The 72089-nt window shown below is 37.5% G+C and overlaps 2 protein-coding genes across 6 annotated transcripts in view; one reads left to right on the plus strand and one right to left on the minus strand.

The window, feature by feature from the left end:
• Nucleotides 1-8660: 8660 nt before the first annotated feature.
• NNT (nicotinamide nucleotide transhydrogenase) lies at nucleotides 8661-52107 on the minus strand. 3 transcript variants are annotated; one of them, XM_062600595.1, is made up of 22 exons: nucleotides 52056-52107; nucleotides 50850-51055; nucleotides 45001-45230; nucleotides 43667-43884; nucleotides 42045-42132; nucleotides 41322-41410; nucleotides 39470-39657; nucleotides 38147-38280; nucleotides 37506-37697; nucleotides 35702-35855; nucleotides 34690-34851; nucleotides 33638-33748; nucleotides 32491-32636; nucleotides 31295-31490; nucleotides 30442-30675; nucleotides 28201-28361; nucleotides 27217-27396; nucleotides 23042-23201; nucleotides 21607-21688; nucleotides 12538-12656; nucleotides 12086-12201; nucleotides 8661-10903 (listed from the first exon to the last, which is right to left on the minus strand). In XM_062600595.1, the coding sequence occupies exons 2-22, from the start codon at nucleotides 50998-51000 to the stop codon at nucleotides 10754-10756; spliced, it is 3261 nt and encodes a 1086-aa protein (XP_062456579.1). In that variant the 5' UTR covers nucleotides 51001-51055; nucleotides 52056-52107; the 3' UTR covers nucleotides 8661-10753. The 3 variants fall into 3 exon arrangements, with proteins under 3 accessions (XP_062456579.1, XP_062456580.1, XP_062456582.1); XM_062600596.1 differs by lacking the exon at nucleotides 52056-52107 and adding an exon at nucleotides 51970-52051; XM_062600598.1 differs by lacking the exon at nucleotides 52056-52107 and adding an exon at nucleotides 51759-51855.
• Nucleotides 52108-53804: 1697 nt separating this feature from the next.
• The window catches only part of PAIP1 (poly(A) binding protein interacting protein 1), a 23873-nt gene continuing 5588 nt past the window's right edge, over nucleotides 53805-72089 (plus strand). The window contains exons 1-7 of one of the 3 annotated variants that reach the window (XM_062600599.1): nucleotides 53805-54125; nucleotides 55202-55371; nucleotides 59454-59642; nucleotides 63151-63263; nucleotides 65162-65273; nucleotides 66544-66669; nucleotides 70660-70766. In XM_062600599.1, the coding sequence (XP_062456583.1) occupies nucleotides 53861-54125; nucleotides 55202-55371; nucleotides 59454-59642; nucleotides 63151-63263; nucleotides 65162-65273; nucleotides 66544-66669; nucleotides 70660-70766 (1082 nt within the window). In that variant the 5' untranslated portion in view covers nucleotides 53805-53860. Of the gene's footprint in view, nucleotides 54126-54433; nucleotides 54456-54543; nucleotides 54637-55201; nucleotides 55372-59453; nucleotides 59643-63150; nucleotides 63264-65161; nucleotides 65274-66543; nucleotides 66670-70659; nucleotides 70767-72089 lie in introns of those variants that run through there. The other 2 variants (XM_062600601.1, XM_062600600.1) reach the window with 2 other exon arrangements.

Here is a 72089-nt window from a genome sequence, read left to right on the forward strand (position 1 = left end):
TGTCACGATAACCACTTCAAAAAGATTTGATTTTTATTCTTATATCTTTTCTTTTTCTTTTTGGTTGCATCTTTTCCTTTTTCAGCCTTTGATGCATCTTTCTCTACATCTACATTTTCATCTCTAAGACAAAAGAACAAATGCACAGAGGATTAAAAGCATTGATGTGAAAATAACCACATTTCTACTGAGTCAAATTCATGCAGTAAGTCATTACTAACACTAAAGGAGGGGAGGAAGACCAGCCTGGTAGTAGCAGAAAAAGGACCCTCCTGATGGATGTCTCATAAGTTACCTATTACAGGAAAAGTCAACATCCTAATCCCACTCAAGTATTAGGGTTACATTGGCAAAAGTCAGCTACAGGCACCTTGAACTCCAAGATGACAAGATGTCACCTCAAAATAACCTCTCAGTTTTCAGACAAATGAACACAAAACAAAGAAAAATTCTGCTGCCTATGCTCATCTAGACACCCTTTCTATGTCTTCAACAGACGCCTGCAGTATTTTCTTTGGTTTCGGACTATTAACTTCTTTTATATATTTTTGTGGAACAAGTGACATCCAGTGGTTGGTACAGTCAATTACTATCCAACTCTCAAGCCTTCATTTTTTCAGCCAGGTGTTCCATCATGCATGTCTTTCTCCCTTCCTTTCTTTACTCCCTGCTCACTCCAAGTGTCTATAGGAAGTCAATCAGTACTTCTGTCTGAAGAGAGCTCTCAGAAGAATGACATGCAAGTATGACAAGGATTAGAGAGGTAGATAGCCAGGAATCTCAATTAAATTAGATCTGGATGTTCAGTTTTGCAATAGCATTTGATCACAAAGCCACTTGTGTTGAAATTTGTTTTGCACTTCAGAAAATCCAAAAGCTAAAACTCAACTTTCTAAAGATATTCAAAATAAATTTGCTACCTATCTGCGACATAAATCAAGTCTCAAAGTGCTACACAGCATCTCATCAAAAAACACATAACAGCTGAATTGACTAGGAGTATTTAGAAGTTGTTTCTGAAAAGCTCAGTATGACATTGCTAGGACTGGGAAAGGAAACACACAGAAGCAGCTATAGGTATTCTTCCTAGAGAATATCGTTATATAAATATCTGACCTCCAAAGGTGTGTTTATATTTTATACACTACATTCAAAAAGCATTTTATGAGCTCAAAAAATCAAGCATTTCTGTAGTAACTAGATCTGCAGAAATAATGCTACCTACAGAACATCATCTCTACTTCCTCACTCTGAAAGGAAAATTGATATAGAGCACTTAGTAACAGTGAATGAGCAGAATTTACACACCAAGCAAGAGGGGATCAGGTAGATCTCCAATCAGGACACTCTGGAATGATCCCAGGAAAACGGAAGATCTCCTACAACATTCTCAAGCACCAGGTAGAGTCACAGTAACTTGGACTTATATTATCTTGCTCTTCTTTTTACAATCAATATCAGAACTTAGTGAAAAAAAGATCAGAGCACAGAAAAGTAGTCCTCATAAAAGGGCAGCCACTGACCTTTTGTGCTATATTAATTCTTGCAGTTTTCACATATTACATGATTACCAAACAGCTTTGAGAGAGTAGGCATTTATTTTATATTATTTTGTTACCAATTAATAAAACAGAGACTGGACCCCAGTTAATTAATAGAAGAATGTTACAAAGTAACATGTGTTACATGTAACAGATTGAAATGTTTTTAGTAAGTTTTAAATGAACATTTGATAAAAATACTTAAATTAAATACCTGGGTCTCAAAGTCAAAAAAACAATGCTAAGAAAATACAATAAAGCATTTTAAACTCTTCAGCTTCTTATTCTATCTTGAAATAGCAATATTCATTATGAATGCACAAACTTATTTTTGCTTTAACTGATTCTTATGGTAAGAAACTTCAATTTTTGCTGTATAAACAGTAGCACTTGCATTTTATTTTAAACTCTTACCTGAGAATCTTCAAGATTTTAGGATTTAAAATAAGAAAGTAATAAACATTGCTGTCAGAGAGAAAGGAAAAGGATTAAGTCATAGAAGAATCAATGCCAGGAAAAAAAAAAACACCAGAAAGCTTTAATGTCATATTAATACTTAATCCTAGATCCCATACCAATATGAAACATTGAAGGTACAAATTTGCCTGATGTATCACAGGAAAATGAATTTTGTAGAAAGAAACAACATTAAGACCAAACAATAGTTTTGGTCTTAAGTTTTCCAGCCCATAGACCCTTCAAGTCTGAGATCATAGCCACTTCTGACTGGAAGAAAATAAGGTCTGTGAAACATGTCTATTCTTTTCTTAGCTACATGAGTTGCCTAGTAAAAGATGTCAACTCTCCCTTTCATTCTTATTCTGTTATGACAGCAACAAGCCACCAAACAATAGCAACAACCAATTCCCCAAGAACAAAAGATCCTTTTCATAAGCCTACGCCATAGCTATTCCATGACATGTTCCGCACAGGAACTGTTTCTCAGTGGTAACAGGAACACATGGTAAACCAAAGAGAGATAGCTTTGACATTTCTGGAACAAGGTTTCAAAAAAAAGCTCCAATTGTGCAACCAGAAGATACATATATGCTATGGATGTTTGAGCAAAAACATGTCTGTAGAGATAAACATCAGCTGACACCTGCATTTTGCAACTGATTTATAAACACAAACACACATACATTCAGAGCCTTACTCCACCACTGGGCCTCAACAGCATTTATTCCTACATTTTTTTAATAAATGGAGGCAAAACTTCAGCATTAAAAGATATGGCTATTTTGTGACAACTCGTACTACACATCCTGAATACTTACATAAGTGCTTGGGTGACAGATCCTAACTCCTCTTGTAAAGATGCTTCCTTTGCAGAGCAGCCATAAGGCAGGCTAGGAATCTCCTTCTCAGCATACTAAACTTTCCCTGGAACACAAAGGTCTGAATCACACTGTTCAACAAAAATGTTTATGGGGGTTGCTTTTAAATCATCTCCTACTTCAGCCCACATGTCCTTTCTACACAAGAAACATGACCCAGGAAGGCAATAATTGTTTATTTATTTATAATTTATTAGAAAACATGAATTTCATATTTTAAAAAATGGGATTGATTTATTTCTGTAAAAACCTCTATAGTTACATTTCTTAAATTCCTGTTTTGACAGCTTGAATAATGAAAAACACCTAACAGTTCTTATTACTAACACTGAAAGTTGCAGATCAAGTTGCATCAAGAGCAGGCTGGATGAAGTACCTTGTCATATCTTTACTTTAATGGCTTTCTAATACACAAAGAACAAAAGTTTCAAAACCAAAAAACACTGCTTTAGATGCCCAGCTCCTCCTTGGCCTCTGTTCCATTTGTATTATCTTTGTATTTCATCACAATTTAATGTCTGCAAATCACAATAACAGTTTTTTCACGCTTCCATTCCTGCTAATCATGGTCACCTCTTCCAACACAAAATGCAGGCAATTAAGAAAATATCTGAAAGCAATTTTCACCCACAAAATAAACCCAATAAAAATTACACTGCAAGTTCATCAGAGTAATTCTAAAATAGATTAGAGCTATTCTTAAAAGTAAAAGCCATGTTCTTTAAATTAAATAGACAAAAGGATGACTGATGACCCAGATGAAGGGACAGAGTGCACCCTCAGCAAGTTTATTGATGATACAAAACTGGGAGGAGTGGCTGATACACCAGAAGCCAGTGCTGCTATTCAAAGAGACCTTGACAAGCTGGAGAGATGGACAGAGAGGAACCTCATGAAGTTCAACAAAAGGAAGTGCAGGGTCCTGCACCAAGGGAGAAATAACCCGTTCACCAGTACAGGCTGGCAGCTGACCTGCTGGAAAGCAGCTCCACAGAGAAGGACCTGGGAGTGGTTTTTTTTTTTTTTTTTTTTTTTTTTTTTTTTTTTTTTTAAAAAAAACAGCGGAGAATTTTAAAAGCAATTATTTTGAGGAGAATGCATACACAGAACATATTAATTTCTGTTACTAAACAAATTACTATTTATTTAGAAATTAATTGCTGACTGTTAGCCAATGTATATTTTCTCAGACAGAAGATCAGTATCACATCTATTCAAACATTTAGATTCAGTTGTTCAAACCAAAGCCAAAAAGCTGGCCCCAGAACTGAATAAAAGAGAATCAACTGCTATAAAAGTCAAACTCACTCCTCTTAAAACTCTCCTCATTTCTCATGTCATAAATAAAGGATATAAAATTTCCAATGCCACTCTCTTATCCAGAGAGATACACTGCAACTTACCAGGGACCAACCCAGTACATCTGCAGGTTAACCAACGTAAGTCTTTTTAACTCCAACATTAGACTGTTTGTTTTACTGAGATGTTTGAACTGTATTTTTGTTTTCACTGGCACCTCAGCTTCATCACAGCATTTTCTGCTCAACCTTTTAATAAAATCCACTTAAAAAATTCTGGTTTGATCTGAGGAATTGCAACAGGGGTCTAACATGAGGACTAAGGCATTTTCAAGGCAATAAACTTGGGTCCATTTTCAAATTAAAACCGAAGTTTCACATGCAGCTCATGTTCAGTTTACTCAGATCTTTAATGAACACAGGAAATTTACAGCTATATTAAAGAGCAGATCAGCAGCTTTACATTAGAAAAGAGTTAGATGCTAGAAAAAGCAGCAGAGTAACATTTTAGACAACTGTAATGGTCAGCCTACAGCAGAAAAAGGTTGAAAAGTATAATTATTATTAGTCGCAGAGGGACTAGAATTAATTCATAGAATCAGCCCAGATCTTCTCAGCTTTTTACAGCTATATATGAGATATGTCCTCTGAGGAATCACCACATCCAGCACATCATCTAAATGTGGACAAGTATTTCAACAGGAAAACAGGAAGCTGCCTCTTTCCCAGTTTGGTAGCACATTATAGATACAGGATAATAAGGTGGGGCTACTGTATAATTTCCTGTAAGATCAAATCCACAAAAAATACATAGGTTACTACCTCCTTCTGAGGCCAGTGGAAATTAGATGCCTTAGCAAAACCTAAGTATTTAAACAGTAATGCCATAATGATTTCATACAAGCCAAAATCAGAACAAGGTTAAAAGGCAATTGCTACCTATTCTTGCTCCATTACTTGGCCAAAAAAAAAAAAAAAAAAAAAGAAAAGAAAAAGAAAAAGAAAGAGAAAAAAAAGTTTCTGATGTCTACAGACAAAATTCAGCAGCTATATGAGTAACTTTGTAACTTTAACAAAGTCTGCTCACAAATCTAATTGACCAGGTACACACAGTGGTCAATATCATCTCTGAGAGTAAAAACATGCCTCAATAATGTCAGGAATGCATCCCCTGCCAAGTTCACAAACCTTCACAGAATGAGACTTGAGCTCAAATCTATAAAGTCACAGATCCTTCAGAATAAGAAAATGTTAGAAATGAGGTGTAAAAGGCAATAGATAAACTGCCTACATAACTACCATTTGGCCACTTGAGGGTAGCTGGTTACAGATAACAGTTACAATGTTTGCTCTCTCACTGCTTGAAACACTCAAGAACACATTCTGGAGCTGTAGGTCCATTTCCGGTAGAAGTCTTTGAAGAGGAAGCAAGACCAGCAGAAAAGAGGTCCAGCTGAATGCAATTAATGCAATACCACACTTCCTCCTTAGAAGGAGGAGCAAATTCTGAATGCATGTAAAATCAGTTCCAAGCCTGAGAACAGTGGCAGAAGAAAAGAGAAATTCCCAACGACTAAGCAAACTTCACTGAACAACATGAAAATTACAGCAATACTTAGCACATGACACTATTTAGATTACACTCTTCTGGTTTCAAAACTCCAACGTAACTAGAACACCTCATATAATACGCTTCTCTAAACTAGCCTTCAATAGATACCTTTGGGGACAGAATGTTGACAAAAAAAAGGGGGGGGATTGTTGATGTGTTCATAAATTAGAGAAGAGTCAATCTCCTGTGTTGTGTTCGCATATCAACAAATACAACATGAAACACTTGAAAATGTAAGTTCATTGTACCATAGCCTATGACAACAGTGAGCTTCAGAGAACGTAAAATCAGAGAACCAAATGATTCTTCCTATCCACATCTGTAATATTTTAATAAGGAGTGGGCAACTGCTAGTTATTATTGCATGAGACATTTAACAGCTGCTTGAGCTTTTTACGTTCACTAGCTGTTAGTTTCCATTCTGCTAGGGATTTTTTAAATTATGGGTTAGACTGACCATGTAATAGAGTAATTCAATTTCATGCTGTGATGAAGTTCAACCACAATCTTCTTTCAGAAGACACTTCCTACCGAGTGTAAAGCCCCCTAAGCCCTTTTGTCCTTCAGTTCTTTTGTTGCTTCCTTCCTTTAGTAGGGAGAGGTTTGGATAACAACCAGTTTTCAGGGTTTTGTCAATAAGGGACAGGAAAAGGTCAACAGACATAAAAAGCCTTTTTCTGCCTAGTCTGATGCCTAACTGCAAAACATCAGACTGTTGGTAAATGTCATACTCAGCACACTTAACAGAGGTCTACCATATATAATTTTTGTTTCAAAACCACACATAGGGGGAAGAAGTCTGATGTTTGCAGTAGACAAACAGTAGACTACTTCTCTGATATAAAATTTGTGAAAAATCCATCTTTTCTGACCCACTTCAACCCTATTTTCAAAATATAGGATCTACCTATAATGTTGTTCTTAGTCACAATATTCCAAGAGAGGTGTAGCTAGTAAATAAGGTTTAGTGAGTATATATTCTGCATCTGTGACTGACTGTTTCATAAGAATGAAAATATAGCCTATAGAGGTCAAAAAAGTGTTCAGAAGGGTGAATTTAAAAGTTAGCATTGAATAGCATAGAATTCAGACAGTTGTTCCCCTAACAATTATGTAAAATTGAGTATTAATCTGTATTTTGTGCCGTACAGAAAATTGGATTGGAGAGTGCCAGTGACTGTAGTCACAGGGCTACATGCAGCCTTAAACTGTATAGAAAGAAATTAAACTGATCAATTGTCCTGAAGGGGAGCGCACAAACTACTTACGCTCAGTTGAAGAAGTAGATCTCCCTCGTTCTCAGGAGAATGTGTCTCCAGGTAAATGGAGGGAAAAAAAAAAAAAAAAGAGACTATACTATTTCTCACACTTTTATTCTTCACTCTTTACTCAGACTTGCATTTTTCATCTCTATTTACTTGGAGAAAAAGTTCTCATCAAGAAATTCACGATAATAACCCTAGGCTAAAGATCACAAGTTAGTCTTTTCATTTTGCAAGTAATATTTTAAAATAATGTTTTAGAACTGTTCTTTTTCTACTTCAGACATCAGCTTTTGGAAAGTAAAATAGTACTACATCCATTTATGAAAGTGTGCAAGTACATTTCCTGTTCTCAAAAAGAACTATGTATCATATGATAACATGATACAGTTAATGTAATAATATTTCCTCTGGACAGCTACACAGCAGCTGGATTATGCAAGTCAATACCATTTAAGAAATATATTATTTTTATATACATACACACACACACGCATATATATGTATATGTATACACACACATACACACTTTTTTTTTTAAAAAAAAAAAAAACCACCCTACACTAGTCATATGGCTGGAGCAATACTCATTGCAAGCTCCATGAAATAAATATTTGATCCATACCGCTTAGATATGCAAGACTGCCTAGGCCTCCCAGTACTCAAATTCCTTACTGTAAAATCTTACTGCAGAATTTGACCGCTTACACAGGAACATACATATTGGTGGAGCAAAAACGTTTTTTGTTAACTTATTATAAATAATTAAGCTCTAGACTGGAAAGAAATGAATTACACCCTAAAATATCTTTCTCATGCTCTAGACGTCTCAGAGTATGTCTACTTTAACAATTAGTATGGCACAATACAAACCAACCTGGCAAATGAAACACTCTGCTGAGCACAAATTCATCTCTGTGTTTACAGGTCTTACTGTGGCCTACCTCTAGCTTTGCCCCCACTCTAATGCATCTTCTGTTATAGTTTCATCCAAAAAGAATCCAAGATTTGTATTCCAAGACTGCTCTGCAACAAAAACCAAAACACAGCAAGTGGAAAAAAAATGACAGGTTCATTTCAAAAACAAACTCCTGATTCAGACTAAAAACTAGAATACAAAAATAGGTTCAGTCTCCGATTTCCCCATCCTTGGAAATGTTCAAATCAAAACTTCAAGCAATTTGATCTAACCGGACCTGTTCTGAGCAAGGGATCGGGACCAAGTAATTTCTAGAGAATTCTTCCAAACTAAGTTGGTCTGTGACTTTAAACAGTGCAACAGTTTCTACTGAAAACAAAGATCCAAGGCATCTCAAGGCCACAGACATACACAGAAGACTGGAAAAAATTCTATCAGCTGAACAGAGATTAGCATCCTCCTTCCTCCCCATTTGTTCTTGCTGCACAACTCTGCCATGATCACAGTGTATTTTCTTAATCTTCTTGAGGCAGGCCTCCAAAAGAAAGGAAGTATTGCACTATGAATTCCTTTTCATTTTATCTTTCAGTTTCAATATGCTTTGGTGGTGTTTTGATCTTGTAATTCCCAGAAAGAATCTCAGACTACCTATCTACTCAGAAAACACATCAGGAAAGAAAAGAGACTGTGATCAATACAGAAAAATAACCACCTTTTTATTAGCACTTCAACAATTACCTGGTGTTCCACTGTAAAGTACAGTTTTAAAGATAACACTGGTACCTCTGTTTCATTACACAGCTTTATGTTTTGTTTCCAAAAAGGAAAAAAGCTTCTTCCCCTCTTATTTTTATTTTTTCTTTTCTTTTTTTTTTTTTTAAAGAAAAAAGAAAAGACATCTTAAGTTAGCTACATACAAGCAGAGATACATTGCATACTGCAGTTAGATACTTAGAAGTTTGGCACGACAAAAACGTTCCAGGATATTATTCAATCCCTTCAGATTTGTTTTTTGCTTAATTGGGAAGAAGGGAGGGAGGGAGATAAATACAAGATCATTTTCTAGTCCTCCTCTTCTCCTATTCCCCTCCTATTTTTGGCAGTTCTAAAAGCAAAGTAGAATACAATGAAATCAGAAGGCCATAGCATTCCAACATAGCTGCCACAATGTTTTAAATTAAAATTTAATTGCAAGTATTCTCATGCAGTGTACAACATACCAATGCTTATGTGCTAAGGTTTACTTTCAAATTATAGAAGAGATTTCTGAAAAGGGTAGCTTCTATCATACATCATTACATTTAACACACCACCTGTTTAAAGTCTTGGTTTTAAGCGATCTTCACATGAAAACAGAGGTAGCTAAGTGGAAAAAATTTCTCACATGTTTTTATATTTTATACAAGGTCTCAATACATTCTGTAAAAAAGATTTTTGTTCTATCAATCAAAATGGTTTAATTTCAAGACTTACTTCATAGTAGTTTGTCTTCCCCAGCCACTAATGCTTTCTAACACAAGTACAGCTATTTGTATTTAGCCTTTGTCACCATGGACAGTTGCTACATCATTATGCAAACATGATAAATTCATTTTATTAGGTAAATATTTGAGTTCCACTCAAGTATACTTAACATAGTAAAAACAAAACAGCAGTCTATGTCATAATTTGATTTGCTACTTTGCTGTGCTTATGGGAATTTAAACAGTACTTTTAATCAGATTAAGGAGAAGTCAAATAATGAAAACACTGGATTTTAAGCTTGGTATATTTCTGTGCTGTCCAAACAATAGCTTATTTATTTAGAAAAGTTCTAATGAACTCCAGCATCTTAAATATGTTAAAAAGTGCCTTTTCCAGCATCACAATAATGTTGATTAAGAAAGTATCACTGACTTTTAAAGCAGCAAATACAGTTAAAATTCAAAGTGAACAAAACTGAAACACTGGTCCAAATTCTATGAACAGATCAGGTATGCAAGATGTTCTGCCTGTGCAGAACTGGACCATTTTTCCCAGAAGACTTAAAAAGGCAACAACTGGAAAAGAGAGGAAATTTAGCAGCTGCTAAAAATAGTTAAGCAGTGCAGGTGTACATTTCCTTGTCAGGCTTAAAGATCACTTGGTAGGTCCCTGAAATCCTGTGTTTCGTTTTACGTAACGTAAGCAGACATTATGAAGAAAGTGGAACCGTACTGCAAAGAAAAACAACTTCCCTCAAATATTCTCAATTCACAGCATCCAGCACACTCACAAAAGGAACAGTTTGAATTTTTATCTACAGATTTAATAGAATATTATATTGAGGTTCTCAAATTATATAAGCATGTTTGCAACATGTCTTATATTTTGATGAAATAGTTATTTTTATTCATACTGGCCAAAAATAGCTTTGATAAGATGGAATACAATTTTGGCATAGTATTTTTAGTAAATTTCCATGACAGAAGCAGAGACAGTTAGAGGGAGGAAGCCAATAGCCACTTAAAGATGACAAAGGGTATTTGCTTCCTGCTTCCAACAGCTTATTACTCAACTTAGAAAGGACATTTTTATACTTCAACACATTGCCTCATGGGGAGATGTAGTCTGAAGGGCTAGAGTCCCCATCCTTTCAAAAAAGGATATACCCCTAACTGAACTACATCTTCTAGGAGTCAATGCAGTCTTCTCTAAATGCAAGCTGCACGGTGACAATAAAAGATCTTTCTAAGTCTTCATTTCTGTGACCTCTGTGACAAAAGCATAACCACAACCATGAGCAAGTTGAATATGAATCAGTATTTAGTTTTGATACGACTCCCTGACTTTGGCCTGCAGGGCATCACAAGTCTTCTTAGCATCTCCCAACAACATGGCAGTATTGGGTTTGTAGAAGATTGGATTGTCCACAGCTGCATAACCAACTCCCAAAGTTCTCTTCATTACAATGACCTGCGTATAAAGAGTTCATATTTGACACAAGCACAACCAACAATTATACCACCTCAAGTGTTACTGGCATGAAACCAACCTCAAACAAAAGGTAGAGAAAAAGATCCATGGCCAAAATAGGGTGCTCATAGCTAAGAAAATATATTTTAAATTTTAATATACCAGAAAAAAAAAGAGTAATTGAAATCCAAGTCAGCTTTAGAAACATATTTCAGCACAATATATTATTACACATCAGATAAATAAATTGCAGATAACACATCTGTTCACATGCTTTTACATTACTCCACATAAAAAGTCAAAGATGGGCATTGGTGATTATAATTTAAAAGTAGTTCATCGTCCCTCCCTATCCCCTGCTCTTTTTTCTTTTAAAAACTATTTTAAGAACTCAGTCCCAAGACAACCACACACTCCAAATGAGCATTCACATCAATGCTTGGTGCAATGCTCTCCAGTACTTTTCTAGAATATTACTGTGTCATTGATTCATACATAGGATTTATAGAAAAAAAACACTAAAATAAGTTTCAGCTAGTTTTAGCTGAGGTGTCAAATGAGTTAACCACCAGACTTTCACAAAAGAAATTGTGAAGCTGTGTCAGTTTTAAACACATATGTTTATTTCTGAAATTCCGATAAATTAGTAAAATAGAAAAAATAAAACTAACAATGTGCCCTTGACACTGAACTTGAATAGTTCAGGATAACACAGCTGAACTTACAAAAAAAAAAAAAAAATCTCCACACCCTACAAAGTTGGCTGTTCAACCCAGCCATTCACGTATTATATTCAAACATGGTATTCATTTTTGTATTTTTATCTCAGTGTTAAAGTTATCAAACAAAATTCCTGTAAAATATATCTTTCTACTGAAATATTTTAGAGTTGCGGATGTGAGCAGAACATCATTTATTCTGATTTTTTTGAGAAGTACATTAATTGGTTTTATTGACTTCATTCACCACTTGTCTCGTTAAAGCAGACTGATGACTACAAAATCATGAAGTATACTGCATCACACCTGCAGAATAGAGCCTATTTTATTGGACATCTTACAGAAGAACTTCTCATGGGAACAGAAAGGGTAAGAAAATCTTCTTAAGAAAAACTTCTATAAACTATATTTTTAAAAGCATGCTGTCTACAGAAGAGCGCTAATGCAGCCCTGTTAATCTCACCTGTTTGGACTTCCACACTTCAAGAACTGGCATTCCAGCTATGATTGAGTTTGGATCTTCCTGAGCTGCTGAATTAACTGTATCATTTGCACCAATCACAAGCACCAAGTCAGTCTCTGCAGCAAGAGAAAAAATAAGACTGAGGAAAAATTATTTTAATCTTCAACACTGAGGTTGAAATACTGTCATCTGTGTTAAATTTGGACCTCAGAAGCAAGGAACTCCTTGTAGTAAGCACTCTACAAACTTTTATAGGGATTTTTCCCAAATATCTTACAACCTAATCAGGAAAGTACACATGAGAGAATCCACGGATGCTTCTACTTCCAGTAGAAGTACTAAACTGTACAGCCTGATTGAGATTTCCTGTTCTGTACAGTGTAAAAGCAGAATGAAATAAATTGACAAGGACAAACTCAGTCTACAAGAAATTTAAAAGTTTGCATGCTAACCTGGGAAGTCTTCATTAATCTCATCCATTTCCAAAACAATATCATAGGGAACACCAGCTTCTGCTAGGAGTACATTCAGCTGACCAGGCATACGGCCAGCCACAGGATGAATACCAAACCTAACAGGAAAGAAAGTCCAGCCCCATTAGTAGGTATGACCACTCTGTCTTATACAGTAAACAAATGGCCATCTGTGACCTACAAGGCTGAAAAGTTCTGAAAGCACGCACCAAACTATGATTTAAAATGAAATAAAAGCTAAACCTTAAAAACAATACTGTAAGTTCTTTTCCAGTGTTGTAGGGAACTGAATGGGAATGAAAGGAAACAAAGCCCATAGATTTGATTCTTCACCTGGACAGCAGCTGCTCTTTTCCTGGAAAGTTAAAGAATGACTGACAACAGGTATGCAAAAGAATATGCTCATTTCCCAGTGAAGCTAAACACATTAAGAGAAAATTTTAAATTCCTTCATCATAAAAAGATGTTTTCAGTAAGCTTTTGCACCTGTAAGAAAAGTGGCTTTGGAGAGCCTGCTGCAATAAAAATGCCAGAGACATTTCTAGTGACAACATGGGAGGAACTAATGGCCAGAAGTATCAGGAAATACATTGTTGCAGGATGGAAAAGAGCAAGTTTTCCAAGCATATAATCAACGGATTTGGCAAGTTATCTTCAATTACTTTTGAAAGTAACAAGGCTCCAATCACCAGTCAGGGCACATCACACACAGCAAGCATCTGAGTCCACCTTCAAAGCAGTACCATATTTAAAAACACATGACTGACACCTTTGGTTCTTTATGAATAAGTTTGTTTGCTATAAAATCACCCCCCACATTAATATTCTTTGCAGGTCCCCTCGTATCACTGAGGACCCAAAGCATCACAGAATAAAAGAACAGGCCACAATAACACTTTCTCATGAAATAGTCAAAACACTGTTCAGCTTCCATAAAGAAAAGAACTCCTAGATCTAAGAATGCCCTTGGAAAATGACCTTGCTGTATTAGGTATCTGCACAGACACCATACCCTAACACTCCAACTCAACAGAAATCTTAGTAGTGCACTCAACTTCAAGCAGAAAACATCACTTTGCTGAATTAGGGTAACATGCCACTTCCATCTAGGGATGATTGATCCAGGGAGTGGAAGAAGAGTGTGGAGAACTGCTATGAAGCTATAGATGTTGAAATATAACTGTGTTTTTTTTTTTTTTTTTTTTTTTTTTTAAGTATTTTCAGAACTGCTCAAAGGCAGCTTACAGATAATACAGTGCTTGTGAACTACTAAATTCAGACAGATGCTTCAATTTTGGGAGGCAAGAGGGCATGTTAAGGCATACACCTAGTTCTCTAAGGGTAGTAACCTGACAGAGTTCAAAATAGAGATAAATTGATTTGTTCACAACTCCCAAAGATTTCTTTTCGTTAGATTCAAATCTATTCCTTGTGGGCAGATTATACTCTTCTACTGTCCCTGAATAAACTAGTCTGAGCATTTCTACTGTCCTGGGCATTTACTATTTTCCAGTTTTGGAGCCATCACTATATATAATGCTGACTCAAGCACACCAGAAGTGTCTCATATGAACACTGCATATACTTGAAGCTAAATATTTAATAAGGAAGTCTACTCATTCAGAATAAGCAAAAATACCAGAGAAAACTTGCAAATTCTTGGATTTCTGAACAGAAATCTCTGAACAAAAATCCAAGCAAGGCAGAAGTGCAATAAAAGGACATCAGACAGACGACTTTGTGAAGGAAGGAAAGACTGATAAATCAACCTGCCTTAACAGAGAGACTGCCACAAATTTCTGTTTTCAACAGATCACCACTGTGATAGAAATGGATAATACATCCCTGAGGGTCCACAAGTCACAGTCCAATCAGCGCAGCACACTTGTGGATTTAACACTCTATGAATACATCCTTAAAAGGGCAGCTCAGTGCTCCATCAGCAAGGCAACATTAAGACAATGCAAAGATGACAATTGTAACTCCAGAAACAAAATTAAGGACATATGATTAATCCACATCCTGTTAGATATAGTATGATTTTAAGCTCTTGGTCAAAGAACAGGATAAAAAGCTAGCTTTTCAAGAAGCACTTTAAAGGAACAAAGAAAAGATTATACTTAGCTAATAAACATTTGGGATCCTGATGTGAAGGATAACATCTAGAATCAGAAAAAGGAGAGCAAAGCACACAGGACAAAATATTAACAGCTTACACTTCACACCAATCGCTCAGTTATATAAGCCATGTGTGTGGATTGCAGCTAGTCCTAAACTGTACCAGATACAAATCACTTACAATACAGTATAAGAACTCTTATTCTGAAGCAAACTCAAGAAAATCATCACTCCTCTGGCAGTGAAAATAGATTTTCCAGCAAAATTCTCTTTTGTTCCTAATAAAATTATTTGAGCTTCTTTGTGACCAAAGCTGCTTTGGCAATACACAAGACAAAATTGTGTGTGTGTATAGTATTTAATAGAAGCCTCACAAGTATTCTATTTCAGGGGCTGAAAAGCCAAAATTTAAGCTGCCAGGAGAAAGTATTTCACCTTTCATATAATCACAGAATCAGTAAGGTTGGAAGGGACCTCTGGAGATCTAGTCCAACCTCCCTGCTCAGCAGGGTCACCTACAGCATGGTAGACAGGGTTGCATCCAGGCAGGCCTTGAAGATCTCCAGAGAAGGAGACTCCACAGCCTCTCTGGGCAACCTGTGCCAGGGCTCCGTCACTCCCACAGGGAAGAAATTCCTCCTCTCGTTCAGGCAGAACTTCCTGTGCTTCAATTTCTGCCCATTGCCTCTTGTCCTGTCACATGGGACAACTGAAAAGAGTTTGTCCCCGTCCCCTTGACACCCTTCTTCTTCAGGTACTTTTACGCACATTGATAAGATCCCCCCCTCAGCCTTCTCTTCCCCAGGCTGAAGAGGCCCAGCTCTCACAGCCATTCCTCATAGGGCAGATGCTCCAGCCCTCTGATCATCTTTGTAGCCCTATGCTGGACTCCCTCCAGTAGCTCCATGGCTCCCCAGTACTGGGGAGCCCAGAACTGGACTCAGTACTCGAGATGAGGCCTCACCAGGGCTGAGTAAAGGAGCAGAATCAGCTCGCTTGACCTGCTGGCAACAGTCTTCCTAATGCAGCCCCGGCTACCGTTGGCCTTCTTCGCCACAAGGACACACTGCTGGCTCATGGTAGTTTGTCATGCACCAGCACTCCCACATCCTCCTCTGCAGAGCTGCTCTCCAGAAGGTCAGCCCCCACCTTGTACTGGTGCCCACGGTTATTTTTCCCCAGGTGCAGGGCTCTGCACTTGCCCTTCTTGAACCTCAGGAGGTTCCTCTCCGCCCAGCTCTCCAGCCTGTCCAGGTCTCTGAATGGCAGCACAGTCCTCAGGTGTGTAAGCCACTCCTCCCAGCTTGGTATCATTGGCAAACTTCGGACCCAGTACTGAGCCCTGGGGGACACCACTAGCCACAGGCCTCCAACTAGACTCCACGCTACTGATGACGACCCTCTGAGCTCTGCCTTTCAGCCAGTTCTCAATCCACCTCACTGTTCACTCACCTAACCCACACTTCCTGAGTTTATCTAGGAGGATGTTATGGGAGACAGTGTCAAAAGCCTTGCTGAAGTCAAGGTAGACAATGTCCACTGCTCTCCCCTCATCTACCCAGTCATTCCATCATAGGCAGCTATCAGATTGGTTAAGCAGGATTTCCCCTTGGTGAATCCATGCTGGCTATTCCTGATCACCTTCTTTTCCTCCATATGTCTGGAGATGACATCCAGTCATCTTTGACTTCACCATTCCTGGTGAGAGGTTGCAGGGTAGGGTGGAAATAAAGGAAAGAAAAGGACAAACAATCTTGGCTCAGAGTTATGGCATGGACTTCTGGGCTTCTGACAGACCCTGCTTGAAACCATTTACTGCATATTCACAGAGTTTGAGAAGGTTGCTCACACAAAAGCTTTCTGGAAAAAAACCCCAAAAGACACTGAAATGACATACTAAAGTCTGCTTCTGAGAACCCGTTAACCAAATATGACAGTCGCCTGCCAGTATCTCTTCAAACTAGATATGCCAGCGTATCAAAAATATTTGTCAAGAATTACGTGCATTTCTAACATTTTCATAATTTCACAAAATAAGATTTATACACACCTGCAGTGAAATCGTCAACTCCAACTGGAAGTAGAATTCAAGCAAGCAGTGGGTGGGGGGGAAAGAGGAGGAAGCTAACACAAACATCATGTTCCCAAACACAGATGTACAGCTTTCACAATATCCACAAGAATTATTTCAAAAATGCCACATCTAAATGATGCACAGTATTCCATAATTTCTGTATCAACTCAAAAAAAAAAAAAAAGCAAAACCAAGAAACAACACATTTCACAGAAATAAAATATTCCAGAAGCTAAAAACTTCACGACCAGCAACAGGTCTAACAAAAGCTGTATATTCTGGTCCAGACCCTAACAGTAGCAGTTCTTCAAAACTGCCTTCTTCATGGCAAAAACCTTGTATCACGTATGCTCTCCCAGATGTTTAAAATGAACCAATACAATTGTATTTAAAACATTCAAAATATTAATGATTTTAAAAAGGAGGCATGTTTTATGTTTTAAAGCAAAAAATTGCTAGGTAAGTTTTTTTTTTTTTTTGATATGTTTTAAATAACAGTGATGCAAGAACCCCTTAGGGTTTTTTTCTTTTCTTTTTCTTTCTTTTTTATTTTTTTAAATCAAGCACAAGCGTTGCACTACTGACTTTCTATTTTGATGACATTGTTTGGGATAAGGCATGAGCAGACTGAAAACAAGATTCAAAATCATGCTGTGGCTGACTTGAAACATTATTCTGTTCACTGAAAGACAAAATTCACCAAGATTTTTTCTTCTGGACCCTGACTAAGGCTGTATGACATGGGCCTTGCTTCTCACCTCCAATTCTCAGATGTTCTGCTGAAGTGAGCATACATCCTTGCTACTAACAGACTCCATACCTAAATAACATGACTAACAGGAAAGGACATTCAGCTTTTAGCCTCAGAAAAACAACACAACAAAGTGAGAAATTATTTCACATTTCTAACCTTTTCCTGTAATACAGACAGGACATTTTCTTTTTAAGTTAGGCTAGAGATCTAGAACTCCTGGCACATACTTGGCATATCTAGTATTGCCCATATGGCCCTTTCTAACACAAAAAATGTTTAAATTCTAGTGCAAATAAAGTTACTATTAGTAACACGAAAAAAAATTCTGCATTAAAGAAGAACTGAAGAATCTCAAGAAGGAAATTACTTTTTCTACAGTTAGAGTCAGTGTCTTTATTTACTACAACTGGTTAGATAATGTTCTTGTAATCAATATTGAGAGAGCTAGCATATACCTAACCTAATGCAGAAGTGTTTCAAGATCACTTCATGCATGCAAAGATAGTATTCCTGTCATTATGCCAAAGCTGGACAAAGTGATACAAGTAAGTAACATCTGGCTGATGCCTAGTTTAGCTTGCTCAACATTTTACTAGTTGCACATACAGAAAATAATTTACAAAGGGGCTCTGCTTCACCTCCTCTTTTTCCTCCTCCCCATTCACTTTATTTGTACTTTCACAGAGATGATTCCTCTGCTGCCTTACAGACAATGATGCGTTATTCAAGGTAACAGAACAAAAAACCCTAGATAAACTGGGAAGTCCAGTATTCCAGTATCTGATAGCTTGAATCCAGCCACATAATAGTGTCAGTTGCAGTGCAACTGTGATACTTAGACTGTGATTGCTAAGCAAAGTGTAATGCTTTCTCACACATTATAGATTACTTGTGGATTACTAGCATCAAAGCACACAGCTAGCTCAGGTGCTAGCTTGGGACATGCCTCTGGCTACAAGATTTCTCCAGAAGCAGTACCTTGGCACAGACTGGCTCTGCTGCAGTCAAGCAGGTTTAGAAAGAGTATGCTAATAACCAAATCACTATTTTTCTTACTCAAATCACTATTTTTCTTACTCAAATAAGGGCTAGCACTCTCTATATTTCCCACTATGTTAGGAGAATTTACGACTACAGGAGCAACCACACTGGATTCAAGCATATGGCATGCACCTTATCTCAATGCCTCCCAGGAGCCCAAACGACAAGCAGCAAAACACAGCATGTCTTTATAAAACACAACAAACTGAACTAAGAAGTTCTGCAGCCTAGCTGACCAATACAGAACCAACGACACACTCACACTACACTCCCACCAACATTTTTATGCCCTTATATCCCTGCAGAAGCAGCTGCAAGACTTACCAGTTCTCTCTGGCTGCACAGATTTGAGCTAACAGACCGTTGGACTGCATTTGTCCCTCCATCTGCAGCATTTATAATTCAGAATCCAAACTTGACCATAAGGAAAACAGAACTGACATACATGTACTCACTTAGTGTCTTCCTAGTAAATATACTAGGAAACCTGTATCAACACACATTGTTCTCAACTTGCCATTTAGACATTGTGACAGTAATTTGATGAAAAACTGAGCTATGTAACATATTAAGATTGATTGGGGCAGCATCTTACCTCCTCACCTTTTAAAATTCTACCAAGTTTTCTTGTACATAGAGCAAGAAAGATAGATTACTGTAAACTAATTAAACAATTAAGTTAATCAATTTACTGAGTTACATAGAAATGTGTTAGTACCACCCATCCACATGATCTACTACTCACAAACAAAAACCACCAAGAAAAATAGACTCTTGAACGTACTTGATTAAAGCCCAGCCATAAAGGCAACAATAAAGATTCAAAATTGCAGATCCAACACTAAATCCATCCTATCACATTCTCAGGGCAAGAAATCCGTTTCCAGTGATCAAAAGTAATCATATTAAGCGGTATCAAAAGACAGAAATGCAAGTCCTGCAAGATACCTACCAAAGAAAATTAATTCCAGAAAAAAAGAAAAAAGCCTTTTACCAACTAATTTGAAAGGCTCTTCAAAGAGTAATCTGTGTTTCCCTCAGCTATGAGAGTTAAAAGAAAACCATCATACTTTAATTATCAGTTAGTGCTTTATACGGAGTTCCTGAATCTACTGTTTTAAGAGTCTTCTCATCCTGGAATTAAATTTCATTATCATGAGTACTATGTAGGAACTTGAAACATACTGATAGAAAAAGCTTTAGGTAAGTGATACTGTGAAAAGCTAAGATAGTTAACTTGGTGTGGACATGAACAATGCTGATTACCCATTGCATATGAGAACGCATAAAATTTAAAGATGTATTATATAGAAGAAATCAGAATTTTGCAACTAGGGGCTTTTGAAGAACACAGCATGCTACCAAAGACCATTGTTAAGATGAGAAACTTCAAAAATCTACTCAGTTTTAACTTTGCAGAACTGCAAAACTAGTTACAGAACACAAATTACAGGCCAACAAATTCTGGAGACTATGGGATTTAGGTTGTGAAAAGACTTGTTGTTTCACCTACCCGTAACAAGAAAAAGCTATAATGAAAGCTCAGCAAAACACAGTTTTTTTACATGATCCTACTAATGCATTAAAGATGTGATCTGCTGCAAGAGATTTTAAGTTAGTGATGATGTTAGCTATGCAATTTGATAACTAAAAGTCTGAAGTTTCCCCAAACTCTCCTGTATTTCTGAATTTAAACCCCAGTCATAAAAGGTTATACATCATGTTATGTAATCTATGTTATTCACTGAGAATGTTATGGCTATAGGCAAAGTAAACGAAAACAACAGCGTCTCTGGATCAATCGTGAGCCATGAAGCAAGAAAAGACCATATGACAGATGCAATTTTTCTTGGCACAGTATGGGCATTACAAGTTGATGACAATCGTATGTCCATGCTGGCACTCTTCCACAGCGGATGTGTGTGTCACTACATCTGGATGGCGAGCGTACTAGGGTCCTGAGGCACTCCAGGCCTACTGAAACCAAAGGGGCAGCAGCTGCACTCAATGAACACCGTGGGAGCTTCACGAAGTGAGGAAAGGCCTAAATTACCACAAACTGTAAATACAGATTTATTTCATTAAAATACTAGGTAACCACTGCAGTGATCCCTTTCTGAAATTGACTCATTTCAAATATAAGCCAGTTATTTCAAGGATTCATTCACATTTCTCCCCTGCAAAGCCAACATAAGGCAAAACCAATAACCCCTTATACCACCAGGATTAATAAAAATGTCGCTAATCCACACACAAGCTCTGAAATGAAAGTCAAAAGCACACGACACTGTCATTGCATTAGCCAAGAAAGGTTCCTTTGTTGCACAACTAACAGGTCCCCATACGGGGACTGAACCTGCAACCTTGGCATTATTAGCACCATGCTCTAACCAAATGAGCTAAACAGTTACACAAAGATTTTTTTTCTCTGCACTGAAGTTAGCTTTTATGATTATTCCTCACAGTAACATTTTTTCCACAAAGCAGTTGCTTTCACAGAGATCTCCAAACTCCGTCTGTAGAAAAGGCAGTTGGTTGTTCCCTTGAACTCAGTACAAACTACAATAAAATATTACTTTTCAAAAAATTTCACTGCTGGTTTTGTAGAGAAGCACTGCTATTTATAAAGACAGACCATATCAAAATAAGGAGCTAAGATTCTGTACAGAAAAGATTTCGTTGCAACAATAAGTAGTAACAAATTTAAATCTATTCCTCTTGAGTGAACTTCAGCATAGCACCAAAGAAGAAAGGAAATAAAATTATTCTCCACCTACTTTCAAAACCCAAATTTAACAGAAGCATAAACAAACTTAATTTCCTGAAATCAATAAGAGCTAGAAACATCTGTTAGGATAAAGCATGAAATTTCTAGATACTCAGCTACAGGTTAGTAAGACTACAACATTTCTCCAACTGATATTTCTCAGAGATCAGTGTAAGAATGACTATTGAAAGAAAAATGAGATGCAAAACACAGACTTGTAGGGGGTTTTAATGCAATAAAAATAAATAAATAAAACAAAACATGGTAATACTTTCCAGCAAGAAAAGTACTTACCTGACATTTTTCCCTTGTTCTCTCAACATCTTCACTAGATCTGCTATGGGGTACTGAGCTTTAGCGGCACATAGACCATAACCTGAAAGTACATCCAGTTTTAAGCTATTTTTCTGTTTCAGCACAGACAGAATAGTTACAAGAAATATATTTACCTTTCATACAAACAGAATCTCTCATCAAAAAACATCAGATACTTATATATTCTCATAGGAGTTTCATCCTGAATTCATCTGTAATTCATCTACTCTTCTTGGTTTCCTGACCAGTAACAGTACAGCAGCTTGACCAGTCAAGCTACACAAATAACTTATTTCAGCTTCACAGAAGCATGAATTCATTACTCTATCAGAAAAGGATATTTCAGATGGATGCCTTCAAAAATTGAAACAGAGGCTATTATCAGATGACTATTGCAAATCTGGTAGCCAACTATAGCTTTTAGCAGCAAATAATATTTTCAGGTTTTCTACATTTGAATCATTTCAATATAGCAATAATGCCTAGGAAGAAAGTACAGAGTATAGATTGTTAATGTTTTCCTAACACTTCAACTACAGCAGTAAGAGACAAACTTCTTGAAGGTATGCATGAGCTTGTTTGAAACAAAGGTAGCTTTCCAAATTAGAACACTACCTAACCCATGGTTTTGTTTAAACTGAAAAACAAAACATGAGAAGACTTTGATTTTAGCTCCCCCCCCCCCCCCCCGTTTCAACATTAAAACAAAATTTAACGCAATAATCATGCTACATAGCTGAAGTAAAACAAGTCTTAAACTATTCAGTACCTTGCTTCTCTTAAGAGGAACCGCTGCTATTGAACCATATGAAGCTTATGGCTGACCTAAGAGTTCTAGAGTAGTCATTGTATTGTATTCTCGCTTTTTTTATTTTTATTATTATTATTATTATTATTATTATTATTATTATTATTATTATTATTATTCCAGTATTGACTAGATACTAATTTGGATTTAGATGTTTCTCTGCAGGTTTCCCAATAAAACAATACAAACCTTAAGCTAGTAAAAATTGTGCAAGAAACACAAAAATAATCTGCCATTGCAGTATCTTAAAGGATAGGTAATTCCTTACCGGGAACACTGGCACCTGGAAACTCGTACCATAACAGCCGTACACAAAACTAACTATACATAATTTGCAAAACACAGCCCTTGTCCTGAAGAATTTAAAATCTAAATAAATAGGACAAAGTTTGCGAAGAGACATACACACAGAAAAATAAAGTGATGTACGCATGTCTACGCAGAGGAATGGTGACTAAACCGGGAACAAAAACAGACCTCCCATAACCCCTTTTGTGCTGCACAACACCTTTTATGCTGCTGTCTTACAACCGCAAAATAGATTATAGTTTTGTTTAAATGACACATCCTCTGAAAGTCATACAGTACGAACCATAACAGTCTTACCTGGGGTAATAATAATGTTATTGGCTTCCTTCATCATTTCAACTGCATTGTCCAAATTGATTTCTGTGTGGGTTCCAGTAATTTCCATAGGCTTCCCACCAGCTGTTGATGTGGTGCCATAGCCTCCTAGAATCACATTTGCAAGGGAACGGTTCATAGCCTGAAAGACAAAAGAGTTTTGATCAGTTAATGATGAAATCCAAGAACGAAAGAGAAGAAATGTCCACAAAGCAATCTTCTAGAAATACTAAAAGTTTCCTGACAATAGTATTATTTGTCTGCTAGCTTTGCTTGCTTATGACTCAAAACTTCTTAAAACAGACTCCTTAAAATAGAAACCTAGATTAAAGTGATGGTAGCCAAACATTAGCTCCTACCAACATCTGTTACACACCTAATAAGAGAGAATCAGCATCTCTGTGAAGAAAATAAAAGAAGAAAAAAAAGGAGAGAAACACTACCAAACTCAGCAAATACTGGTGACTTTTTGATCTGAAAGGAAGGAACATTAAAAAAATATATATATATATATTTGATGACACTGATACTTTTCTGAGTTCTTGAGTAGTTCAACATGTAAGCTTACAACTACTACAAGAAATCATGGAAACTACATAGCTCTTACAGCTCGTACAGATACAGAGCTCCTACAGCATCAAACCAGGAAAGAGAATAAAGCTAAGCAGCCACATAAAACTTTTTTTTTTTTTTTTTTTTTTTTTTTTTTTTTGATTTAGCACTTAATCAGTTTTAATGAACTCAGAGGGGCCAACATCTTACTGGCAGAGCACCAAAGAGAAATGAGAACTTAAAATAGGAGTTCAAGAGGAGAACATGTCCTGAGAATTCAGCTCTGTAGATGCATAGCTAGGGAAAACTCACTGGCTAAATCCTTTTGCTGGCACATATCTTTGAGTGGGATTCTGTAGCCATATCTGGCAATATTTGGAAGTAGGCAAAATTGTAACTCCAGTCAGGAAAAACTCTCGAAGTAGAAAAGGAACAAAATAAATTAGTTCTTTAAACACATGTTATCCCTCTGCTGTTCTAGGTCACAAACCACAGCAAAATTTAAGAATGGGTATGCAGATGCACACATACAAGCAAGAAAAACCCCACGCAAAAGTATGCTTCCAGGTATACAGTTTCCACTAACATGCCATATTATACAACTCCGAAGGTTTTTGCTATAGTCTGAGAAAATACACCATTTTGTGAAATTTTACATTTAGCAAATAAGCAGCACCACCACAAGATGTTAGAAGAACTTCTGTTTACCCTGGTACATCAGTGTTTCAGCTACTATAAGGAAGGAGCATAAACGGGCCCAAATGCAGGCTTTCTGGAATCAACGTCTTCACAGTGACTGCAATAGTTCACATCCTTTAGAAATACATTGCCTTTGATATGTATCACAATATTAAATCTTCACAGAGGAATACAGACTAGTAGCAATACTATTACAGAAGTTAAATGCCAGGTAAGACAGTCTGGACAGAAAAAAAAGACTTTTTAGATATTGCATACTCATTGGGGCCAATATTACAAGAAGCAAAGCACTTTAAATTCTCTTCTAAACCAACAAAAAACAGTAAAACAAACTCAGAGATCAGCCAGGCCAAATGAAAAAAAAAAGTTTAAACATTTATTAGGTATCTGAGAATCCACACATGGCAAGTGTGAGATTGAAGCACCCTTGCCTGGCTATGTACCAGAGAGCCAAGGAAAGAGGAAGGAAGTCTGGCAAAAAAAGGAGTGGTACAAAAGTCTGCAGGATGAGTCGAGACCTCTTTAAGCAACAATTAACAAATGCAACTAAGGTCTACCTAGTATAGGGACAGTGTGATAAGTCCTATATAGCCTCTCCCATCTTGTTTATCACTACAGACCAGAAACACAGATGAATAAAATCTTGACTTTACCATTCATATATAACACAGCTACCAGCAAAGAGCCCTTTCTGCTGTGCATATACAGGTAGGTGATACTGTCTTGGAGTTTCCAGCCCAGGGAAAACCAAACCATTGTTCCCCAAGAACATTGAGTCTTCTCACACCATACCATGACCATGTGAGCAGCATGGCTCATACAAGTAATGAAGAGGATCTAACCTGCAAGATCATTGCAGAATTTGTCTCTTTTCCTGCTCTGTCCTCATTACCCACTCATTCTCTTCCTCACTCCCCACCCAATTAATGGCTCCTCTTATCTGAAACCTTTTCCCACCAAACATCCCCAGTATACAAATGCTCATACTACTTTGCAATGAAGAAGTATTCACTCTGCAAAAAACAGGGAGAAGGATGTGCTAATACAATACAATACAGGTTGCATTCACATTGTCAAAGGCAGCCCACTTCATGAGATGAGGATCTAACAGTACATGCCTTTGCTTTTTTTGTTTAAGTCTTGTCCTTAACTCACCCTACTAATAGCCAGAAAAGGTGGGCGAGTAGAAAAATATGTATATTTTATATATATATATATATATATATATATACATACATACACACACACACACACATATAAATATATCAGTCAAACAGATATGAGCACAAAAACTTTAAGATATTACATGAACACATTTTTGGCAATTTTATCAACTCATGTAAAAGCTTTAAGAGTTTATCTGAATAGGTTTTGGATGATTTAGCTAGTTTTATCACAAAAAGGTCATTAAAAACGTTACAAAAGGAATGTTTTAACCATTACGATGTTACCACAATCACCTTCTCATCTGAGCTACAGAAGTTTCAAAAATACTCTGTTTTGGATGAAAATCATAGTTGGGGTGTGGGGGAGGGGGAAGAACAGCATTACAGATGCATGTTGCTTCTATAGCATAAGTTGTAACAGCTTAAAAACAGACAGCCTATTAACACACAGGAGCTGTTTTTCTCCTGAAACACAGCTTGAAGACAACAAAGATGCTGCACCCCTTGGTTATAATAATAGTTTTTAAAAGCAACAATTTCCATTAATGGAAGTAGAGCCAAAAAGAATAATGCTGTAGGAGAAAGTTATTCTGTTTATTGTGCAGAAATACAAACTGATTTCAATTACACTGATTGACTGACTATAATTGTCTAAACTGAGCTGCGGAAACACAAGGTCTCCTGAATTTTATGTCAAAAATTAAACTTAAGTTTGAGAAATAGAGAGCTGAACCCCTCTGCCACAACATAACTATTTTGTGAATTACAAGCCCAGGCTTCAAATTTACACAGGCTCCTCCAAACAACAGATACCAATATCTCTACATTTTGTGAGTGCAAACAGAGGAGCCAACAATCAAAAAAGAAAAGGGGGGACAGGAAAAGAAAGTTGAAACTACAGAGTGAGTATCCTACCGGTAAATGCATATCCAACGGATTACATTTTTACCAAGCCTTTCTACAGTTACCTGCAAGAATCTGATCTGCACTTTAAAGAACATACATTTTACATCTATATTATCCCACAAGCATCTACTTTCTACTGATATGGACTAAATTGCCAATTATACACACACACAAAAAATGTAGGCATCCCATATGCCATGATCAGATTTTCTTTTGAGAAGAGCATACAAGATGTGCAGAAAACAACAAGACTCTTAAAATTCCCACTGTGGATTGTACTGAAATATGATTACAAAGTTAAAGTTTCGTCTGACACAGAAATTAGTATCAGAAATACATTAATGCAAGCCTGCTGCCACCCAGTGGTACTTCAAAGTAACTGTTCTCTGAACAAAGTAGTTAGCACACTTTGCTATACTTCAAAAAACAATGTTTAAAGTTAATCTCTAATCAAACCACACATTGTAGGTTTTATAAGAACTCATTTTTGAAAATATTTTCTGCTGATAAAGCAACAAAATCTTAAGCTTAACAACACTGCAGAGTGACATGATTAGGCAATATAGCACAAGTAATCATACTTACCTGGGTTTATACTCAAGACTGAACACACAAGTCAGTGTAAAGGCCTTCAATTTCATTGAGTTTTGAAGTCTCTCTCCAAAGCCAAATAGGTATGATTTGTATCCAGACCAACAAATTCCATGAGGAACTTTCTAGTCTCTAAATACCTGCTAGTCTGGTCTTCTGATTGCTAATCACCTTAGCAAACGTTCCAAGCAAGGGTTTTTTATACTGTTTGGCAAAAACAAGCACAATTTGTTTGGTTCTTACCACACACATGATGTAAGAGAGGATGGCCCCAGAGGAGCCAATGAGTGCACCAACAATGGTCAGCAAGTTGTTGTTCAGCAGGAAGCCCTCAGCGCACAAAGCCCATCCAGAGTAACTGTTCAGGACAGTAATAACTACAGGCATGTCAGCACCTCCAATAGCTGCTGTTAAAGTGACACCCTGGAAAAGGAAAGAAAATACACACTTCAAAATAACCTATAAATGCAGAGAAGACAGTCCATCTGCAGTATTAGAAAAATAAATGTAGTTACGTAATAACAAATCCAAGCATCTTCTACATAAGAGAGATCAAGTTGTGGCCTGAGCATAGGACTTACTGATTCTGCTTAATAAGAGGGGAAAGGAAAGCACTCCACTATCCTCATCCAACATTTATTCACAATTTTTAAAAACAAACACTACAACACAGTTCTGTGGAACTATTCACACTAGTAAGTTATTCATATTGAATAGTTTTTGCAAGACTCAGCTTACAGCATGGTAATATTCAGGTAAATGTTGCAACAGCTGGAATAAGTTTAGGAGGGAAGCATAAAGATAACTTTATAAAGTTATCATGACAATCTGTACATCCAACGCTCTTACAATTCTTTTAAGGATGAACTTTCCAAATCACAGAATCATAGAATGGTAAAAGGTTGGAGGGGACCTGAGGATCATCTAGTCCAACCTCTTTGCTCAAGCAGGGTCTCAAAAAGTCTTTTAAAATGCAGTTTGTCATATAAAAGGCTCTATTAAATAGCTGCAAAAAATACATAAATACATGCTTGTTCTTCAGAACAGTTCTGTTTTACAGCTAGATTTAGGAAAGTCAGTTGCTATTTGCTAGTAAAGTTAACAGACCAGCACTGTAATGGTGCTTCAGGATGGTAAGATACAATCATTAAGGGAAGAGAGATCTAGAAAGCTGAAGAACAAACTGTTTGTACCATCTGTTTTACCTCCTGCAATTCCTCAACTTACCATTATGGCTGAGAGTGCTGACACAGAACCTAAACAAGTAATTCCCATAGTGTAACTAGGATCAATCATGTATGGAACCATTCCGCCAATGCTGGCAGCCAGCAACCCTGCATTCAATGCATGTCGACCAGGTAAGAGCAGTGGTGCAGAATTCAGGATACCTGTAATCAAATGTATTATCATATTCAAAAATTAATACGTACATGTAGGAGAGCCTGTCTGTTGCCATAGAAAAGACTGAATGCCTCAGCAAAAAAAAAAAATTTAAGAAAACAGAAAAGAACAGATAAAACAAGTTATCTGAAGCTGTGATATCATGCTGGCTTAAGTACTGCAACACACATTCAGCCATTATTCTAGACTCTCAAATACCCATTTAAACTTTTGTTTTATTCCTTAATCTCTCTGAAATGATTCGCGATAACCTGCCAAAAAGATCTGTTTTCCTTCTAAAAAGCTTTTAATTTGTTTGTTTAACTTACATTCTGGTCCTAAATCATTGCATGCAGTACAAAAACATGACTACTGAGAAAACTCAGATTACGGCTATCCAATTATTAAAAAAGTCCAAAACACAAATGAAGTATGGGCAAAACAAGTTTGTAAAATATGAATACAGTCACTTAGCATATTATGACATGTGTGAGCACATTAAGAGAACTTATAAGAAATTCTATCAATTACTAGTTGCAGTACATCCTGGAAGTATCTTAAATTCTCTTTGCTAGTCACAGCAAAGTGTTTTAAATGTAGTATCTCTACTTGTGAAAGGGGAGGCAAGGAGTGTAGGAGGACAAAAGGATCTTCAACTGAAAGCACTAAGACATTTCATAGGGACATTCATAGCATCTCTAGAAGCTGTGTATCCAAAACAGTATTTGACATTTTCTTCATTTTAGCGCTAACTTGCCACAAGCAAGGCTAAGATCAGAGTTGGAAGTTATATAAATAACACATTTTTTTCATATCCTGCTCAGAAGTTGTAAAAAATGAAATGGATTTTAGCACTACATAGATTGAATGATTCAAGACTTGCATCAACACCAACTTGAGTCTCATTTTTCTACACATGAATGATAAGAGTCTTTAAAAATACAGCTGTTTCTATTGGTGCTTTAATTCCTTCTGCTATTGAAAGAAAACCTCTTAAGAGGAAGAGTTGGAGAAAAGACATTGATCTTCCTCATTCCTTTCAGAAAGCCTTTTTCCCTCTTTTTTTTTTTAATATCTAGCACTAACAACTAAGAATATCACATCTGTTCTTGAGTATCTGTTGAGTGGTTTGAAAGAAGTACAGTTTGACAAACAGGAGGAGGACAGTGACAACTGATAGCTAAGTATTTAAGTGTTAAATTATGCACTGGCGTAGAAAAACATCAATATAAAAATCCCTTCCTACCCAGTTGGTCATCTTTCTGTATTCAAATACTTTAATTTCACCAGTTCCCTCAGTCACACAGATCTATATTAAGTTTTATCACATTATGCCTATGTTGGCAGGGAGCTGAGGGGAGGAAGGATTTGTGGATATTTATGTGATTCAGTCTAAAAGGACAAATACAGATTTGTTTTCACCTCCTAGCTTTTTTTTTTTTTTCCTCCTTCTTTTGTTTGTTATAGAACAGCTCCAGCTGACCTAGTCTGAGCAGGGAGGGTTGAACTAGATGGTCTCCAGCATTCCCCTCCAACTTCAACCAATATGCAATTTTGTAAATAGATAGTGCAAAAGTATCTAAGTCACCCAATCCATTCCATCAGTTAGGACTGCCTCTGTCTATCTAAAGGAAGCCTGCAATGCAAAAGACAGAGCTCTATAAATACTAGTGATGCTCACTGAGTCCAGTAAGACCATGGCTTCAGTTAAAACAGCTGCTCAGGAAGATTAAGTTGTAATCATAAGTGTTCAATAAAATAGTGACACACACCGTCTCTTAAACAACAACTCTTAAAAAAAAAGTTTCTAGACAAGATGAATTGAAATACGTTTGTATGATTTAGTAATTAATAGCAGTAGCATGACCAAACACTGAATATAAACCATTCATAAAGTTTGTATTCAAAGCAGGAACAGATTTAAAAATAGAAAGTACAATCATGAGAATTAAACATAACATTTACCTGATGCAAAATACAAGTCCTTCCAGTTACACAGCAGTCTAAAGGCAGAGCTAAAGTCTAGAAGAAGAAAACTATATAAAAAAACAAAAATAGTAATACTTAGTTCTGAATGGAAGATCTCACCTTGCAGTTTTCCATAAGCAACAAGAGAGCCACTAAAAGTGACTCCGCCAATGTATGTTCCAAGGTATGCTACAATCTTGGTGAGGTTTGCAGCTGGATCAGTAGCAAAGTGAGGATACTCAATCATGTATTCTGCCACACAGGTGAGAACAGCAGCCAAACCCACCAAACTATGGAAAGCAGCAACTAGCTGAGGCAAATCTGAAATCTGGATACGTTTGGCAATTGTCAAACCTATTGAAAAATGAAGACCAAGGAGAAGTGTTACAACACATTACAACACAATTAAACTGCAATTAGAAACTGATGCATTTTCAATATGCAGTCAATACATGTACACACATATTTCCTCTAATGTAAACATTTGTTCTAAGTTACAAATTGCTGTCTACAGCATTTAACTGGAAGATGCATATCTGTATTTTGTGCAATAAGAATATCAAGCAAATTAGAAAGAAGATTAAAGTGTATGAAGTACTAAGAAGTTTCATTAAGTATTGGAAAAGCTAACATTTTATATGAAAACGGCACAGTATGACAAAGAATTTGACAGCAATTAAACTTAAACATGAGCTTGGGCATACTAACCTGCATACACCCATTTTTCCTAACCATTATAGAGAAACTATGCACTTCTGATTTCCTGCTAGTCCTCTCTTTCTTTACTGCATCCTGATGCATTAATAAAAGCCCTGAGACTTAGGATTCTTTGATTCATGTACTTGTAAAAGTAACATAAGCAAGTCATAAATGTAAATTAGTCATTTCACTTGTAACTCATACAATACTATGTATATACAAAGCCTGCATTAACACGCATGTAGTGCATATATAAAAAAAATAATATACATACCTATGGTACCACCAAGTGCCATTGCACCTGACATCTGAGCCAACAACTCAGGTGATGGTTTAAGGCCTCCAAGAGTTGCTGCTAAACCTCCAGCAACACCTATCATACCTAAAGCGTTGCCAAGACGAGCAGTTCCTTGAGTGGACAGACCAGCCAGGGCACCAACACAGCATAAGCCTGAGGCTAGATACATCATCTTTAAAATAAGGAAAATAGGTATGTTTATGTGACACTGAGGTATATAGTGCATAATACATCATTATTAAAATCTTTCCCATTACTACACAAAAGGGGGAGAATTCTCCTGAACGTGTATCACTTGCCAAGTTATTTGTTCTTAACTGAAATAAAAGTCAGACTGAGAAACTGTCATAATAGATGTGACTTTGGACAATTAAAATGTGACATCTATTAAAACATTTTCCCTTTGTTTCATGACCTTAGTTCATCTGTATTGTGCAAACCAAATCTGAGTCAAATCAACTTTCCTCTAAGTTCAGAAGAAAATTTTTCTTTAGTACAATCCAATTAGCATTGGCATTAAAGTTTAACTGTCCTAATTGTTTTAAGAATAGCCTTAGAATTTACTTATAATGCATCTGAACTGCTGTTTTCAAAAAGGATAAACAAACTTAATGAACTGAGTTGTAAATAACATATCTATATCACTAAAAAAAAAAAAAAAATACCCAGTGCTTGTATAGTAATGTACTACAAGCCTCCAGGATAAAGCTGTTCTTAAGTAACAGAAGGTAACTCAGAAGGTAACACATATTCATTTTGCTACCTATCACAACAAATGCAAAAAGTATACCGTGAAAAATGCAGTAACTACGCTTCTCTGTGATGAAATCCTATCTCACCTCATCCAAATGCTGCATCTCTCCACTGTCATTCAAAGTTAAACTTTGAAAAACATGTAAATTGAAGACTGTTTTTTGTATTCCTATTAATATTTAAGGTGTAATTTAGGAACTGTCCAATAAATAGTACAGTACCATCTGCTTAAGAAGAAAAAAAAATTCTAAAGGCTTTTAAGATGTGCAGATTCAGTATTTAGGGCATGACTGCAAGCTTAAACTTAATCAGCTTCAGTCTGGTCTCGTGTGTGTTCAACGCAGCAAGCACTGCAGAGGTGTGCTGTACTGTGAATAGTAGGCTCAGAGCCGAAAAGCAGTTAAGCGCAAAGTGCTTACCTGTTCAATATTATAGCCACCACTGAGAGCAGCTGCATAGCCTCCTACAAACACACCACCAGGTAGCAGGTACAAGTAGTTGTACTCAGGAGGATCTGTGGGACGTTTGAACATATCCAGCATTCTCTGTGTAACTAGAAACCCGCCTGGCAAAAAAGAAAACCCAACAATTTTACAAACACAAAATTTGAAAATAAGCACAAGCCAACTAGGAAAAAAATATTTGGTTAAACCATATTATATTACCACATGGAGAGAAGTTAACAACTGATAACAACAAAGCCTTTGAAAAGCTATTAAGTTGGAGATCTACCAGTAAACAAATGTGAAATTTTGGTGAGAGTCTTTTTTTCCTCAGCTGTTGGAAGGAATTCATCAAAGGAGTAGTTTGAGAGCCCAGAGGGCTAACTGTAGCTCCATACTCTATAAACAAGAAGAACTCTCCTATTTCTTTAGATTGCTTGCTTCTTTGCTCATGCTCCCAACTATCTACCTCCTCAGAAACAGGGACTGTATTACAATAAAGACTCTTCATCCACGATGTGTTTCCACAGCACAGCAGGAATGCATCGCTTGCCTCAGAAGTCCACAACGAAAATTCTGCAGATGTTTTCTGATCTTGTTATCAAAATGCTGACTCTATGGTACAGCTTTGTTTATGACTGCTCTTTTCCCTGTCCACCCTAGCTGGAATACAATATTTATAAGTCACATGGCTCAATTTCACTTTTTCCTTTTTTTTAAAAAAAAGGAAAAAAAGAAACACTATAAACCTGCATCTGTTGAAGATCAAGCAAACAGAATTTTGTTCTATGCCACTGGTATATTTTGCAAGTGGAACAGGAACACAAGGATAAATGCAGTATCATCTCTGGATAAACAGGGAGAGATTATTTCATACAGTTATCACCCAAAGGATGCTCTAAAAGATAAAACATTTAAATGCTTCCCCCAAAGGAAGTTACTCTATGAAGTGTATGAACCAGGTATTTTAACTACTGTAAGAATTTTTTTTCTTTATTCATGGATGTTCTCAGACCCTATTTCCAGGACAGTATTTCTCAAATATATACACTTGAACTAGAAGAAAAATAAACGAATTATACAAGTGTTTTAAGTTACTTTCAGAGAAAACTAATACCCATACCTGCAATGTTGACTGACGAGATAAAGGCAGAAAGCACTGCCAGACTTTGAGGAACATTTTCAGGTATGTAATGTCCTCCCATCAATACCAGTCCACCAACTGCAGTTAGTCCTATTTAAAAGAGGAAAGAGTTATTGAACCTAAACAGATTTACTATTACAGCAAGCTTCCTTTCAATTGTCAAGCTGATACTAAGTTAATTCAAATTTTGTACTGTGCTCTCCATATTAGCATCTAAAGACAGACCGCCATGAGGGTTTTTTTTCCCCAGTAATACAAACATGTTTCAAAAGAAGAAAGTTGTATGAATGAAGTTTTGAAGTGCAGTCCCTTCAAGGGAGGGAGGAGGAAAAAAAAACAAAAAGAGGAAAAAGTTGATAAGCTGAAAACAACTTGTTTTCAGCTGCAAGCAACTAGAATATAGAATTGGTCAACTTTGATTTCATTATTCAAATCACAAAAACGATCCAAGTCTGACAGAAATGGTACAGTAGGAAAGATCAATTCATGCTGATCATCAGATCAGGTACTCAAGTTTTTTTTTGTTGTTTGTTTTTTGTTTTTTGTTTTTGTTTTTTTTTTGTTTTGTTTTTTGAAAAGGATTGAAAGCTATAAATCTTACAGGTCACTTTTGGAAAAACCCTCCTCCTCCCCAAAAATCACGTGGTTTGAGGAGAGACAAATAAGGAAGGAAGCAAGCAAGCAGAAGAGAAAGGTTATTTTAGGGGTAAAATTTTGGAGAGACTGAAAGAAAGATGTATTGTGTGTTGTATGACAGGGGAGACTGCAAGTTAAACTTTAAACTAGATGCTTTAAGAGTGGAAAATTACTTACAAAGATCAAGAATACACAGCATCATGTTCACCTTTCTTTTGAAAAACCATACTCTCCGGAAGAGCATGTTTCAGGGTGTCATTGCTATTTATGAAAGTAAACTCAGAGGTATAAAGGCTCTTCAGAATTAAAAAGGCATACTATTAAAATTTTGCCTGAAGTTCAACTACCTTGCACCTACCTCACAGAAAATGAGCAATTCTGTAACAGCTACTTACCTGAGATAGCATTAGTCACTGACATGAGTGGAGAGTGAAGAGCAGGAGTCACACCCCAAACCGTATGGTACCCCACTATTCCAGCTAGGCCAAATGTCGTCACCATTTGTGTGAAAGCAGCGTTTGGAGATACAACGCCCAGTCCTAACATTGTAGCTAAACCTAGAAGAAAACCATAGCTTTTTAGTGACTTCTGAATAGTTTCTTATATTTAAGCTCTGTACAACACTAGGCCAGTATTGAGCTAAACGCAAGAGTTTTGTACACAGACTCTTTCCAAGATCAGATGGATTGTCTTTGTCCAGTATAAGGCTCTGAAGTTTCTTTTAAAATAGAAAATAAATACATAAACACGATGCAGCCACTTTTACTACATATGCACATAAAGCAATAAGGATATTTTTCTTCCCTAACACTGCCTCCTCTCACTCTCCTGTTCTATAACAAAAATGTAGAAGAGTCACAATCATGTTAAGAGACTACTGCAAGACTTAAAAGTAACAAACACTCAATGCATTAACTACTAGCACAGAATTTCTGATGTACACAAACATTAAATGACAGCAACTGCCAGCATTTACTTGCGAAGACAACTCCTGTTCCTAACACTTAGGGAAGATTGTGGGCATTTAAGTCTCACAATCCACAAAGGTTGAAAAAAGCAATGCCATTAAACTGATTCTGCTGCAAAGTATGCACACAGTCCCTTGCAGGAGCTTGCAAAATTTTAAGTATTTTACTGAGATTTAATTTAAAAAGTCAAAAACATTTATGCTCACAGCATGACTCAACACTGCTGGAAATGTTAGTATTTTTGGTTAAATTTCTCAAGTTTTATTCTCCTCTTCAAAGCAATTACTGCAGGGCACTGATTTTGTACTGGAACATACCAGCCAACCAACTGCTCTCCCAGATAGCTACTAAATTGAATGAGCAAGATGTGTACTCATTTAAAATATTAACCACATAAGAATTACTCTACACTGATTCTCCAACTGTGGAAGTCGCCTACCTGTTGTATATACAGATGCACTAGTCATAGTTTTTCTAAAAGGTGTAATAGTAGCTGCTTTTTCCGCTTCCAGCTCTGCTACAGTCTTCTGCTTCACAGGGGCTCCTTGAGGAATGTTATTTGGTGGAGGTGCTGGAAAAATTACCTTGCCATCCTGACAAGAGATATTTACAGTTATCCCTAACGTAGTAGATTCTTTAAAAATAGAGTCTACTCTTCTCTATCCTGTAGCTCAGATGAACCTCAACATCCTAGAGCCATGCCATAAAAAGTCTCCTCTTTCCACAGAGTTTGCAAGGCTGGATGAGATAGATGTACAGCTTGACCAAATTTATTATATTGATTCACACATTTTTCTGACAAGATTTAACATCAGTATCCCAGAACACCTGTTAACAACACAGCACATGACTTGAAAGCAGGAACCATAGGGACAGTTCATTAATAGAAAATATTTTTCCAAAATAAAACAGAGCTATGGAAATGTCAAATTCTGCTACAGATCTGAAATGCAATCAAAATCTGCCCAGCAAGGTCCCAGACATAGTGTCTCACTTGCCTTTCTCCAACCCTCTGGAGGAGTCACACCTTGAGTTGTCAAGCCTCGAAGCTGTATGCCTGCTTCAGTGGCTCAGGAGAGCTGAAGCCATCCAATGCTTCCTCCAGAGTAGGTAATCATAAACATTAGAAAATCTTGGTAAAATTAGCCAGTAAAACTCAGAAACAAAAAAAAGTAACTCTTGCCTAAACTACAGATTACTATTTTCTAATAGAACTTAAAAGTACTCCACATGTTGTAGTTACACCGAGAGCCTTTACTGGCTCATGCCCTAAGCTTGTATTAGGCAAGCAAAGACAGAAAAATAAAAGTAGCAGTGTGACCATAGAGAGGTAAACAGAAAAAAGCCAGCAATGCAGAGGTTTAGAGACTCTTGATGAGATTGTAAGAGTACTCAGCTCACAAAACACAGACATATTTGGCAAGTTTATCATCATAAACAGTTAATTCTTTTGTCCAAAAAAAAAAAAAAAAAAAAAAAAAAAAAAAAAAAAAAAGCTTAATCTAGAACATACTATGCACACATATCCTTTCTGATTCTGAAAAGGAGAATGTTAATTCCTGGTCTTATTTCAAGCCTCCTGGACAGATATCTAAGACAGCAGACAATGATGCACCGAGTAGAGAAGGCGCAATCACATGGTTTTCTCACACGACGGTCTAGTTCATAATCGTGGAAAGAAATGCACACTCCTGATATCCACACTATACCTATTTTGTGCCTGAATTTCACAGGGTTTTTCCTTTCCCCTTTCATGCATGAAAGAAAGTTCAGTGTGAAGAAATTTGATTCAATTTAGCATTAAAATCATTTCTCCCCGTCAAAGTTACTCTTAGAAGAACAAAAACGTATTTATTAAAGCAAAGTTAAAGAAGAAATGCTTTCCAGTCCTTTAGCAGATATTTCAAAAATGTTACATAGCCATGTTTTTAATCACATGGATACAATCGGTAAATTCAAATATAATATTTTTCCTTTGTTTAGTAATAGGCACATTAGGCATTTGTTTAATCATGACAGGTAAAAACTTACAGACAGAAGCAAAAAGGTTTCCCTTTACAAAAAAGGACGAAGGACTATTCGAATGAATACAAACGTGATTACAGGTAGCTTGATGGACAGCATATGCAAAGTATGTAAGCATGCAACATCTTTGAATGCATTTTAGGAGACAGCACTGATAAATGTAGAAGTAAACACACAGGTTGCATCACGAATTAGAAAGATATCATTTATTGACCTACCTTCATTACTACAGTTCCCCTAATAACATGATCCAGAGTGCCATAATCAAATTCATCTTTTGGATCAAAGTAGAAGTTCTCTTTGTCAGGACTAATAGCCTTTAGGAGTTTGATAATATTATTGGAATATAGGGTACTGGCCTGGGTAGCCATTCTGCTAGGCAGGTCCGTGTAGCCGATGTGTGTAACACCCTTTAAAAAGTAAAGTATTAAGCATTCATTAAATCTCTAAAGAAGCATTTTCAGAAGGACGTACTGGAAGAGATGATACATATATCCAAATAGTTCAGATTATTTCTGTCTCTAAACTTCTCTAGAACTGTTACTGCAGCTTTACCAGTAGTAGCTGGGGGCAAAGAGGAAAGGTATTATTCTTGATTTAGAAAATTTAGCGTGACCAGACCAGACCAAACCAAACATCTTACTTGCAACAAGCGTGAATAGAGAGGAGGATGTACTGGTGCAAGAGCCTGCCTCTCCCTTTTCACTTTGACAAAATTAAAATCTAAAGGATTACTTAAAACCAAATAGCATAAGCAGCTACTCATTTTCAGCACTCAGTTTACAAAATACAATCTTCAAATTAAGTATGAAAATAAATTCACGCAAACTGAGAATGATCTGCAGTCCAAAGTGCTCACCTTATGAACGTACAATTCTCCAGGCTTTGTAGTTTCAATGTTTCCTCCTGCTTCTGCAGCTAAATCCACAACAACTGAACCTTCCTTCATTGATTCAATCATATCTTTCCTAAACAATACTGGAGCTTTTTTACCTGACAAGACAAGACATAGTAAATTAAACACAAAATACAGCTTTAATCTGTAAAGCCCAGGAGACAAAGTTTCCCCTGCCCTCATCTTCATAAACCTCTCACCTCAGAAGCTATATTTGCATTTTATAGGTACAAAGATATGAATTTTTTGCTTAAGATAAAATGTCACGGAGGACTTGCTTACCTAGACAGAGAGAAGATATGCTGGAACACTCAGCACCCAATGCACATATGCAAGGTGTTCATGAGCAGTCTACCAAAGATTGTAGAAAGTCTGATTTTGACCTTAGTAAACAGACAACCTCCAGTCTTACAATTCAAGTCATAGCTAAGTAACAAAAAAGCCACACTACAGGTTGTTGTGCAATATAAAACACTGAACTTTAAGCTCTACCCTACCGTGTTTCAATTACAAAACACAATCCTATTGCAACTGCACTTGCTTCAGTGCACATAGCGGATATTAGATGTAACAGTGATACAATAAATATGCAGAACTACTACATATTCTTACTTTATTGTCTTTTTGTTTAATAACAAAATATGAAGATATTAAGTCAAAGACTGCTGGTTTGTAGCAACATAAGAGAGCATCGATAAATATTTACTACTTACTTACAAATAATGCAAGGGTTTTAACACATATATAAAATAAAGAAATCTCAAGTATTAGTTTATTAGGATTGTAGAGTAGATTCCAGTGCACTACTATTATCCAGCAAGTCTGAGGAATCTTCAACTTTCTTCTCAAATGACTCCAGGTTTAGGGAAGACTTAACAGATGAGGGAGGCACAGAGTAAATTACACAAGCACTCAGAGAAAGCTCAGAAAACCAGACATTTCAGAAGCAAAGCAGAGTCTTTCCAGCAAGACAATCTTTAGATACAAAAGAATAGTATAGAGTGAGCTAGTAATTATTTCCCTGCAGACTAAAGCTTTTATTTTCTTTTTCTAATGAAAATGCAGTTGCAAGGAAAAAAAAAGGAAAGAAAGAAAGAAAGAAAGAAGAAATGCTAAAATGATAAGTTTTAAAGGTGACTGATTTTTTTTCTTTATCAGGGAAGGGAAAAGGTATGTGCTTTAAAAGAGATAATTGATTTACATCTCCTTTATTTTCACTGCAGCAACACCCCCAAAACATACAAATTTACACAAAATAAAAACAAGCATGTTGCACATAAGACATACCTGGAATAAGTGCTGTAGTGATGATGATATCAACATCTTGGCACTGTTTTGCAAAAAGTTTCATTTCAGCTTCAATAAACTCTTTAGACATTTCTTTAGCATAGCCACCTTGTCCCTCTCCTGATTCCTTTAAGTCTACTTCCAAAGGCTCAGCACCAAGAGACTTGAACTGTTCCAGAGCTGCAGCTCTACAGAAAGAAAATCAGAAGGAAAGAAAAAAGAAAAACAAAACATGGACTACATAAAAAAAAGGAAGTCTGTTTTAAGCAACAGCTCAATATACTTTGAGTTTGGAGGCCACTTTAGTAGCAGTTGTCTTCAGACAAGAGATAAAAAGCTTATTCTAGGACTAAGGAGAACAGGATAAAAACATTTTATTTGTTAAGTGGAACAGAAAGAACATTTGCATCACCAATTTTAGGTTCTGCATGAGAACACTTTGACTAGGAATTATAGCAGCCTACAGTTTCCTGTATAGTCAAATGAAGTTGCCCCAAGGAGGTATCCAAAGCTGGGAGCTTAACTATTGACTAAGTCTGCTCACCTGTTTCTCTTACCTTCACTAGACAAGTCTAAAACCCTAACTTAAATGCCTAAGATGGGTGACAGATACACTCCATAGCCTGTGTCCCCATCTTTAAATATGAAACGGGAATACCAGTAAGTCCTTTTTCACTGGGAATGCAACAGAGCTTCTGAAGCCTCTGGATACTACAGAGATCAGAGTCTTAAGAACCTTAGATGGATGACAAACTCCTTCAAAAAACTAGTTTCACATCAAGTTATACCACAGAATATGACAACAGACTAAATTCTAGGGGTGAGACAAACATTCACCATATGCAGGTATTTACTACAAACATCCTTGTACGTTAAGATAAATGTACACAGGATGCTGAAGAGCATTTTGTATCTGAAAAGTTTCAGACAGATTTTTTGCTTTTAAGTAAAATGATTCTTTTCAGTTTATTTTATGAATTATGCTGTTTTGCCTAACATAGACTGAAGGCTTTTTCCATATTGCACATAACAGGTATGGAGATACTCATTTTTATTCTTTCACATTAGATATAACTAATTAGCACTAGGTGCTGTTTCTGCATAAAAACAAACATGTATATGTATTTTTAAGGCAGATACAATGTTAAGCACATACAAATTCAGTATTAGAAGACCATTTAATATAGAAAGTTTAATCAAATTTGTGCTTCCTATTGAGTCAATAAGATAATTTTCCCAGTCTATTGCTCTAAAAATGACTATTGAACAAGAAAATTCTTCTGAATGAAAAAAAAGAAATCCCAAGCTTAATTCTGCTTCAGTTGCAGTCCCTGTTCTTTCATCTTAAAGACATGAGTTCCTTAAATAAAATAATTTTCTCTCCCTTTTTTTTTTTTTTTTTGGTCCTTTGAGCAGATTGAAAGGAGTCTGACTTCAGAGAGATCTGACTAGCTTGTTCATCTGGGATCAGGCAAGTGGAGATGAATGAGAGTATGCGGCTGTAAATCTGAATCAAAACAAGCTGTAAATGAGAATATAAAGAGTCTTTTTCCACTATTTTGCCTTGTGTCCTCAAGAAGAGCACAGACACAAAATTCTGGACAAAACCCCTCTCTTTCTCATTTTTATAAAGCAGGACTTTGGTTCATATGACTCTGGTTGATTTAATAATACAGAGTCTTCGGAAGGTTTGGGGGAATAAAAAAGGAATAAAAATGGAAGAATAAGGCAGGAATAAAAGCAGCAGGCAGGGATTTGTGATTCAATGCAGCTTTCGCTGCAATACAAACAGCTACAAAGCTATTAACCTTAAAATCATTCTATATAGCCGTTACTGTTTTCACACACCCACCTAGTATCAAATCCACGAACCACTGCACCCATCGACTTAGCTGCTCCTGCAGAAGCCAGGCCAGCAACTCCTCCTCCAATAATCAAGACCTAGAATGATATCATTATCACACTTGGCCCACAAACTAAAAATAGAGTCAGCTAGAAAAGTAGCAAAGTGATACTGCATTCACAACAGTAGAGATGCAAGTTATTTTCAGACACAGAACCTAAAGCAACTCTGGCGAAGGTAACCATCACAGCTTTTAAACTGTTACTGTTACTTCATCTATCTATCTGCGGCTGACTATTTAAACAAGTAAACGCAGGCTTTCCCCTTGCTTTGGTTTAATTTTGGGGGAGTTGTTTTTTTTCTTTTTAATTCGCACACTTTCACTTCTCTTCATCCCAATCCACCTGCAACTCCAGTCAAGCAAGCCCTTCCACCACAGCTTTCAACATGCCAGAACTCTTAACATCTCTGACCTTTCTTTAGGTCATTTCTTTATGACTGCTTCATAACCTTCCCCTATCCATCCATAGGGGTTCTGACATTTAAAAATAAGTAAATATAAATAAAACTCAAATTATTCTACTCTTTTCCAAAAAAGAACTAAAAGCAGTAAGCAAAAATTACTAATCCCATATGAGGAAAAAGCTTTTAACACAAGCACTTTCAGCAGTGGTTAGCTGCATCCAGGAAATGACCTGTTCTTCTGCTCAGTACTTACTTTACTGTACGTACCTTGGCTGGAGGAACTTTACCAGCAGCTGTGATTTGACCCGTGAAAAATCGACCAAAGTGATTTGCTGCCAATACAACAGCCTTGTAACTGTCAGGTAAGGAAGACAAGAACACATTTCAGTATTTTCCCAGATGCAACTTAATGCCATTCATTGACAGCACTCAAAAGAATACACTCAGACCAAAGCATACATACAATGAAACAAGTTTAATGTTTTACTCCTGAGCACAAGTTTAATCCTCTCTCTCTCTTTGCTCATTCTTAGAAAGAATTTGTAGACAGCAGTATGCTCAATGTAGAATTATGAATGCATGATAAACATGTAACCTGACAAAAATTCACTCTGTCATCTCTGAAGCTATCTTCAATGACTGCAACTAGAGGTTTGTTAGGGAAGGAACTACATACAAGCAGCTACAAAAGCCAGAGTAGTTTTGCAGTAAGCAGGAATGCAGTAAGCATTTAGGGAAGCAAACAACTTCAGAATAAGATACTCGGAGCTCTGGGGGTGGTGGTCAAGGGTCTGGGAGCCCTGATCTTTTCCTCCTCAATCCTACCAGTGAGGGGGGAGGATGGGAGGAGCAGCAGATGTATTTTACAAATTAACAGCTGTCTGTGCCACTGGTGTTGGCAACAGGGTTTTGGTTTTTATGACCACAGGACCCTGCTTGAAGACAGGCAACTGATGAGGAGAGATGGGATCAATCTCAATAAGCAGGCACATATGTCTTTGCAGGTAGGCTGGCCAGCTTGGTAAGGAAGGCTTTAAACGAGGAAAGAGAGGGAAAGGGAGAGTTATAGAGACAGGGCAGTCAGCAAAACACAGCTCAAGTCGGGATGCCTCCAATGGGTACCTGCAGCCAGAAAAGTGCATCTGGGACATGACTATGGAGGATCCTCTTGCACCCCTCCTGGAAAGCCTGCATGCTTGATTAACTCTCTGAAATACCTGTACACCAATGCACAGAGCATAGATCTCTAATTCTTCCTGCTTATTCCCTGTGTGCAGTCACAGAGCCATGATCTCTCTGCAATTACAGAGACATGGTGGGATAGCTTGCATGACTGGAATGCTGTTATGGATGGCTACAAGCTTTTTTTTTTTTTAAAGAAAGAAAGGCCAGGAAGGTGAGGTGGTAGAGCTGCTCTTTATTTAGTTACTCAATAATTTAGTAACTGCCAACTTGACAATAAACACCTCAAGTCTACAATGCCAGGCACAAAACATGAATACATTTGAGAGCAATTACTCTTTTTGTTTGCACCTGCCACAGCCTTGGCATTCATATTGAGCACTCTTCTCACTAGATAGCTCCCAAAAATGTTAGATGCTAGTGACAGACACTCTGCATTGAAGTTGTTTTAAGGATAGCTCTCATCTAACCCAGAGCAAAGTGGTACTAGACTAACCAGTCCAGGAACTGAAAGAATCCAACTTTTTTTTTTTTTTAATCTGCTTTGATTTGAGAAAGTTAAAGTTGTTAGGCACCTTCAGCAGGTTCATCCTGCTTCAAATAGCTGTAGGAAAATAAAGACACAGAACTGTCTTAAATATACCTAATATCAAAATACGTTGCTTTGATATTTACTCAAGATGAAAAAAGAATAAAAGGTTTCATACCCAGCAATGTTGGCCATGGAGCTAAGTGCATCATATCCCTGAGCAATGGTGACCCGTGGAACCTGATCCATGGCCAAGACGGTAGTTTTCTTTTCTGCAAGTTTATTCAGGAGGTCTGGATTTTGGGCTGGATAGATAAAACTAACCAGGGTAGCAGCTGTCTTAAAAAGATCCGCCTCATGTACACCTAGTGCAGGGTTATATATAGGAGCCCTCACCTGAAGAAAGAGAGAGGTTTCCAAATTAATCACTAGAAGTAAATCAGGGCATGCCCCCTCTTTTTTCTCCCCAGCTTACATTTTGTCCATTCACAACCAAAGTATATGATGAAGGAAGTGTATTAAAGGCTGTTTGTACAACTGAACTCAGTAAAAGCTCAGCTACAACTCACAAATAACTGTTAGCTCTAGGTAGACAGGTGACAGAGCAGTAACAGCACATATACTTGGAAAGAATTCATGGCTTCTAAGAAGCCATTACTGACTTTTGTAACAGACAGCTGTCCCAAAACAGGTCATTTTGAGGCAAAACAGATTAATGAACAGCTGTGACAATTAAGTTCTACAGGGAAAAAAAAAAAACTCCTAAGTTTACGATATACCATCATATATAAAGAACTTCAAGCACGAAGTCTAGCAAATACCTGTCTTGATTTGTAATGACTTCTTTTAGATTTTTTTTTTAAATAAAGAAACAACCCACTTACCCAAAATGTTCACAAACTAACTCACAGACATGAATTACATTCAATCTTGACAGTATAGCTTCAGATAAAACATTCAAAGAAAGCCACAACATCAAAACCAAGGTCTTCTTGCCTCAAGACTGTACAACCTAACACCTCTTAACTTTACTTTTAGCAGTTTTCCCACATCAGCTACAACTCCTTGCTGTTCAATTGCTGGATATCCAATTGAAGAGAATTAGAAATTCTTCTTCAAAACTCCAAAGCAACTTTTCTTTGAGAGTAACTTGAAGTTGGATGTTACTGATCTTGGAGAAGAAGTTGCTTAGAATGGGGATCTTTTCTGATTAGTGTTCTGAACACAAGTTTACCTTGCTCTAGAAAACATAACTCCAAGGCAGTGAAAAACTTGATAAGAGATTGTCCTTACATTCTTCAATGTTCCTATTTACAGAAATACTCCTATATACTAGTTTATTAGTTTAGACCCACACCTGAGCTATATGAAAAAAAGAAAAGATGACTAAAATTAAATCAGAACTTAGAATGGAAAGTATAAATTTAGAGCAGATTGTTTACTGAACTTCTAGGAGACTATAAGAAAGGTATTTTTTTTTTTTCAGATAAATATATTAATAAAGCAAATTACTTTGACAACTAAATCTGAAGCCAGTACTTCCTTGGTCCCCTGGATCTTTGCTCCGACTTCTCTGTAATGGTCATCAGAAAATTTGGAAGCTTCTCCAGCACCAGATTCCACTACAACGTTGAAGCCTTGCTTAACTAAGGCTTGAACTCCAGCTGGTGATAAAGCTACCCTCTTCTCATTTTGAAATATTTCCTTGGGGACACCTACAGTCAGCTGTTTATATGGAATTCCTGTAAGAACAGCAGATAGGACAGCATTAGTTGCATGAAAGATCTTAAGGTTTACTGAATTGATACTAACGGCACACTTCAGTGCTGTATAGAGACATTCAGACGGGTCACATTTAGTAATTTTCCCTCCTCAGGAAAGAGGAAGCAGAATCACTTTTTCCAGCAGCGTATTCTACATTTCTTTAAACTATACCGTCTTTCCAGACATCCCTCTTCCCTCAGATATTAACAGGTCAGTGCAGTCACCACAAAAGCACTAACAAGCTTCTGGTGCAGTTTATATCCACCTCAGTTTATACAATCAGTAACAGTATTCTGGGGATATCATATTCTAAACTACAGTAAATGAACTTAACTTCCTCTCTATGTGTTTCAGTTTTTCTCTGAAGAAGCAAATGAGTTTGAGCAGCTGATCCACATTTTAACTGAACATTAGTTCTGAAAGTCTATCAAAATCATGCAACAGTTGTCTCAGTTCACTGTAAATGAGCATAACTTTCATACCACAGGAAAAGTAGGCTGAAAGGCACAATTTCATTGATGAACTGCTTGGACAGTCATTACAGAAATTAAAAACTTTACATGAATACATGAATAATCGAATATCTGACTACTAGATCAATCCATCTATATTTCTTTAATTTTATCTTTCTGTTTTAAGGTATTCCAAGTTCTACTAAATAATGCCAAGAAACTTGCAGAAACTGCAATTTATCGTTTTTAGCTTAAGGTTTCAACTTACAAATCTCCAATTTTACCTACAATTTGAGGGCCTTGAGTTAAATATTTGATAGCTGAACTTCTCTGATCCCATCAAATGTTTAAACTTATTATATATGCATACATAGTCTCAGACAAGATAATCACATAATCGAATTACCACATTGTTTCAATTACAAAAAACCACATGGAGTCCAGCATGCAAGACCAGTTCTGCAACAGCTTCCACTGATCTCTCTCCAAAATTTAAAATTTGCATTGTGGTATTTATACATGAGAGGCCTACATCATATATACTGCACTGTTAAGAATAGAACTTAAGCAGCCTGAGAAGCCACTCATATTAAAGGCCAAGCTAAAAAATAATTAATTGATTAAAGGCTTGTTTTATAGTATCAATCTTTTCACTTGACATAAACAGTTTAATTTTGACAAAAAGACGCATATTTAGTTTAAAAAATAGTACTAGAGAGTTAAGTGTCTTGTATGTTTTAGAAAGGCCCATTTTCTTGTCTCTTCCCCCCCCCCTTTTTTTTTTAAAAAAAAGAATCAAGTAGTTCCTAAAGGTACCTTACTGTGAGAATTTTGAGGAAGGGAATTATTTGACTTTATATCTAAAGTTCTTACAGCTATAAAATGAAACTGGGACTAATAGGTGCTTAAACTTGAAAATCAGAAAATGTTTAGAATAACAGTTCTTACGATATGGCATCAACTTGTAATGTTCTGAAAAATATAATGTATAGTTGCTAAGAATTGAGATTTAAAAATCTACCCACACTCAGACCTATCATCCATTAAAAAAAAAAAACTATCCAACAAGACGACAGGATAAAAGTTCACTAGAACTGCATTACTTCTAATTATTCCTACTCTTCCTTTTTTAAAATCTTTCCCTCTAAAACTAAACTGATTAAACAGCAGCAAGTAATTTTGAGACAGAACTTTAATATGTTGGAGAACACCAGAAATTCTTTACATTACTAGATAAAATCAAATTCAAAAAAATGTATTTTAAAGGAACAGAATGCACATCTAGAAGAGCTACAGAGGTAGCAATGTACTTTGTAAAGATTTACTTCATCAGCATACACCACATTCAAACATCACCGTGCAACTTGAGGCATCACTATCGCACCACCACTAGCTACCTGAAACCTATGGTAACTGCTGACATCACTCAAAATAATACTCTTGCTATTCAGAAGATAACTTTTCTCTCATCTCTTAAGTACTATGCAATGAAGTCTGCTTCTGACTTTTGATAAATTAACTCAGTGAAAATACAAGAATTCTCATTTTTTAAAAGCAGAAATGAAATCTAACAGACATAATTCCTTGTTAGACTAACAGATACGAATCATGATTTGGGAAGGGTGGTAGCTCGAGGACAGAGGATAGAAAGCTTTCCAAGAAGCTCTGAGAAAATAAGAACTGGAGTACTACCTCCTCTTTCTCCTTTTCAAAGATTTACAGTGCACAGAGGCAAAGAAAGAAAGGAATAAACTACAGCATACAGGGACTAGAAGGATAACTGCAAATTTAGAGGCACTTGAACTATTGACTAAAGCTCATACATTTTTTTAAAAAAAAAAAAAAAAAAAAACAGAGCTTTTAGCTTGTAATGCCAAGCTCAAAGGACAACTGTTGCCTCTATTTTCTTTTGTCCACTTGCTTTGTGTGGAAGACCAAATAAACCAGTAGAGCAAACAGGTGGGAAGGACAGAACAGAAGGTGCACTATGTGCCAAACGTGTCTCATTTTCTTCATTAATATTGTTAGGTGTTGCTTGCAATAAAAATATGTTCAGCTTTTTCAGAAGAAAAAAAAGCATTTGCAACTTCTTTTGTAGGCAGAATGGTCAGAGACCAATAAGGAGGCCTATGTCCTGCTCCAAGGCTTTGGTAGATGAAGTCAAAGATATTAAACAAGTTTCATTCTTCTCACACCCTCTTTTCCCTTCTGTCCCACTACTGACTTTCTAGCAACCAAAACTCAAGTGCACAGATTTCAGTTTCCCAGCCTTTAGCTAGAGCAGATATTGTTCATGAAGTAAGCTATTCAAAACCTTTTTGACACAAAGAATCAGTGTGAGGAGGAATTCACTACTATCACAAAAGTAGAAGCACTAAATTTCACAAGCCATAGAGTCTCCACATCAAACACGCAAATTATAGTTCAGAAAAAAAGAATGAGAATATTGTATTTTTAAATAAGGCATTCTTATAACTGTGCTTTCACCCCCCTCAACGTAATCTTCACTGTTTAATGAGACGACAGCAAACCACAGTCTCAGACTACAAGAGAACCAAAAAAGTAGATAACCTGGATTCCCAATCTTCAAAAAGTACATATATTTTTATGTATGCATATATATATATACATGTATGTATGTAAATGGAGAAGAAAGTGAGATAGATATAAAACATTTCTTCTCCATTTAACTTCTATCTACAAATTGAATGCTTAAAGAAGATCCTAAATCAAAATCATCAAGAGAACTCAGAACAAAGTATACAGAGTAATACAGAAAAATACAACTTTTTAACCTCGGTGACCTGATTTCAGGAGGCAGCCTATACAAAACAGTATCAACAAGTGTTAGAGGCTGACTTAGAGGAAACAGACAGAAGTTTTCACTATATACTACACTTTCTGGGATGGGAAAAATGGGATACAAAATTTGCCCAATTAATAAGACATTTAAAAAAAAAACAGCTTTAAATGAACCATCTCACCTGTTCTGAAGTAAGATGAGGATGTATTCTGAAGAACAGCAATATGATGTAGGCAAGAAAAAAAATGGCATAGAAGATTAAACACACACACACCTTATCTCTCTTCTCACACAAGTAAGGAGAAGTAACAAAAGAAGTAAAACTATAGGAGAATGTTTATGCTTTATAAACACTGTACAGCTCATCTAGAGATTTGAGAGTAAAATATTATGTGTTTCAAAGTCTTGGAAGAGTTAGAGAAAAAGGCTTTTTTTGTTTTTGGTTTTTTTTTGTTTTTGTTTGTTTGTTTTTTTTAATGAAAGCTTTATAATAGAAAGGACATTAAAAATCCTAAAATAGAGAGGGGTAGAAGTCTGAATGCTGCAGTATATAAAACAACTGGAAGCACATTAGAAAAGTCAGAATTGGTTACTACATAAGCACCAGGGTTTGGAAAAGTTTTGTATCTATTGCTGAAGCATCTGATTGCGATAAGACACTGGAATACTTGTTTACTCTAGTATAGAAATTACTGTTTCTAAGAAATAAAGAAAAAGGTAGCAAGACAAATAGTGATAGGAAAGTATCCATCCTCCTCGTTTACTGAATACAAATTTTCTCATTACTACATAGGCATGTTATGTACATGTCATATATGCTGGACAAGGTGAAAGCTAATCTAAGAGAGTGCAAGTAATAACTACAGGCTTGAGACAAATTACACAATCACTACACTTTTCAGGAAAGTTATTCTTCCAAATAATGTTACAGTAATTTTACCAAGTGCTACTATATTCAAACACAATTTCTAGAAGAAAGAATAAAATGTAGTTATTTTGAATCAAAGCTCAACAGCATATAAAAGTTCTTAAAAGAGTATATGTAGGCAACAGCACTGCTGAAGTGTCATTCAGTTGTTATTTATACCCTTGATTTGTCCTCTATCAAATGGCAAATCTCATGTTACCAAGGTGAGACAAAAGAACAGTTTAATTATCAACCAAGAGACTTAATCAAACTTTACAATTCTCAATATTAAATGTCTAGCATAAATATAAGTATAAATATAAAGCTTTCCTCAATAAAGGCTTTCACATGAAAGATCTGAAGAGGACAGCACTGAATGCTTTAACATGTAACACCAATCAATTCTCTCTTCTCATGTAAACTCCTGTATTTTCACAACCAGACATTTCTATTCATAAACAGTGCTACTTTTCTAGGCCTTCAAAAGATTTAATGCGTCACCTACAGTGCACACATAGAAGAACTGAACATCACTGTACAATCAGAGTAACTCTTTGCATACGTATTTTATCTGTTCAGACGCAGAAGCCCCAAAATCAGAGGTGAAGCCTCTAAATTGCTTCAGGGAGACCTGACTCATGCAAGATAAGGGGCAAAAATAGCATTAAAGTACTTTTACATATTCTTCAGTCCTCTAAGTTGTCAAGCTACACACAGTGTAAGATAGAACATGCCCTCCCTCCCCCCCCCCCCCCGCCCAAAATAATCAGCCCTGACTTTCATACACCAGGCTCTCATCATATGTTGGAACCAAAGAGGTTCCATCTCCCACTCTCCCACACATTTTTGAAAATATCTGAATCCATCCATTATCAAGATGTAATCAGTATAAATGTATCAACAAACCCTGTAAGTGAAGATTCAGCTCAAAGCTAGAAGATGGTACAACATAAAAAATGTTTCCTGAACAAAGAACTTTTCAGATGCAATAGTTAATTTATATACAGTCATGCTGACATTCTCTTTTTGTGACAGAAGTATCTTCTCCATATGTACACAAACAGTTGGGTTTGCAAAACTCTTGGGGAACTTGGGCCTTTACCTGAGAAAGGCATTTCTTTAAATATTCCCTCCAAGCAAGATAATTGTCAGCAGGAGCTCTGATCATCTACCCCTTAAGACTATTTGGACTCAAAGTATTCACAGTGAACACAGACTCTTTCTGCATAAGTCCTGGAAAACTTGTGTAAAACTGTACTGCAACTGATTGATGAAGATCAGCTGGCTGCTAACCTGATTTAAGTGTTCTTTTTAATCTTTTCCATACTAACACAAAACCAAAAGAAAAAAAATCCCACAAACTATTTCAGGAGATTATTTAAAACCTTCATGGTATGAAATGAAAGAATTATTTTTGATTGTTTAATCAATTTACCTGGCTTCAGAGGTGCTTGAGACCACAGTATTTGGTGGGTTCCAAACATTCGGAAACACGGCATCTTTGCAGAATGCACCTTAGGTGGTAACACATTGCCAAAGATGGGAGGTGAGCACGCACTAACAGCAATACGCAGAAGGCTCGCCATGTTACCCAGACCTCACAGCGGACTCCTTGTCAGCTACAGGATCCCTACAAGCCTGCTGCTCATGTAAGAAACAAACAAACAAAAAACATTGATACTAGAAAGAAGGTACGCAAACTCACTAGCTTAAGTCCAGTTGATCCTAGCCATAGGATGGTCATTTCTCTCTCCCTTTTCCTTCCAGGTAGAGAACAAAGTCCACTTTTCCACACCAAGTCTGAGTAAATACCAAAACTAAGCCAACAAGCCCATGTGAACGCTAACATCACAAGCTGATTTACACATTGATATTGTTCTGTGACTCAGAATTGCATTCTCATTGCCAAAACTGCAACTATTTGCAGAAAACAGCTATTTTCAAAGAGTATTTTGGAAAGTCTTTGCTAGAATTAATGTATTTCCCCCAGAATACGCCAAGAAAAAAAGAAAGAGCACTGAAAGCTGGCATAGACTATTGGCAAAAAAGGCACTAAATAACCCCAGAGCCGAAGTTAACAGAACCCCAGGCAACTGCTCAGATTAGTTCATCTTTTCCTGAAACAGCACGAGATGCAAATTTGAAAACGGGGCGGTTTCCCGTGCCGGAAGGCAAATGACCCGCACTCCAGCTGGAGCTCCGGAAAGAGGCACCGAGCGCGGGCCGCCGGCAGAGGGGCGGGCGAGGGGCGCTCAGGCCGCGGCGAGCGGGGCGGGCAGCCCGCGAGGAGCAGCCTCCCCGGTTCGCTCCCACCGCTATTCGTAGCGCGCGGCCCCTGGCTGACCTTGGGCAGGCCGCTCGCCCGTTAACGGCCGCCTCGCCACCCGCTCCCTCCGCTGACGCTTCCTGCCCGCTGCGGCCCCGCGACGGCACCTGGCACCGCACCGCACCGCCCTCCTCGGGCCAACGGCCGCCGCCCGCCCGTTAACGGCCGCCCCGCCCGCGGGGACAACGCGGGAGGCGGGGGCGCCGCCCCGGTGCCCTCCCGCACCCACCGCGAGGAGCCCGGCGGGCGGGTGAGTCTCCCCCTGCGCCGCGCCGCGCCGCGCCCGCCGCCGGAACCGCCGCCGCACTGACCGACCTTGGGGTGATGCGGCGCGGGGCGGCGAGGGCAGGGCAAGCGGGGCGGGGGGCGGGGCGAGGCGAGGCCCCGCCCCGCCACCCGGAAGGAGTGCGGGGAGCGCGGAGGGCGGGGCGCGCGCGGCCGCGAGGCTCCGCCCTCCCCTCGGCGCTCGGGAGGGGGCGGGAGAGCGCCGCGCGCCGCCTGCGTGGCGTGGCGTGGCGTGGCGTGGCGTGGCGTGGCGCGGCGCGGCGCGGCGCGGCGCGGCGCGGCGCGGCGGGTCACCGGCTCCCGTGGGGCGGGCGCCTCGGCCGCTGCCGGGCTGCGTCGTTGCGGCCGCTCTCCGGGGGCAGTCTGGGGACGGGTGGGCTGGGGCTGGGTAGCGCAGGCGTCGCGACGGTTGAAGTCGTTGCAGCCGTTGGAGAGGCGCCAGGTGTAGCGGGCTCCCGCAGCGGGCGGGCGCGGGTGGCCGCTGTCGCCTCCGTCTGATCGTGCTGGTGTGCGGAGCACAGAGGCAGGAACGCAAAGGTCGAGGCAGCTGAGTTGTGAAGAGAGAGAGAGGCTTTTTTAAACGTGGTTGTTTCACTTGAACTGATGCCGTAGCATATAGATGGTATCTTCATTCATTGTTGCTGCTGTTTATTGAAACGTGTAATAAAATAGTGATTGGTTATATGGGTTGAACTTAGACTGGTACACAGTACATACAATACCTGAGGGGAAAGGGAGGGGAAGGAGCTGCTTGCACCTAAGATGACCTTAAGGAGACTGTATACAGAGGGCAGCTTGTTAAGTTATACGCACCATCACATGCTTTCACCGTGGTTGCTGAGCTAAAGTTCCCAGTGAGCTAATTAATTCTGTGTCACCTTTACTGGTTGTGTTAGGTTTACTGGCTGGTCAGCCTTCCCTCCCACCAAGAATCAATCTGATACATGCCTTGGGGAAGTAACAAATCTATATTTTACAGTCTATTCCATATTTTAAAAATAGGCAAGATGGTGCCATTATGATCTTTTATGAAGTTTCATACATACCTGAATTTTTCTCATCCTAAGTCATCCATAGAGTTTGAACCAACACTACAGAAGCCTTTCACCTGTATAAAAATAACAGATAGGAAGGCAAGCATGGGGCGGACCGTCTAGGGGGACAGAACGCGAACATCACCAGCAGGGTGCACTGAGGCGTGCTGCAGGCACCGAGGTTGGAGAACAGGTTGTGATCTGGCATTTGCCAACCAAAGAAAGAAGTACTCTGCCAGCTGGACAAAAGACAGGTGAATTCAACTGTGAGTGGACAGCCGAGCTGAATCTTTGGTGTTTGCTGAGACAGGGTTTTGTGTGAATGCGGTTTTTGCAGGCAGGGTGGCTGCGGTGCGTCCCGAGCCCTGCGCGGGGGCTGCTGCGCACACAAACCGCGCGCTCCGTTGTCATTGAAAGCGCAGCCGGTGCCTGGCAGAGGGAAGGGGCTGGCTCATGGTTTTGAACACGTGGAGCTGGCAACGCGGCCCGAACGCCGGGCAAAAGCGCCTTTAAGGCCCGGCAGCCGCCTCGGCCCGGCCCGGCCCGGCCCGGCCTAGCGCCGCGCCTCACGGGGCCGCGCCGGGGTTGCCATGGCGACGGGCGGTGCGAGGCCGGCAGGGGGCGCTGCGGGCGGCGCTGGGCCGCGACCATCGTGGCGCTGCGAGGGGGGGGTGAAACTGAAAGTGAAGGGCTGGGGCCGCCGCCAGCGGCGAAGCGCGGCGCTGCTCGCGGGCCCGACCCCCCCCCGCGCCGCGGCCTCCGCCTCCCGCCCAGGAGGGCGTGAGCCGCGCCGGCCCCAGCATGTCGGAGAGTTTCGACCGGGCTCCGGGCGCCGGCCGAGGCCAGGGCCAAGGCCGGGGCCGGGGCCGAGGAGGCGGCGCCCTCCTCAGCGGCGCGGGCGCGCCGGAGAGCGGCGGCGGCGGCGGCCGCCTCGAGGGCAGCGGTTCCCACGGCCCGGGCCCGGCCGAGCAGCAGCAGCAGCAGCAGCACAAGCCGGGCGGTTTCCCGCAGCAGCAGGAGCCGCTGCGGCCGCCGAAGACGGCGCCGCCGGGCACCGGAAACGCAGGTACTGGCCGGCCGCGGGGGCCGCGCCGGAGGCCGCCGCGAGGCCCCGGGCGGCCGCGCTCCCCCGGCAGGCGCGCCGGCGCGGCCTGCGGCCCTGCGGCGGCCCCCGGGCGAGCGGCCGCCTTCCTGGGCGGCGGGCCCGTGCCCAGATGAGGGAGGCGCGTTGCGCTGAGCCTGCCGCGAAGCCCCCCTGCGCGGCCTTCCCTCCGTCCTGCCCCCGGCGCCGCCGGGCGCACGCACATCTGTGCGCGCCTGGTCCCCATCTGCTCCTCCGACCGCAGATGGCCGCAGCCTTGCTCCCGCTGAAGAACTCTTTGATTCGGGCCTGCAGGTTTGCCAAAAAGAAACCCAACCCAACAATAGCACAGAGCGTTTGTTGGCTGGCTTTCCCAGATAGCTATCAGATCCTGTTTTCAGCAAGCTTAGGGGCTACCCCAAAGAGAAAACGTGGAAAATAAGCTTAAAAAGAAATACAGTTTGATTGGATTTTTGGCTGGTGATTTGTAACAAAGGTAATAGCTAAAAATCTTTGAATAACGTGTTAAGATTTAGCGAGGCTTGCCCTTGCCTTTGAAATCTGTGAAAACAACCACAAGAGAGGAAGCTTAGCAGAGGCAGATTTACTAGTTTCTCCAGTTAGCTCTCTTAGAAAAAGTGTTTTAATGGTAGAGGAGAGAGCTCCTCTTTTTTTCTCTCACCTTCACATGAATGTTGCATCTACTTTCTGACTTGTGGAAAGGCCTCTGGTGTTTGCCAAAGTCAGAACTTCTTACATTTTAGGAAAAGCAGTAAAAATGGAGCCATTACTATAAGTTCTAAAGTAAAACTGGACTTTAGAAATTAAATCTCTAAAGATTGTCAGACCTAAAGTATTTAAACTGTTCTACAGTCTAAAAAGGAGTACAGTATCACTTTGAGGGGAAAAATATCGTGGTAACATTGTTATTGCCTGTTAGAGCAAGTAATTCCTGTTCTCTTTCCCACACTGTCCCTGGAAAGTTGTGTATTAGGTTATATGAATGCATAGAAATTCCTTGATGTCTAAGAAAAGATATTAATGTAACAAAATCTTTCCAGAACACTTGCGACAGACAAGGATTCCATCTGGATCACAAGATAAAATTTCAGTTCCTGATTCTGGACCACCAATGGCTAAACCTCAGGTGGCCGTGGCTCCTGTGGTAATCTCAAAATTGTCTGTTAACGCACCTGAGTTTTATCCCTCAGGATACAATCCAAACTTTGCAGTGAGTATTCATCTTCTCTGCTTGATGTATGCTAATTTATTTATATTGAACTTAACAATATTTTCTTCAGATCCTGTGTATTAGAGAGCTTGAATGCTGCACTGGCCTAAGAGAATTCCAAATTTGGGTAACAACCACCTGAGACACAGAATGCTAAGTGATAATGAGTGAATAACAGGGAGTACTTCAGAGTCTTCAGTGTGGGATGATTTGCTAAAGTTAACTGAAGATAACTGCATTCCTTCTTAATTGCACCATTGACTTCACCAACATGAGAGCAAGCTGTTTCTTCTGAGACTACATCTGTTGTAGCTGCATCTACACTTCATTTTAAGTAAAGGCTTAACTGTATTTAATTAAGATTTCTCATTTTTTTGAAGCAAGTGTGGAAGACAGCTTTAGCTCGTGTTTTTCTAAGCATAGGTATCCCTTTCTTAAATGTACCGAGCCTTGGCTATGATTGACTGTGACTGCCCAACTGTTTGTACCATCATGTGTCTTGTATTACTGAAAGGCAAAATTACAGTATCATCAAAGGAAAAGTACGGTTGGGCTCCTTTCTAGCAGCTGTCTATCTACTATAGAATATATTGGCAGCCAGGCTAGGGGTAATCTCAGATCTGAGTTGTAGATGCCCCATGTAAATACAAGCTGATTGCTTCTTATTTTCTACTCCCCTGTCTTACATGTTACTGGTACAGTAATTTTATTCCAGGAGAGACCTATGTTAATCCTGTAATGCCCTTTTGCCACACAAGCAGACAAAATCTGGTGTGTGTGTGTGGGAATTACGACTTTTACAAATATGGTCAAGTATAATAAGCAACTAATTTAAAGCAATTAGATTTTGAATAATTAATAGAAAAATACTTAAGTTGAATAGTAAATAACGTGTTTAGATGTTTTAGAGTTTTTTTTCCTCACTTTTATAAAACTGATGTTATCTGGATGTTACAAGCTATGTCAGTTTACTGAATAAAATTACTGTTCCGAATAATGCAAGCCCATAGCCGATAGACAACTGTTGACAAAATACCAACATGAACATGCTTCAGTGAATGGATAATCTAGGGGGGAAAGAGTGCTTTGCCCCAATGCATGTTTCCAATAAAAGGATTTCAGTTCCAAGATCAGAAAATGCTATTTGGAATGAATACATTTGCATGCATGTAATTACAAACACTTAAGGCCAGTGATGTTGCTTTTTGACTGTTTTACAGAAACACACAAGCATGTGGGACTTTCTAGTTGCCATGCTGTAAGAATGTAACGAATATAAGTGATCTATTAATAAAAATAGCTTTAAAATGTTAGTGAAACCTAGAACAGTTATCTGGAGGTATGTTTGGTATGCTGTAAGGATCCTAATCTAATCAGAGTATACTAGACATGCAAGATCCATCAGAATCTGATAGACGTAAAATAGTGATCCTTAAGAATTGTTAGTCCTTCACTATTACATTAGTAGATTTTTATTTTGTTATTTTAAGGACCAGATTATTTTAAGAAACTGGGTTCATCTGCAGCAGTGTGAAATTTAGCATGCTTTGCACAGGTTTGAGTTTTACGATGGCAAATAGGAAGCAAAACAATTTTGAGAAACTTGTTTCTCTGAGTTATAAATAATACTTAATAGCTCTCATTTAGAATATTCCCTAGAGTTTTAACTATGAAAACTCACATTCCTCTGAAATAATACACAGCGCTTTTTTTGCTATTTACTAAGCATTTAAGCTTTGGTTGCATATAATCTGAAGGAAAAATAGCATCTTCCTAAAAGGTCTGAGGAGAAATAAAGTTGATGATAAATTGATGGTGACTAAGACAGTTTGTGAGGAAAAATGTTTTGAATGCTTCTCAGGTATAGCAAAGTAGTGTTTGGCACGTGCTGGAGCAGAGGCTGAGAGCAGATTTGGATCGTAGATCTTTTCCTACAGTTTGGGGGTTTTATGTTTCTGTAGATAAAAGAGGGATCTTACTGTCTATGTAGACTTTATTTAGCCATTATTATGTCTTTAAACTCATAAATGGATTCTTAGTAGAAGAGAGGTAATGTTAGAAAGAGCAGCTTCTTTTGCGAGCTACAGTATTTCCTACCACCTGACTATGAAGTTTTCAAACAGATTGTTTGAGGAGATGTTAGTTCTGCTGTATGTTACTAATAAAAGCTACAGTTGTTACACAATGTCATGTTTTTGAGGAGCAGGATAGTCTAACTTAATTGTATAGTATTTTTATTGGGGTATTTGAAATTGTCTAGTAAAAGTTGATTTCCTTTACAGAGCTAGAATATTTAGCAAGTTATAGCTGTTAGCTTCTGGAGCCAAGGAGTAAAAGCACCAAATTGCTGGAATCATAGAATACTTTAGGTTGGAAAGAATCTCTGTAGGTCATTTGATCCAACCAGCAACTCAAAGCACAACCAACATGGATCAGGTTGTTCACAGCTTTCTCATTATCAGTAGTAACATTTTGTCACAATTTCTTTAAGTCAAGGTGATATTTTTTTTCCCTTTTTGATGGGCCAGATTAAGTCCCTTTAAGTCTTGTTCAGTGTTGGCCATTGGGCAATTGTTCTACTTAATTAGATATCCCAGGAATGCCTTTCTAGTTTATCTTTTGTTATTTTGATGTGTCCCCCATTAACTTAAGTTGTATACCTTTAAGACATGGGTTTTTCAATAATTTTGGAATGTATGCAAGGTTTTCCATGTATGCAAGGTTTTCCATGTGTTCCTTACAGGCCCTGACATTAATGTCAGTACTTGATTTTTTTTCAGTAATGTTTATCTGCATTTCTCTATAGCTCATATCGTGGTCTTTCATTTTTCACAGATGGCACAGTAGAGGAGAAACTGAGGCATTTTGGAGGCAGAAAGTAAAAGACATCTGCTCCTTTAGGGAAGTGAGGGAAGAGAGAGAGAGAGAAAATAAAAGCCTGTTCAGTGTATATATCTCCAACAAAAAAAAAAGGTTTTTTAGCTCAATTTTTCCTTGCAGTGTGTTTTAAATCTTATTAAATAGTCAGTTGAGAATTCTGTTATCCTAAATGTTACCCTTCAGTTTTGAATCACTGAAGTTGATTCTTTAGTGATTTGTCTTTGGGTTTTGGCTTTTACTTCTGAATGCTCATGTAAGAAACTATTTGCAAAATGAATTATTTGTACTGTATTAGTTACATCACAAGTTATCTCATTCCTGATGCTATTCCTTTTGTGATTGCAATCATTCAAGAGAGTATTGAACTATACAGAATGTTAGGTATGTCCATTCAAAAACTGACAAAACTATCAGCATTCTGTCCCGTCAGTGGGAGCATAAATGCTGATAAGTCAGTATTGTGCTAGCTCCTTTCTTTAGGAAGCAGGTGTGTTTACTGTCCTTTCTTTCAACATCAGTAACTGCTGATTAATGCCTTACTACCTAGCTTCATTTGATGCCTTGTGGTCTTAGTCCATTGCCAAGCAGTTTGTTGACTTTAGGAGATTAGTTTTTGTAGCTTTATTGTACATGGAAAAATTACACTATATTTACTAGATTTCTTCAGTTTCTCTTCTCCTGCTTATTTGGAGCACTTTTTTCTGTAAGCATAAAACATTCTGTTTCCAATTACTTTTCATTATACTATTCTGTTATCTTCAGTACTATTTGTGTATGCATCAGGCAGGAAGGGTTCTGAGGCTCAGTTTGGTAGCTTTATTCTTAACATATATACTTATTTTTTTGTTTAAGGGGTTGAAAGTTAGCTGATCTTACACTCAACTTGGCAAACCATTTGATTTGCTTTTTAGTCTCTCTCTCTGACATGTTTGGCTAGGAGACTCTAATCTGTGTAATGACAACTGACATAGTTCTTAGAATTACAGAACTTAATGGAGCTCTCTGATGCATTGAGGTGTATGCAGTCTAAAAATGTTCTAGTATACTATGTTTTTTCTTTAAAAAAAAAAGAAAGAAAAAATCCCACATGCGGAGTCTCAGGAGTTATTTAAGGGCCGTATAGCTGCTTTTGGAGATGGTATGTGTAACAACTTTGTTTTAGGTTCTCGTTAAATTGTTGGTATATTCCTTCACTGTTCTAGGAGTCTTCCTTTGAAGATGGGTGTGATGGCTATCTGACTTTGACAGAGTATGTTCAAGATTTTCTGAATCATCTCACTGAGCAACCAGGTTGTTTTGAAACTGAAATAGAGCAGTTTGCTGAAACGCTGAATGGCTGGGTCACTACAGATGAAGCTTTGCAAGAACTTGTTGAACTCATCTATCAACAGGTAGCCTGTGTATACTGTTTTGTGATGTGGATATTATGCCTCTGTTCCCTAGTCCAAGATACACATACGCATATAATTTGTTAGGTAATTTTATATATGTAGTATTTTATTTTGACTTTATTTTTCTATTTTTTTTCTTTCATTTTGGACTGAACAGTATGGGGAAAGTTTGTGCCTAGCAGGCTCAAATGAATGCTCAAGTGTGGAGTACTTGCTTGGCTGATAAATTCCAACAATTTACTTCATTTCCTTTCTTCTGTCTTTGGATTTCTGGGGGCATATACTGGAGTGCAAATTACAGCAATTAAGAGTTATATTTCAAATGTTTTATGGTAGAGATTGAACAAAGCCTTAAGCTATGTCAGAATTCTCCATTTTTCTTCTCTTCCACAAAAATAAATGTTTCATAGTACTTAGATATATTTTCTTTTCATTATTTGCTATTTTAAAAAAAACAAACTCCCGCTCATTATACATACTACCCTTTGGGAAACACACTGTTATTGACTGGCTTTGTTCTTTTTTTGGAATCTTATCTATTTCAGAACAGCATAATTGGAGAAAAAGAAAGCTAGTCTGATGGGTAACTAGGTCCAGTCTCATTGATGGCTATGGAAATGAGGGCAGAGACCTTGAATTGAACTCTGTACTAATTGAGGGAGCCATTGGAAAGAACAGCTTAATCTGTGTTGCTAAGCAAATGAGCTGCTGTTACTGTCTTTTGGTCTTGCTGCAGAGAATAAGATTAATAAATTACATTGGGTATCTCTTACTCTCCTGTGTTGGTTTCTGTCAAATTCTGTTTTTTAAGGATGAGAACAACCAATCTTTTATTCACTTTTTAAGTGCAGATACTTGCACATTGTTTTTTCTCATGAAATAAATGAGGGTATGTAGAGCTGCATGACTGGTCATCATACAGTACTGTATGGTATTAAGTTTCTTATTGTCATACAGAATTGATGTACATTTAATTCAGAACATAGTTCAGCCAGCGGTTAAGAGAACCTGTGCTTTGTTCAGCTGCATTATTTTTTTTCCGTCTTCTATTTGGACACATGGGAGTATAGATAATTAAAGACTAAAATATGCAATATTACTTTATTGGAAGAAAATGCAGGAAATTATCCCACATGTAACACTTCATGTACATAAATAGTCTCATATTTTGGTGCAAAGTCTTTAATGTCACCTCCTCTTCTCTCCTCCTATTTAAAACAACAGTACAATGTTGGGGGATGGCTGTGCCTTCCTCAACTGAGAAACAGTGAATGCAAACAATTTAAAACAATATTTATGTGAGAAATAAAACTGTAGCTCAATGTAAAAAAGCTGTCTTGCTATCTAAAAGCATAAGACTTCAGTTTGTTTGTAGATCAGGAGAATATAGCATTTGAATGCCAGTCAATTATGTTTATTATTCTTTCTTGAGCTTCTACTCAGGCATTTGTGTTTCCTAGTCCTAGCTTATCACAAAACATCAGTTAACATTTATGAAATGCATTTATAAGCCATTGCTTCAGTGATGTTGATTTAACCCAACTGAGCAGAACTACAGATGCTAGGTTTGTCAAGGAAAAAGGCTAAAACAAAAAAACTCATTTTTTGTACAGCTTTTCCCCTCATCTGGGTGTCAAGTAATTCAGACTTTCCAAAAGATTATCTACTTTCCCCTGTTCTAATTTATTTATATCTCTATCCAGAGTGAAGTGTCAGTTCTCCTGTCTTCCAAAAGCTGAGCACTCTGACTCAATGGCCTCAAGAATCCTGGTTGTTGTGTAGTTTGCTACTCTTATAGTAACTAAAATTTCTCAAGCTGTGCATTGATAAACTAGCCTTTATGCTTAGATTCTTTTTTTTTTTTTTTTTTTTTTCGAGTAGGAAATAAACTGGATTTGCCAACAGGAAAAGCATTATACTGTAATTGGTTATTAAGATGATGTTTTAAGTGATTTTTTTCTCCTTTGGTCTTTGTGTGATGTAATCACATAATAAGGACATAATACCTAAAATTGAGTTGCTTTAGTATTTGATACAACCACAAATGAAGACCAACTAATTATAGGAAGGCAATGATTATAAAAATGCAGCTGAGGTTTGAAAAAAAATATTTATTGTTGTTCGTTTTTTTTGCTGTCAGTAAGGAAAGTTGTGCTCTTAATTAATGCATTTTACATTTTCTTAAAAGCACCTTCTCAGATCCAGGCAATTTATTGAACAGCACCAAAATGCTTATTAGATGTTTTAATAACTCTTAATGGATAGTTTGGCTAAATCAAATTCACTGTAGCTTCCAAAAACAGCTCAGTTCTTTACAGCAACATGATGCAGATTGTACAAGTGCACTGAGTGCATGTTTTCCTCTGCTTGTAAAAGGTAACTAGATATAACACATTGACTTGTTAACTGCAAGATTTTTTTTTTTCAAACACTTAAGCAGAAGCCTGCAAGAGCATCTGCAGTGCAGACAAGTATTCAAGGTGTCAAAAGAATGTTCAAGGATGATAAAGACAATGGAGAGAAGTTTAATAAATTCTCAGTATCCATTCTTCCTTTGGTAGAGCTGATGGAGTTTCTTAGTCCAGTGCCTTCTTTCACTGAAGTTGTATCTGAGAAATAATCTTAAATTTGAGTGTCACTAGAGGAGAGTTTAAAACAAACGAACAGTAACAAATTGCCAAAACAAGGGGATGTTCTGCTTGAATTTCTAAAAGAGACTTCATGAATTTCTAATTATTTTTCTGCACCTCTAGAAGTTTCCAAGTGTCAGATTTAAAGCAAAGTATTTTCCAGGCAGTGTCTAACTCAAGTTATGGAATTTTATTGCCATCACCTGTGTTTTAGTTGATAACAGTGTAAGTGTTCAAAGGAAAAGGAGTCACTTTAGAGAAAAAAAAAGACACATCAAGGACTACTGACTGGAAAGATGCAGTTTTAGCAACTTCCTGATTCAGCACTTACTCTGCAGATTGCTGATGAGTGAACTAGGGGAAGTATTTATCTTTACTTGACCTGTTTTTGCGTTCTTTCCCTAAACATTCACTATTGCCAGAAACAATTATGGGCTAGATAGCCCTTAGACTGAATGAAGGTGAATTTTTGATTTTAATGGCCTCATTGCTCCTCTAGAGAGTGTGTCCTTAAGAAAGCATCTTAACTCTTGGTTTTTGTATAAACAGGTTATAAGTGACATTCAGACACTCAGTGTCGGTCACAGTGCAGAAGTAGAGTTGAGGACACGTGGCATAAGGCTGGTTGTTTTCTTAAAGCCAAGAAATCACAATATAATGAACTTCTCAGTGCTGAAATGCAAATAGCAAAGTGTTGCTGAGGTACAAAACTTAACATGAAACAAATAGTAATTCTTGTAATTTTTGATAATACTGCTCTTCAGTGGTCTAGTCAACTGTTGATAAACATTGATTTCCAAAATGCATTTAAAGATACTTCCTAATAATCTAATCATTACTTTGATGGATAATTTATTTTTTCAAATTTATTTTGGAAGGCCACATCTGTCCCAAATTTTTCCTACATGGGAGCACGGTTGTGTAATTATTTATCTCACCATCTAACCATTAATCCACAAAGTGGAAACTTCCGACAATTGTTACTTCAAAGGTCAGTATCAGCCTGTCATTTTAAGCCTATTACTCCTGTTACATGTCTTCCTCTTTTGTGTATGTAACTCTTAACTCAGTGGGCAAAGTAGTATATCTTTAAAACCGGAGCTTAAATTGAGCATTATTAAAGCAGAGGTGCATACTGGATATCTAATACCTGTATGTGTATTATTTTTAATACAGAAACATAATTTTAACATAAACATAGGACAGTTCAGGGTTCTGTAGGCTCTTTTGAACTCAGAAGAATGTTAGACTGACATCAGATTACAGGGGGAATCTGAAAGATAGTCAACCTTAAAAGTACTCTAAAGGTAAATTATACTTATTGTCCTTGTCCTTGACTCTTTACTTACTTCGTTGTGTTTTTTCTTCAGTAATTACAGTCAAAAAAGTAATTGTGTAAAGTTTATTCACACATTGGCTAATTGACTTTGCATGTGAGATAGGCACACAAAACGCAGAAGGATAAAGTATCTAAATTTTCAGTTACAGAATTTTGTGGGCTTACAGTTCACAAATGATTAGACTTCATAGTTGGCAGAAGCGTGACTTATTTTTAAATGGATGTATTTCCTTTTAAATTGTGTTAGTACATTAATACTTCCTGATTATTTAGAAATGATTACTTTGAGGACTTCTAGATTTTAAGCTACAGGTTTATTTTTCGTTAAGTCTCATTTAGTCCACCTGTGGTTAGGAGCAAATGCGTGATGAACTTGTAAGTACATCATCAAAATGCATTTCTGTAAAGCAGAAGCATTTCCTTATGGAATTGATGGAAACTTTTTCATTGTCTCAAAGCAGATGAGCCTTTTCTCTTTCAAAATGACTGCAAACCACCATTTTTATCTTTTTTTTTTCTTTTTTAAATATGTTTGCTTCTTACAACTGTTAGTCTTGTGAAAGAGCCATGTTATTAGTGATTAGATACCAGAATATTCTCAGCCCATTTTTGAATGTTCTGCATCACTTTGTTTTTCCTTTCTCTGATTTGTGAGTATACTTGTTCCTTGAGCAATACCATAAAGGAAATCCCTGTTGATGCTCAATTGTCTATCTCATTCCTAGTTTTGAAGCCAATCCAATAAAAAACCATCCCTTTTAGCACCTTGAATCCACAAATTTAAGGTTGCTTATATTTTTATTGCCAATATCTATAAAATGGTGTGGGAGGGAATATGAACAAGCTAACAACACCTATAGAAAACCTTGATGTTTCTAAGCCCAGCCTTGTATTCAAATTTTGAATATTCCAACTCCTTAGATTTTTTTCAGTTTCTCAAGTGCTCTTTAATCTATTGCATAACCTCTAATTTGTTCTTAATGGTTATCTTGTGTTCCTTTTATTTCAAATACTGAATTCCTTTTATGAGCTGGTATGTAAACTTGCATGTTTTTGAGACGATTGTTGAATACTAGAAAAATTACCTCACTGCAATGTTATCTGAAATTATAAATACTACTAAATCAATTCACTGAATTTGAATCCAAATGTTAATAACTAAATTATGCATAGCTGTAACTTAAAATAGCAGGATGAAGAATTTATGAAATAAATATAAAGGCATATAAGACAATGAGACTGCTCAACTAAAACTTCTTGGACCTATTTTCTGAGATAAACAGCCATCTTTTATTTTTACTTGCTGTAATTTGCCCTATTCTGTTCTCTCAGACTTCATGGTGTTTCAAAACATAATAATGTAATCATGTTTATTCATATACAACAAATCCACATTATCTTTGTGAAGACCTCATTTTCTTCACAATCCGTATTGACGTTTGGTGTTTAACAAGTTTCGATGCAGTTTATTAGTTCTTAGCATTGCTTTGTGTAAGTAATACGTTGTGTGCTGTGATGTCTACAGATGATTTTTTTTTCCCGTGTTTCAGGTGTCGAACGGAGTATGAAAACAGAGATCAAGCTGCAAAAGGAGATGAGACTACTCGAAAACAATTTCATGCGTTTGTGCTCTTCTTAGCTGAACTTTACCTTAACCTAGAGGTAAGAAGAAAGTTCTGTGTCATTTTTTTTTGTTAACGTTTTTGTTGTTTTAAGCAAACACTGAAATGGAATATCATTTTGAGATTTTTTTTTAAAAGGGTAAAGGGAAGAAAGTCAAAGAACTTCAGAATGATTTCATTATAATGTGCATCACAGAAGCAGATAAGCAAAAAAAGGACAAGAAGGTAGAAGAGAAATATATCCAGACGAATACAGTGTAAGAGTTTATACAAAGAAGCAACCATAAAACACCTTTCCTGAAATCTGTCTAGTCACAAGTGTTTTCTCTGTTTACTTTGGAAAATTGGAAAGAACCTTTTGATGTTTTCTTTTGTTTTCTGTCTTGAAACTACCAGATTATTATACTTAAGCTGTATATTTCCTATGTTTACCAGAAGTAGATCAGGATCAGAAATCCATGTAATTCAGTATTCTGCCACCATTGGGAGCTATTAACAAATGTTTGAGGAAGGTGTGGGAACCTTCAAAATGAACAATTAAATGCAAACTTAAAAAAAAAACTTTCCTGAAGATTCTGTCCTTCGCTTATATATAAAGCATGAAATCTTGTATTTAGATCAGTTTCTCTTATACAGATAAGAAGAGAACACCTTCTTTGGTACACATAAAATTTGTTCGACTCTTACATCCATGAATTCAGTAATCTCACTAACTTCTGTAGTTTTCTTAAATATTTTTCTGGTTTGTTTCAATGGTTTGATTTAATCAGGCACTATAAAAATGTTCTCCTGGTATGAGAAAAGAAACCAATGCTCTGACCCATTTTTGTTTGTAAGTGGGCCTTAAAATTTACTTAATCACTTGCAAGAAGTAAAAAAAGAAGCTTTCCAAAGGGTGTGGGGGGTTGACAAGGTTTGTGGAGTATTTCCTTAACTTAAACCATTTTCTGTATTTATAAATTATATAAAGAATGCCTTCTAGAAGCAAGCCATTGTACAGCTGAATAGAATGCATAATGGAAAGGATGGAAAACAGCATAGGATTCCAAGAATTTGGGATGATGTGCACCATTTGTCAGGCATTTTGCAACTTCCTCCAAGAACTGTTTAACAAAGAAACAAAATACTAGGCATGCACTGTTTGTCAGACGTGCAAGAATATTGCTCAGTCTGTATTGAACATGTGCTGCATGCTCTTCCAACTGAAGAGCCCATGTATGTTGATCACAAACCAGCATTTGAGAGGGAAAATGTGACTAAATTAATTTCTAAAACTTAAATCTTTTTAATGGGTTTTTGGTCTTCTGCAGATTAAAGGAACAAAGGGACAGGTAACACGAGCGGAAGTTCTTCAAGCTGGCCTTGGGGAATTACTAAATGCTCTCTTCTCTAATCCTGTGGATAACAACTTGATATGTGCAGTGAAACTGCTGAAGGTGAGACAATAGTTTTAAAAGAAGAAAAAATTGTAACTTCTGATTTTTCTAATCTGTTATAGTCCTGAATGAAAGAGGGCGTTGTCTGTATTCAGCTTAAAATATATACATATACATATATATATATATATATATAAATAAAAACAGCCTAGCCAACTGACCTGAGGCTTGTGCCTTTAAAATTTTGTATATAATTCCCATCAAATATCTCACTCAGTTAATCAGAAGAAAATAGACTATATTAATATTTAGGAATAATAATTTCTTAAATACTTTAAAGGTCAGAACTTTAAATAATTCAGTAGAAATCTCAGATAAAATCTAAACACTGCCATTTTATTTCTTCACTCCTCTAGCTAACTTGCATTACAAATTCAGATTTCCATGGCAAATCTTAGATGCCTCAGGTTGTTCCCTTCTTAAATTGAACAGCTAATGAATTTTGTTAAACCTTATTTAAACAGTAATAATTAGCATCTATGGAAAATATTTCTCATGCTTATTTAATTCTTGCAATTTAGGTTTTTTGGAGAGAGGGTTGAGGGGATAGTTTGCCTGACTGCAGGACCTCTCTTGTCTTCTTGTTTGTATGATACGAAAGAGCGCTATCTAAATTGAAAATGTTTGTTTGTAAGTAGTTATAAGTGCATTGGTTAAACTGCATGGAACAAAGGTATATCTGATTTCCTGAATATATGTGGCATCCACACAAATGCCCATTTTCAAATAAGCCAGACTGTTCAGGCTGAATATCTTTCATTTTGCTGATCAGCTATTCAAAACTCTGCTGTGGAATCTCCCTTTCCTTGTGGTGCATTACAGGAGATCTACTTAAAACAGTAACACTGAGACTTGAGGATGGATTGCTAGACAACTCTAATTAGCTTGTTAGTCCTTTGCATCTGTTCTCAAACTGAGACGAGACAGCAAGTTTGTAAATCAGGTTTATGGCACCTTTTATTAAACTGAAGAGAATGGCACATTAGAGTGTGTGGCACAAGAGAGGGCATTTTGCTCTGAAGTTATATGATGCTCTCAATGCTGTAATTATACAGTTACAGAAAAAGGAAGAAAAGGAGGGAAAAAAACACATAATTGCCTGAAGCATGTACATAGTAAAAACATAAAACGTTCCTAGAAAAACTAGCATTGATTGCTGAAGAGGGTCAGGATGTAGTACTGAAATGGTGAGCACTGACAGTGGAAAATCAGGATGATGGAGCTCATTTTTTCTGAAAACCAGCAGAGACATTGTCTCAGTACCTGTTAATTTCTGTAGGCATGGGAGGAACACAGGACTGTCAGCCACAGCTATAAGCAGTTCTTGGTCAGTGGGTGACAGGTTTGATACTGGCCATTTCTTGCAGTTGCGGTTATGGAGGTATGTGAAGCTGAGCTGTGAATTAAAGCTTCGTTATGCTTGGAAGACTATTAATTTTTCACATGTGTATATTCAGCTGAGTAGAATTCAGTGACAGGATACATTTCCTTATCTTTCCTTCCCCTCTTCCTTCACCTTGTCTTCCCCCCTGCATGTGCATGTGCCTCCCCAAAAGGAGGAAAAAATAAATTAAGGTCTGTTTCATTGTGGCACAGGCTAGAAAGGATTCCTGTATCACAGATTCAAGATTCAGGCCAACCCAGGCAGCTGCAGCGTATGATTCTTGCTGTAGATCTGTGCAATGGCATGTGGTTAACTGCTGTCTTTAAGTGGAGTGATACGGAGAGGTTTCTGATTAGAGGTAATTAGAAATTCAGGATTTATTAGTTGAAAGGAGGGAGGAAGTGCTTCCTCTCCAGACCAGCATGAGCATTAATGGAGTTAAACAATTGTCTGTTATTGCTGGAACTCCAACTTGTCATGTGCTTCCGTGCTCTGGGAATGCTTTCACTAGATGCCTGAAAAGGGAAAGGAGCAGTGCATAACGTCAGTAGGTTGTAATTTTGGAATATTTTGGTTTGTAATTTGGAGTAAGTATAGGTGACTGTTTCACAGAAGTTTTTCTTGGTAGAAAGATGAAAAGTTTTGTGTATCTAGAAGTGCTTGAAGATTGGAAACAGAAAATAAAGAGGCTTTTAAAATGTTTTCAGTAACTGAATGGATCTGTCTTCAAAAAAGCCCTAGCAGACAGGGAAATGCATGTAGGGAAGTATTGTGTTCCTTTTGAAGGAATGGATAGGCATGCCTCTGGGAGCAGTGGGAGAAACAACTGCAGCTGAGGAAATGCGTATAGGATTTTATGCATTACACCATTTGTTGAGCAAGCTGTACTTTCTTTTGCTGAGTACCACTATGAAACTGAGTAAATTGAGTAAACAAAGTAACATACTGCTTTGCACAAACAGCCTTACAGTTTGCTTCTAGATAGAAGAGTAGAACTGAGGCCAAGACAAAGGTTTAACTGCATTTGCTGTTTCTGATGTGAGAGAAAAAAAATGTTACTGACTCATCTGAGTGATGGGTTTTTTTTGGTTACATTTTGATTAACACCAAAGAGTTAGGGTGTATCACTTGATCTCTGCAACAAAGGATTCTTTTTTTTTTCTTTTTTAGTTCTTTCCTACTGTTTGCATCACTACAAATATATAACCATCTTGCTTGATGAAGACAAGTCTTTTTGCAATTAAGCTTTACTTAAAAAAATTATTAGCCTCCATGCGAGGAACAATTCTTATCTTTATAAGCCGTTGTTACAGAGTGGGGAAAACGATTTTCTTTAGAAGTGAAGATCAAAAATTAAACATTTCTTTTCTTTTGTTGGTGGTTTATTTCTTTCTCATTTCCCCCCTTCCTCACCACACAGTGTATGTGGGGGGGGGGTGGGTCTGGTTTTTTTTGGGGGGGGGGTTGGATTTCTGTCTTAAATTCACATTCTGGGGTTTCCTTTTGCTATAGCAAGTAGAGAAAAGGGAAGAGAGATATTACTTGTAATCTAAGCATTTTGAACAAAGATAGGATGTTCAAGCAGGTTGCTTTATAGCAAGCATGAGATAGTGTTCAATAAGCAGATTCCTTCCTGCAGGTGGCTGTTTTAGTAAAAGTTTAGTATCTTACTGAAACAATAAATGTCTGTTTCTTATGTCTTTTCCTTTTAATAAATGCAGATTTTTACCTGTTTGCTTTGCAGTATATTTATTTTTAATCAAACCACCTTTGTGTTATTACCAAGGATCAAGGCAGGATTGTAGTAGAAAACTGGGAATGTGAATTGAGTGTTGGTTAAGATATTTGCTTTTCCTTTTAATAAATGCAGATTTTTACCTGTTTGCTTTGCAGTATATTTATTTTTAATCAAACCACCTTTGTGTTATTACCAAGGATCAAGGCAGGATTGTAGTAGAAAACTGGGAATGTGAATTGAGTGTTGGTTAAGATATTTGCTTTTAGCTTTACGTTTTAGTCCTTTGTAGCATGAGACGCCACTCTGAGCACTTTGGATCATGTGACTTTTATGTTGAGTACATTGGGAATTGCTATTAACTTTGCTTGCTATGGTGGCAAACTATTATTTCCTAGTTTAACTCTTAACTCCTACTGTGCAATTGTTGGGCAATGAAATGCAGATTCTTAATGGAAAAGGCTTTCATCCATGGCAGTTCTAGGCAGTCCACTGCAAGAACTTACTGGGCAGCAGTTCCAGACTCATAGATTTTACATATTAAAATTCAAGCTGGCTTTGTTACATAATTCTTGGCTTCTGTAACACATCTCTGTATGAAATTCTCTGGCATATGTCTGGTGCTAGCTATGTTGACTGAAGTGTTTCTAAAGATTGCTAACCTATTCCTTATTCTCAGGTAAACTAGTGGCTTGCAAAATAATGGTCCACTTTTTCATACTGTGAACTTAAAAGCAATTAGGATCTGGTACTGTTGGTTCTCTGTTGGTTACAGAATCTCTTATGTTGATAACTTTTCTTATTTTTCTGTATTTGATTTAAAACAAATATTTCTTTTTTTTTTTTTATTTTACTAATGCATTGTCTTTAGTTGACAGGCTCAGTTTTAGAAGATGCCTGGAAAGAAAAAGGGAAGAATGAAATGGATGAAATGATTCAGAGAATTGAAAATGTTGTGTTGGATGCAAATTGCAGCAGGTAGGAAGGCTTTTTTTTTTGTTCAGCATTTTAGTTTTTATTAATCATCTTTAGAAACTTTTCATGAAAAGTAAGGTGATACTTTGTTCACTTCCCACCTATCAAAAAATATTTTTCAATCAATTTTTTTAATCTCTTAATAGAAATAGATACACACAGGATTTCTAACCTTTGTCTTGATATATCCCTTCAGTGCTTTAGACTCTAAGAAATTAGAAGTACAAAAATACAATAATGGTATTGTGTGGCAGTTTATACTTTTACATCTGAATTTAATGTTAAATATGGTATGTATAGGTCATCATCATAATAAGGACATAAAGGAATTCTTTTTTTTTTCTTTTCCTGGAGACCAAATATCTTTTTGGTAGAATCTTACTACAGACTGGCAAAAAAAAGAATGCCCTGCTCATCTATTCTTCTTCTGAATTGCAGTTAGCTCTGTACGTAAGGCTATCTGATTCTGCTGTATTCCATCCTCCAGCTTTTTACAGACTTGTTAAAAACATAGTGTGTTCAGACACTGAACTGATGTCTTACTTTATGCCTTATGAAGGGATGCCAACAGTACCTACTTAGTAGCATCTGTGGGTTGTAATTGAGCTTCTCTGCAGGGAAGAAGAGGAAGGTTCTGCTTCGAGAATTCAGAGAACACTGATGACACAAGCCACAATCCAGGACACAGAAGGACAAACCTCTTTTAGTAAAAGAAAGAGCTGAAAATACATTTCTTTTTTAAATTTATGAGACTCACTGAAGTTTGTTCATGGACTTGCTGAAGAGAAAAAAGCAATTCCCCTTACTGTAGGGAAGTCGTTGGAGACAGTATTTAATGCATTGGCAATGTTACCATTCACTGTTTGCTAGAGAATTTCATTGTGATGTAGAGGACCAAAGTTAGGAGCATAAATTAGATGCTTAAATTAGTGTGATAATATCAGTCCCTGTTGCTCCCAACTACCATCCTTTATAAGAAAAGGATCTGCTCCTCAAATAACATGTACTGTAGATTTGATATCTTGATTTAAAAACTACAACAGTTTCTACTCCATGTGGGCTGCCTACTTCACTACAGAGGAAGCAGAGAGGTAAAGTAAGTCAACCCTCCCTGTATTTTGTAGCAGGGAGGAAATACACATAAAGCATCTAGATTCAAACAAGAGAATTAACTCAATTTTCTGTAGACTGTACCAAATTCTGTCCTTTTAGATTTTTTTTTTTTAATGTTGCTGTGGGAGGAAGAAAAATTACCTTGTCATCAGATTGATATAACCAGTCAAGTAGTTGTAGTTATATATTTTTTTTCCTGTTGTCTGAGGAATA

This window comes from Rhea pennata, chromosome Z (assembly GCF_028389875.1).
Source record: "Rhea pennata isolate bPtePen1 chromosome Z, bPtePen1.pri, whole genome shotgun sequence".
Lineage (NCBI taxonomy): Eukaryota > Metazoa > Chordata > Aves > Rheiformes > Rheidae > Rhea > Rhea pennata.

Bases quoted from the DNA above. Each gene is read 5' to 3' on its own strand.
- NNT (XM_062600595.1), bottom strand. From the start codon at position 51,000: ATGGCGAGCCTTCTGCGTATTGCTGTTAGTGCGTGCTCACCTCCCATC. The intron at 42,133-43,666 runs GTATGAAACCTT...CTTACCTGACAG, and splicing joins TCCATGGCCAACATTGCTGG to TTACAAGGCTGTTGTATTGG. The intron at 35,856-37,505 runs GTAGGTCAATAA...ATCTCTTGTCAG, and splicing joins GGGGAACTGTAGTAATGAAG to GATGGCAAGGTAATTTTTCC.